Genomic DNA, 72,089 nt, shown 5'->3' with positions numbered 1-72,089 from the left:
CTCCTGGTCCAAGCTTTCACATTGGAGTTCACCGCTTGGTCCAACCTTTCATATTAGACTCATCCACTAATAAGTCATCACATCTTACGCAACAAAATGTATAAAATGCACTAAATAGCAAAGATCCTACGTTGCAAATGATGCAAACATTCATTTTTGATTCTCAATCAAACAAACAAACAAGTTTGTCATGACTAATAGTTGAAGAACCTACACATGCCACATGCATACATATAGCATACACAAACAAGGATATTTGGTCAACATTTTGCATTGAACATTTGATCATAATCTTGCCTCTTTAGAAGCAAGAGGTTCCATGAGAGAGTATCAGCTTCTAAGGATGGTGTCAGCCACATAGATGCAAAAACTTGCTTGAATTCACCGCATGTTTTGGTAACTTGGCCTTGCAATGGGAGTGTTGACTACCACGGTTGAGCATTCCCCTTGAAGAAAAAGGAAAACTTCCTAATCTTGGAGGCTTGTTTGAGATTTCCTCTGAGAAAAGCTTTTTGTTCATTCTTGGAACCATGCACAATGTCGAAGTTAACACTCTGTCCTTCCTCCTTGTAATCTTTGTGCGCATTCCATAATGTAAGATGTGCCAACAAGATATCTGCTTTTGCCTCTCTCTCATCTTTCTATCAAGAGACTTTTCATGTTCGTCTTTATCACTTTCTTGGACCTCGACCTCCACTTCCTCATACTTCTCCTCTTGCTCATTGACGTTAATCTCCCTTGAATATTCCATTACTCAAAATAAGTTGTCCAATGTAAGACTACCTATAGAAGAGCGATCAATTATGCTTTGATACCACTATAACCAACTGGACCATTGCCTAGGCGATGCGAGATGGTAAAACATTAATTTTTATTTTTCGAAACCATAATTTTAGCACATAGATAACTAAATACTGGACAAAGTAATTTAGAGATAGAGAGACAAAGAGGTAGAGATGGGATCAAAAGAGATGGAGAGGTGGAGTTCCTCCCCTACACACTGCTTTCCCCTGAATAGGCACCCCTTTTGGTTTTTCTTTCATTTATCTAAAGAGTTACAATACAATGCTCATGAGAGATGACACCTTGCTTCTGTGAGAGCAAGCAAATAGAGATAAAGTGTCCTCATTACATCTAAGAAGTAAAAATGGAATACCAGCAGTAGAAGTTCCTCTGCAAAATTTGGTCGAATGGCATTTGAATTCAAAGATAAAGAAGTCGGAATCCTTGCCTGCAGCCATCATGTAAACAAAAAAATTGTTAGCAATTTTGTTTAGACATGGAATGTAGATATAGAGTGGATCCGACAGTTGTCATCTATGTCCCTTTCTTAATGCATTCTGATGAGTGCACGTGTGGGAGGATGCGTGCATGCATGCGGGGAAGGGGGAAGAGCACAAGCAGGTGTGGGTGGAGCAGCCTCACAAGACTCGAGATGAGGAGCTCCTTATTCTCATATGTAATGAAGAATAAGGGTATGTACACACCTGGGTGGGCGGCCAAACACTCGACGTCCAGGCGGAGCACCTTTACCCCAACAATCTCCCACTTAAAGGCAATGCGCTGATAAGTGAAACCTACTAGCTAAACTACCAGTATGTACAAGAAACTAGGTAAGAGACTCTCTCAACCTACATCCACTGGCTCACTCTGTCCATCTACACGCAGTCGTATCGGCTCTGGTGATAGGCGAGTGTGCGTACCCACGCTAGAGCCTGCATGTAAATCCTGTAGACAACTCTGTATGGTCTGCAAATCTCCACAAAGTGTCATGCTAGTGTCATCCACCGTACGTCTGATAATCCCTGCTGCAAATGCTCCCACTGCACCTGCTAGGTCGGGCCTCGACATAGTAACAAGTCGAACATGAGATGCCCAAACGCTGACAAAATCTACACAAGACTAGTTGTACTTGCCTCCCTTGTGTTATCTGCAATCACTGTATCCTTGGGACTACCCATCATGTATAGATGTGTCAACTCCGACAATGGGGAAGCTATGTCCCTCTCACCCCCGCAGGCAAAATTGTGCATCCTGGCACCAACTTATCAGCCTCTAACATGAGCATGTCAAAAAACTCCATATCTATCAGCTTTTTCTGTGTCTCTAGGGAGCATGCCTGCTCTACCTCTGCCTGCATAAAATCTGACAACACCTGATGTGTCTCACTAGAGCACTGTCGCTCGATCTCTGTCTCTATAGAGTTTACTAGCACGTCCTGCACAGCTGAATGCTCTGTCTCCTGAGCATGATGGAGATCACTGGCAAAAAAGACTCGTCTCATCTCTCGCTCAAAGCATGCTAGCAACAAAATTGAGACTACGCCGTCTCGAACCTTAGACACATGCATAGGATGTACCATGCCGTTGGGGCTCCTCTGGCAATCACTAGTGAACCGCAATGCATCTGGAAAGACTGCTCTCTAAGCAATACCTAACAACCAAAAGCTACCAACTGTCTCACTGAGATCATGCTCTATCTCAGTTGAGGAACATAACGCACATGTCGTAGTGTGTATGGCGTACCACTGGGCAATGGCAAACAAACATCTTCTACACCCTCTATGTCAAACGCCGAACCATCGGCCAAGTGCACACAACCAAGTCTCGCACTAGAAAATGTGCTAAACCACTCACGACATGGTGTGATGTGGAAAACTGCATCCCTATCTAGTAGCCACTGTGGAGAAAGTGTACTAACCATAGACAAATCTGCAAGAGGTACACTGGAGACAAGCATGACATCACTGTCACTGGCATAGATTGCCACTGGAACTGCCTCTCTAACATCTGTCAAAGTTGTATCTGCATCTCTCATACATCTCTGATGTTGTCTCATATGTTTGAAACAACAGCTTCTAATGTGCCATATGTGACCACAATGCCAACAACGCATGTATTGGCAAGAATGAGACCGTCGTCTCTCAATGTCACACATGTCTGCTGCCATAAGTGAATGCCAAAATGGTAACAAAGTGGGGGATCACTCGACCACTATGCTAATCAATCATAAATAGCTTGAAACTACACCGAACTGTGCTAAAAATTTTGTCTAGTGCTCCACACAAGTTGCTCGCAACCTGTAAGCAAAAACCTCTGAAGAATTAGGAACTACTACCTCATCGATCGGTAAACAAGTCGATCAAAAAAACCTGTCAAGAGCTATGTGCGCTCAAGGGAAATCCTCTCTAGAATGGTCCGTGAGAACCGTATCTGTCGGTATGTGCTGTCGAAGCCGAAACTGGAGATGATCGTCGAAGTCGTAAAGCCGAGGATAGCCGTCGGAGCCGTCTTCCGTCACCGAGCGAAAGTGCCAATGATATGGCCGCCTGTGCTCAAAGTCGAGAAAACGCTCAATGTCGGCTTTCGCCGTCGATCGGCGGGTGAAAGCTCGCTAGACGAATAGCCGGAAATCGGTGTCAAAACCGATGCGCCAAGCCAAGCCGTCAATGCTCGAGCTCGTAGACGATGCTAGAAGACTGAACTAGGTCCGATGCTAGATAACGTCGGGCTTACTCGCCCGCACGTAGCCAGTGTGTTCTCAAACAGTTCGCTTTCTCTCAATCTCCTTTCACTCTCCTAGCAGTTGTACACCAAACTGTCTTGAAAAACATAGTCTATGTGTTTTGGATTTTTGACCCGCCTGCACTCCAAATCAGAAAACAATTTCTTCTACAAAGTTGTAGATCTTGAAGAGATTATGTTTTGGTAAAAAAAGGTTTTGAAATCGGAGCTTCCTAGCTCAATTTATGGCCAAAATATTGAACATCTGTCAAGCTGCCAAACCTGAACGACCTGCTTCTCACTATCCCTAGCTCACAAAAAAATTGATCTCTCTCTCTCCCCTTTTTCCTGGTGGAGTATAAGCTCCTATTACCTTGATATTTGAGATCTACTTTCCAAATCCGTGTTGAACCACCTCTGATCTGATGCTGCCAAGCATCAAACTCCGTCGCCACCAGCCGTAGCTCTGATACCAGTTGAAGGTCATGGGGGCAACAACTTCCCAAGAGGTCACCCATCCCATTACAATTCCTGCGCCTACGCGCTTAATTGTGACGTTCCACAAATTGGTCTAGCCATCTAGACCCCAAAATCTTAAGGTGTTAGGGACCTCCGGTCTAGCCAATTTATGTAAGCATCATTCTAGACACCACTTTGTCACCACAAGTTGGGCTTACCCCTACAATCGCCCTCTTAAGCCAAACTTGGGACTTTCCCATCCCCTTGAGTACCAACATGTTCCGCCTTTTCTAGGCTCAGAGGTTGAGAGCTTCAACGTGGCCGGGGGCTAGCTTAGAGGTTGAAGTCAACATCAAGATGTCCCGTTCCACGGACTCAGAGGTTGGACTTTGAACCATGGCTCTGATACGAGTTGTGAGTGCATGAATGCAGTGCACGTACAAAGAGTGCAAAGAGGAGAGAGGGGGGGGGGGAGAGAGAGAGAGAGAGAGAGAGAGAGAGAGAGAGAGAGAGAGAGAGAGAGAGAGAGAGAGATCACGACACGGATGTGGGGTGGAGCTCCCAAATCTCATTGTATGAGCATAATGTGAGAATGAGTGTGAGCTCCTTATTCTTTGTATGTATAAAGAATAAGGAGATAAATGTGGGCGATTGGACACTGGGTGGCAGACACGGGCAAAGCACGGTGAGGCACACCGCCTTTACCTAACACATTCAAAACTATTCAATGATAACCGTGTATCCAAAGTAATAACTCAAGATTAGTTCATAAGTGAAAGAGGGGAATTGTTTTTGTACAAATAAAGCTTGGTAAAGTGCACGGATAGGTTTTTAAAAACTCATGCTACTTAACTAGCTGAAGAGCAGGAATAGAATTAAGCTCTTATGAAAGACCCAAGCAAAGATTTTAGTTAAGTAGGAATTCAAATTTGATAAAACTTACTATCATTAAAAAAAAATTTAAAAATTAGTTGATATGCTCAAGGGAATAAGTACCCTTCTATGTACATCTGTATTTTTTTTTAAAACAAGATCCATTTGAACCACTATAAGTATAGTCTTATATGGTTAATGAGTTATTTTTAACAGTCTATGGCTATTCCCACGACAGAAAGTAGTAAAATTAATGTTTCTATTATCGAAGATGATACCGTATTGGTAAGAAAATGAAAAACTCTTTATTCTGCCAAGCTAGTTATGCCTATCTGTGGATGAAAAAAGAAGTAATGCCTACTTACTTTCCATGTCAAGATGTAGATATTTATATATTTAACAAGCTTAAATGTAAAATTCCAAGTAGAGATTAAAACTAAGATTATATGTGGTTCCCTAAGAAGGAAAAAAGCAAAAACAATGTGAGGAAAGAATCCACCTGAGAGGGGGAGGACGAGTCCACAACTTCATTATTCATCCATTTTTCCGCCATTAGAGCGGTAGTATTGCAAGTTTAGTTTATAGAAGGTGCAGAGAGAGAGAGAGAGAGAGAGAGAGAGTTGTCGTTGATTTGGCCTTCGTCTTGACCTTTTGAGATTTTGAACAACAACAAGGAGATGAAATTGACCACTGCCATATGGCCAAGTGCAAAAGTATGGCAAATTGAAGACAATTTGATTACATTGCTAGGTTTTTAAATTAGGAATAATACACAAGGTAATTAGTTTTTTTAAAAAAATTAATAAAAGAAACCAGTTGTAAAATTATACATGTGTGTGTGTGTGTGTGTGTGTGTGTGTGTGTGTGTGTGTGTGTGTGTGTGTGTGCGCGCGCGCGCGCGCTTAGAGAGAGAGAGAGAGAGAGAGAGAGAGAGAGAGAGAGAGAGAGAGAGAGAGAGAGAGAGAGAGAGAGAGAGAGAGAGAAAGATGATGAAGTCTGTTTTGCAAGGCTCCAAGCACTTTGCAGCTCCAGCTACCTCCCTTGCATGTGTGTGTAGCTGTTTAAATCTTAACTAATAAGACATAATTGAATTTTTACATTCAAAAGACAGCTGGCCAAGGAATGATGAACTGATATGTACAAAAATAACTCAGTATCAGAATTATTTAGGTACAATGATTGTAGGAAAGAGATCTTCTTTCAGTAAGATTGGTAGTAAAAGAACTTCCCCATTCCTCAGTGGGTATTTCATCACAGTAAGGTTGCTTGCCAAAGAAAAGAAAACCCTCCAAGATAAGATAGAGTTCTTACCTGCATCCATCCAAACAAGACAACAATTCAGTTAGCCTTGGATGTGTTTTACAGGTATCAATGGACCATATCACTTGTTATCCATGTCCATCGTATAGAATTTAATTACTTTAGACAAGCTAGGTTTTTTTATTAGAATTTGTATTTTTAGCAGTCTTTACATATTCCTTCCAAAATCAGTGGTACAATCTACCTTCTAATCTGAGTGATGAAGTCCACCAAGAATCAAGATTTTAAAGAATAGTGAGGTTTACTTGTTGAGCCATAGCTTGGTAGCTATGCTTGAGCCCATATTAGCAACCATATACTTACTAATCAATAGAGTATCGTAAAACTCCATCTTTACCAAGTGGGACCTCATTTCTCGAGCCATATCTCGGTATTTATGCCAAGTTTGAGAGTACCAGCCATATACTTACCTTCAACCTCCCAAGATCTCTTCATAGCTCGGTAGCTATGTTTAAACTAACAGTAGCAACCATATACTTACCAATCAAAATTTAAAAAAACCCCTTTTTTTCCTGGAACTTTATGTCATGAGCCAACGGCCAGTTTTTTACGCCAAAGCTAAGAGTAATCCCCATATACTTACCTTCAAAACTTCAAGTTTCTCATTAAGTCCTTAGTATTCCATACAGTTCAGCAGTGTTCAACCCTGTTTTAGCCACGATACTTTCAAGTTTCCATCGTCATGGTGCTAGATGGGTTAAGATAACCCCAACACCTTCTCCTCATATGAAATCATGAGGGAAGGTATTATGCCGAAGTCCAAGTGTTGCCATATTTCATAAAACAGAAAAGCCAGACGTATCTGTGCAGGTGTCGGATAGAAATTCATCACCAAAAAAACAAGTTTTCAAAAACCCAAGGTTCCATTCATATCCAGTATGGTTATAGATCACCAACCTTAGCTTCAGGCCAAAGCTAAAATGCATTAGCTATATACTTACCTTTTTTATCCCAAGTGATTAGTCATCATACACAAAAATTGTAATTTACTGTTAGGCCTGCAAAAAAGACCTGTGTCGGCTAAAATAGATCCCAAAGAAAGCCTGTATCAACTAAAACAGAGCCCTCTCTTTTTTGAAAAAGACCTTAGTTAGGTCGGCAAATGTCAAGACCTGCAGCGGTTTGAGCCAAGCCAAGAGAACCCATGATGCACAGTTTTTTTCAAAAAGACCAGTTGGCAGTAAATCCCCCCAATCTTCTAATAAGTCCAAAAAAATTGCCTTGCTACAATATCTAAAGGCTACAGCAGTTTTCTATCAAAAAACCAGTCTACGCAGAGTACTGCCGAAACAAACTAGTAAAGTAGAACCCCCTAAGAAAATGATTGTTATACAGTTTAGCGCTATGCTATGAGAGCTACTGCAAGCAGTACCAACCAATGTTTTACTACTAGAAGCAACAGATAACCAAAGTTCAAAGATTTTTTCTCAAGCACAGGCATGAGGTAAAAAGGCCTAGAAAAAAACCTGAGTAGTTTGAGCACTGAGCTCCATAGCTCGAACAGTGAAGCAAACGGTACACCGCCTTTAGTCAGAACAACAAAAAATACACACAGGCTAAGTGAGGGGCAAGGTGCGCCCTCACCTTATTTATAGAGGTTGGACTGCATGTTCCTGAGCGTGATCGATGAGAGAGGCAAGCCGCCCTGCTGTGTAGCGTCATCAAGCGATGCACGGAAAGCGCAGGCCGTCTACCACTTGTAATGAGAGCCCGACTTTTTCACTCATGCCCACTATTCAAGGAGAGAATTGTTATGCAAGGGCATAGTCCCATAGCCCATAAGTGGAATGTTATGAGACAGTATCACATGAGTGCTAAGAGAAAGGGGGGGGGGGGGGGGGGGGGGGGGGGGGGGATTTTATATAGAAGGAGGAAAAAAAGAACTAAAGTATTTATAGTACCACAGTGTGTGTGTGTGTGAGTGTGTGTGTGTGTGTGTGTGTGTGTGTGTGTGTGTGTGTGTGTGTGTGTGTGTGGGTGTGTGGCTTTTTGTGTTGGTTATAGACAAGCCAGAAACGGCATGGCAGTAGAAAATACATTATTACATAAGTGTTTTTCAACCCATGAATATCTAACTAGGGTTGTGTTCTAGCCGAAAAACATATCTTATATCGTACCTTGTAACCAATAAAATAATTCCCAAATACTAAGGTGTTTCCTCCTGTCTAGTGTAGGAGTGTTTACCCAATCCTACTTCTCGGCAAAACAAAGTTAGCATTGAGAGACAGAAGCAAAAAAAGCATTTTCGAGTAAACAATGACAAGAAAGTGAATATGTGTGTGTTCTCTGGCAAGGTGAATTTCTAAGTGGGCCAAAATATAATAACCTTATTCGGTGAAAGGGAGCAAAAGAACTCCTAATTTTCATATCAAAATTTTGAAATTTTTTCCAGTTGTACCCTAAGGTGTGTGTAAACTTCTCGGTTTTTTATACACAATTTCAAGAGTTAACCTGGATTTTGAAACTTTAGCAGGTTTAAGCACAACTTGTTCCTAGTTAAAGTAATAGTTCAAGGTAACTATGCATTTCCATTTTTTAAAGGTTTGAAATTGATAGACTAAGTAAGTTCGTATTTTTACCTCTTAATATGTGTGTGTGTGTGTGTGTGTGTGTGTGTGTGTGTGTGTGTGTGTGTGTGTGTGTGTGTGTGTGTGTGTGTTCGTTCCCGCCCAAACCCAGGCACTCTCACTCTATGAAGCAGTAGACCCATAGAGTGGGGCCTACTACCTCATCAGAGTGATGATAGTATTTGTGTTGGCCTTAGTTTCAGGCCATACATTTTTATTAAGAGATTGAACAATGGTATTAATTATATTAGGTTTTAGAAACCCATTGTGCATAAATTTGTTTACCATTTTAGATATTTTTTTTAATGCAATGAAGGAGTCACTGGGAGAGTACATAATAAGGTAGAGAATTCCTAAGGAAGTATAAATCACATTTTTATTCCGGCGATTAGTTTTTTCTTTGATAAATTCAATAGTAGTAAATTGAAATTTATCTCTTTTACAACTATATCTTGTTGTAAAGTCCCCTGTATATGGTTCGAGTAACGTGATTTTAATCATGAGATAAGTTGTACTAGTTGTCGTAACGGGTTCTCCCTTTAATGAAATGTTGGAGTCATAAGTATTTTCAGAGTTATGTAATTGTTTGATATACCATTTGTTTTCAAAGTACGCCAAGTAGAGATTAAAAAGTACTAGTGAACATGAGAATCCCATAGGAATCCCTTTTTGTTGTTTAAACCAGTTTGCTCCAAGTTGGATAAATCTATTGTTGAGTAGGCAATGGAGGTAAATTATTAATCCCATTTGGTTAAAGTGAAGAGGGGCAGTGTGCGCATAAGTTTTAACCCATGTTGGTTCTTTGATAAGGGAAATAGTAAAGCAATCTTTTTTTGCTCTATTTTTAAATGCAAGATCTATCAGTTCTTCTAAGACAGAGTTCAAACCATAAGGTCCAAAAATGGAAATGTTTTTGTTGCATTGTGTAATGTCTTCAGTATAGACATGTGTAATATGTTTTATGAGGTTTAAAAATAGTTCGATAATTTTCTTAATTATCCAAAATGGATTGTAATTGATCTCGAGAAACTCGCGAGTGGTTTTTTCTTTAGTTGCACAGTGGAGTTTTAGTTCAATTAGGATTAAATTAAGACATTTGGTCATATAGTCTGTAATTTTCATATAGATTCCATTGGAGGCATTTGAGATCCATCTAAATTTATCTTTATGTGCTTTGTAAGTGGAAAAAAGTACATGTAGTTTTTTGTTCGCAGGATTGTAACCTATTTCTTGAAGTTGACATGAAAGAAGATTCCCAGTATCAATTGAGTTAAGGTAAAAAATGGAGAATTCCTCTCTCCATTCAATCTTTCAAGTGCAGCTAAATGCACCAATTGTTTACAGATAATTGATGTTGTATTTCTAGCCTTGTCAAGTCTCACAATAAAGACTTTAGATGCTAGATCTCTGATTTTTATGAGAGTATCAAAAGAAACCAAGTAGTGTCCATACTAAGCCATTGCGGGTTTAGATTTACTAATTTGTTCAAATTATAGTGAAAAAGGATTTGAGAAAGGGTGTGGATCACCTCTAACTCCAGTTGGAGTTTATTAACTAGGTCGATTAAGCAGTTAAGAAGGGCAGCAAAAGCTAAGTGAGGATTAAGGGGTGGGAGGGGAATACAATTTAATCCTTTGTTCAGTAATGTGCGAATCTCATGATCCTCACAAATGTCTAAGTTTGAAGTACAAATGTGTGAGCCAAATTTATCAAATTGTGATGTAATCTCTGTAAAATTAGTGCAATTACAGGTAGTAGTGATGTGTAATCTTAAGAATTCAATATTGTAAAACCAATGTTCTAGTTGATATGTGTATTTCCAGCCAAATATAACAAAATTAAGTAGTGAAGTATTACCAAAATATTGATGAAAGATTTCCATAAAAATAGACTTAGCTGGGTACAATCCTAGATTTTTGTTAACAAAATGACAATGCACAAAAATCTTGTTCTGAGCCTCCTTCTTTTTATTCAAGAACTTCTTGCCCCCCAGATTGGTAGTCACCTAAAAATATTACAATCACATTACCTCTGCCAAAGTTAGAACCCAAAGTAATAGAGGTAGTCAAAAAAGAAGTGAGAGAATTAGGAGTGTTGGTTGAAGAAATAGGTCTTTTTAGGGATGGGGTAGATTCTTAGACTAAGAAGAGTGTTCACTCCTTTGTAATTTCCATAGGATGTCAGAAAAGTGACAGGCTCATCTTCTTTAAACACTTTGAGAACTTCAAGCATCATGTTGCGGAAGTGAATGAATGCAATTTGAGCTAAAACCAAGTTACAAGCTTTTCTATCCAATCACGAACCTATTAATGATAAATGAAACCTTGCAGCTTTGTCTGGGAATAATAATTCCAAGTGATTAAGAATGTACCAGACTGCATCATCAAACCAAATGATGCTAGACTCGCATGCCGCTTTGTTGTCAAGGAACTTGCAGGCACATTTGATATAAGGCCTGCAAATATTCTAGATAGAATCTGAATAGTAGTCTGCATTTAGCTTAGAGAAAGCCATAATACCCTTTCTGCATCCGTAAATCCTAGTATTAGTTGAGCATTTGGCAGGATTCAAAAAATTCATGGCAAAGGGATCATTGATTAGTTCTCCTTCATCCAAGAATTGAGTGCCTTCAAGAATATGAACCCTACATTCATCCATGCAGGTAGTAGGCAAGTTGGCTAAGAAAATCCAAGATTCAAGTGAGATAGGTGCCCAAAAACCTTTGTTGGGAAGGGTCCAAAGTTGATTGTCCACACTTGCCCCTTCTACCTCAACTTGTTTTGGAGGAAGAAATGGGAAACATTTTAACACTTTAGGGACCATTTCCAAAAGAGTGGACTCACTAAGCGAGCTAATTTTGGAATTAGGGTTGCAAGAAAACACACACAGCTTGGAGAAGACAAAGGAAGCTCAAGGCACACAACAAAGAGTGTATTATTTAGTGTGCAATGGAAAGATATAAGCCCTAGAATGATGGGTGTATGTACAATCCACGGGGGAAAAAACCTCCTAAAGAGGAAAAAAAAATACCATGGCAGTCCTAAGTGTGTTTACACACATCACTACCGCATGTATATGGGAACAAATCCCCCCTGGAGTGATGCGGTGAACGAGAGCTGGCACATAGAGTAAAGGGAAGTGCCATGCCCTAAGGACATGATCAGTCCACAAAGGGGAGTAAGCCCAAAGCTTTGCAAAAAGTTTCAAACTTCTCACGAGACAATGCCTTTTTGAAAAGATCTGCAAGGTAGTCATGTGTTGGCACATAAGCCAAGATGATCTCTCTTGCTAAGAGCCTCTCCTTGACATAGTGGTAATACACCTCAATGTGCTTTGTGCGAGCATGAAAAACTCGGTTCCTTGCAACTGCCAATGCACTTTGACTATCAGTGTAAATAGTGTTGGCAGTTTCCTATCCAACACCCAAATCAGCCATAAGGCGTCTGAGCCATATACACTCAATCGTAGCTGTGAAGACTGCCATGTACTCAGTCTCACAACTAGAAGTTGCCACATTAGGTTTCTTCTTGCTCAACCATGATATGCATGAGCTGCCAAGCATGAAACAAAAACCACTTGTGGACACTCATGTGTCAAAACAACCATCCCAATCTGAGTCCAAAAAAACATGTAAGTGTGGTGGCAATGATCCCCCTTGGGATAAAACAAGCCAAGATGTAAAGTGCCACTCAAGTAGCGAAATCCTCTTGACAGCTTGCTAATGCTTAAACTCTGAGCTATGCATAAATCTGCTGACTTGTGAGAGTGCAAACTGAATATCCGGCCTCATGTTGCATACATAAATGAGGCATGTAGTTTGGTAAAGAGTGACATTTGCAGGATCACCAACATCATGAAGACTCAATTTCAAACCTATTTCCATGGGAGTGGCAATAGGTTCGCAATCCTCAAGTCCAAACTTACATAGCAATGTCTTTATGTGACTTTTTTGGCACAAGGCAATATTACCATCACACTGCTTAAACTAAATACCCAAGTAATGATGCAACAGGCCCAAATCTTTCATCTTGAAAGTAGCAATCAAATCAGCCTTAAATTCAACAATATGTCTCTCATTTGGTCCAATGATCAGCAAATCATCCACATAAAGAACCACAATGAGAAGTACATCACCCTCACGCTTTACATACAATGTGCTTTTTGTTGGACCGTTATTACAAAAGCCTCATTCGACCAAGTGAGTGTCAACCTTCTCATACCAAGCACGAGGAGATTGCTTCAACCCATACAAAGCTTTGTTACATTTGCACACCTTATCCTCTTGTACTTTCTTGACAAAACCGCGAGGTTGCGTTACATAAACTTCCTCAAATATGTCACCATTCAAGAAAGCAGTAACAATGTCTGACTGATGTACATCCCAACCAAAATGAGTTGCCAATTCACATAGAAAACGCACAGTAGTCATACGACAAGTGGGAGCAAAAGTCTCTTCATAATTTATGCCTTTTTGCTCTGCATAACCCTTTGGAACAAGTCGAGCCTTATAGCGATCAATCTTACCATCCGGCTTGCGTTCCAACTTGTAAACCCACTTTGTATACCAATGGGCTTTTTGCCAAGAGGCAAATCACATAAAGTCTACGTGTCATTTTCTATAAATGCATCATATTCAGATTGCATGGCAGCCATCCAATTTTTTGAATTATATGCTTCATCCAAAGATAGAGGTCCTCAATATCATGTAAGCTAGACACAACCAAACCATAACAATCTGATGCATAAGATGCATGGCAAGAACGTGAACAAGTACGACTAGACAAAGGTGCATGGCAAGAACGTGAACGAGTACGACTAGACAAAGGTGCATGCAATTTATTGTCACGCAAAGTATGCACCAGTCTTTTAGGCATACCTCTAGCATGCTCATTCTCAACCCTTTCCTCATCAAGTACATCATGTACATCTGCATCAGTAAATAGGCTGATCTGTAACATTTTCAAGTACCCCCATAGGCTGTACATTTGCTTCATTGGAATTTACATTTGAACTTCCATCACTGAAAAGAGGCAACAAAGTGTCATAAATGTCCAGTGAGCTAACATTAGTGTCTCTAGTACATGACAGCAAAGGCTGAACAAAATCTTCCACAAACACAACATCCCGTGAAACCAGAATACGCTGTGTTTGTGGATGATACAACCTATATCCTTTGCTTTCAGCAATATAACCAACAAAAATATATTTGACAGCCTTATTATCCAATTTTTTGTGTTGTGTTTGTGGCACCAAAGCATATGTCAAACAGCCAAAAACAAGCAGGTGCTCAATAGAAGGCTTTCTATCATGCCATGCTTCATATGGTACTAGTAATAGACTGCAAAGCTTTTGTAGGACACATGTTAAGTACATAAGTGGCACACATGATTTCCTCAAGCCAGAAAGAATGCAGAAAAGCTTGAATTTTGACCATACATCATGCCATTTTTGGCAACAATGCACTTTTAGCCTCATTACGACTTGCATAAAGACCAGCCAGAATATCCCAAGCCTGTTTTGCAGATTTTGTTGAACGAATGTGAGGGGTAATAGTGCGCTTCACAGACAACACAATCAATGCATGAGCCTGCGCATCTTTTACATCCCAACGAGCTTGTTCTATCGTAGGCAAAACAACTCTAACAGCAGCAATCCTTGCAGCAAGACCTACAACATCCTCAATATTGCCTACATCCTCAGAACCACGACGTACATCAATGCCCTACACAATATTCCAGACGCCCTTCGATACAAGAACATGTTGCATCATATAAGCCCACATATGGTAATTGCCCCCATCCAATCTGTCCTCAGCAGCAAACATCTTGAACACGTCTGTGTTGTTGTTAGCCATGGTAAATGTTATACGTAATGTGATAACTGTCCAAAAAGAGGAGAAATGAAGCGGAAACAAAACGTGCTATATAGCACAAATTGTAGAAGATTGTAAGGACCTGTTATGCACAAAACGGCACTGACAAAAATTCTGCACAAAATGACAAAATAGCTTGCGCAGTACTGCCTGTAGTGGAAACGTTCACCAAAGCTCACAAAAATCGGAGAAAGTGAGCAGGCGTGTGTTGAAGATGCTGGCAACTAAGCCCGGGAGGACGCAATCTGATCTGGTACCAAATGTTGAGATTAGGGTTGTAGGAAAACACACACTGCTTGGAGAAGACGAAGGAATCTCAAGGCACACAACAGAAAGTGTATTACTTAAAGTGCAATGGAAAGATAGATAGCCCTAGAATGATGGACGTATGTACAATGCACAGGGGGCATAACCTCCTAAAGAGGGGAAAAATGCCCTGGCGGTCCTTAAGTGTGTTCACACACATCACTACCACATGTATATGGTAACACATAAGTCGTGTTGAAAATTCTTAACTGCTTCAAGCACTGTTGGAGTGCAACTAAAGATACTGCTTGTCATGTTGACTGAAGGAGTAGCTAGTGTAGTAATGAAAACCGGGTTAAGACCAGATAACTTTTTAAGAAAATTGGTTAGCTCTGCACCTGAGGAGGAAAAGGTAGCCAGTGACTGTGTGTGTTTTTTGAAGCAAAGAAATTTGTTTTAATTCCTCTTCTACGAATTTAAGTCCTTCTTTCTTGTTTTTTACCAGAGCAGCCAAGAGCTTGATCCAATCATTAAAAGAAAGAAGTTGCAGTAAAGAACCATGAGGATAATTCTCTAAATTTGTTGATCCAGTAATAAGTTTAGATGCAGTTGCATCCTCAATGCAATGTAAAACATAGACGCTAGCTTTAGACAAAGTAAGGTTGACAAGGAATTCCATCCTGAGGGCAAAGGAGTCAATCAGAAAATAAAGAGATTAACATACATTAGAAAAAGGGAACTACAACCAAAAAAAAAGTTTTTTGGTAGTTCTAGCAAGGAAAGGTCTGTATCTATTTGAGTACATCAAGGGACGTTTTAGGGTATGTTTGTATAATATGGCATGAGCCATTCTCAATTTTTTATTGATAGCTTCTATATTTTTGGGGGATTTAAGGATCCATATTTGAGTAGTGTACTTATAGTGTTGAGAATCCTGACAAAAAGTGAACAAAAAAAATTAAGATGGTAATACATACAACCTTGAAACCAGTCAATCCGAAGATATTATGATTGTGTGTATGTATTCCAATTAGACAACTAGGTCAAAACCTAATACTCTAATTTTTATATATCTTTGTCATTGTTCTAGTCATAAATTAACAAATCAATTTACGCCCTTGTGCCTATGTGTGTGTGTTGGAGCATTAAACAATATACCTTATTCACAATTTGAACATACATTCAAAAAGAGAAATGACAAAGATGAATAAAAGTGACTACATACAATTTTTTCTTTGAACATATGTACATTGAAATAAAATGTTGATGTTTTATTACATCTAAGAAGTAAAAATGGAATAGCATCAGTAGAAGTTTCTTTGCAAAATTTGGTTGAACAACATTTGAATTCAAAGATAAAAGAAGTCGGAATCCTTACATGCAACCACCATGTAAACAAAAAAATCGTTAGCAATTTTATTTAGACATGGAATGCAGGTATAGAGCTGATCCGACAATCGTCATCCATGTCCCTTTTTTCCATGCATTCAAAACTGCTCAATGATAGCCATGTATCCAAGAGAGTAATTACTGAAGATTAGTTTGTAAGTGAAAGAGGGGATGTATTTTAGTACAAATAAAGCTTGGTAAAGTGCAGGGATAGGTTTTTTTTCAAAACCATGCTACTTAACTAGCTTAAGAGCAGGAATAGACTTAAGCTCTTATGAAAGACCCAAGCAAAGATTTTAGTTAAGTAGGCATTCAGAATTGAAAAAACTTACTAGCGTTAAAAAAGTGTTTTTTTTTAACTTTAGTTGATATGTTCAACGGAATAAGTACCCTTCTATATACATCTGTGTTTTCCTTGAAAACAAGATCCATTTGAACCACTATAAGTATAGTCTTATATGGTTAATGAGTTATTTTTAACAATCTATGGCTCTTCCCACGACAGAAAGCAGTAAAATTATTGTTTCTATTATCAAAGATGTACCATGCCAGTAAGAAAATGAAAAACTCTTTAGTCTGCCAAGCTGGTTATGCCTATCTGTGGATGAAAAAAGAAGTAATGCCTACTTACTTTCCATGTCAAGATGTAAATATTTATGAATTTAACAAGCTTAAATGTAAAAATCCAAGTAGAGATTAAAACAAGATTATATGTGGTTCCCTAAGAAGGAAAAAAACAAAAATGTGAGGAAATAATCCACCTGAGAGGGGGAGGACGAGTCCACAACTTCATTATTCATCCGTTTTTCCGCCATTAGAGCAGTAGTATTGCAAGTTTAGTTTATAGAAGGCACCGAGAGCGTGTGTTGTAGCTGATTTACCCTTTGTCTTGACCTTTTGAGATTTCGAACAACAACAGGGAGATGAACTCGACCACTGCCTTATGGCCAAGTGCAAAAGTATTGCAAATTGAAGACAATCTAATTACACTGCCTATGCAATCAACTTAAGCGATATATATTTTTGTTGCATTCTATTGTCGTAGGGAGAGAGTAAGCAAAGGGTTGTGTATGAGAGCAACCACTTCGGATTTTTGTTATGAGTGTGCTCTTTAAGTACTATGTAGCGAGTGTGTGTGTGTGTGTGTGTGTGTGTGTGTGTGTGTGCGTGCACGCACGCGCGCACGCACGCGCACATGCGTGCACATGCACGCGCGTGCTTAGAGAGAGAGAGAGAGAGAGAGACGACGAAGTCCATTTTGTAAGGCTCCAAGCACTATGCAACTCCAGCTACCTCCCTCGCGTATATGTGTGTGTGTGGCGTCATGGCTTTTTGCATTGGTTACAGACAAGCCAGAAACGGCATGGCAATAAAAAATACATTATAAAATAAGTGTTTTTCAACCCATGAATATCTAACTAGGGTTGTGTTCTTGCCGAAAAACATATCTTCCGTATATTGTACCTTGTAACCAATAAAATTATTCCCAAACACTAAGGTGTTTCCTTCTGTCTAGTATAGGAGTGTTTACCCTATCCTACTTCTCGGAAAAACAAAGTTAACATTGAGAGACAGAAGCGAAAAAAGTATTTTCGAGTAAAAAATGACGAGAAAGTGTATATGAGTGTGTTCTCTGGCAAGGTGAATCTCTAAGTGGGCCATAATATAATAACCTTATTCGTGAAAGGGAGCAAAAAACTCCTAATTTTTAAAAATTTTAAAGTTTTTTCCGGTAGAACTTTGAGGTGTGTGTAAACTTCCCGGTTTTTTATACACAAGTTCAAAAGTTAACCTGGATTTTGAAACTTTAGCAAGTTTAAACACAACTTGTTCCTGATTAAAGTAATAGTTCAAGGTAACTACGCATTTCCAGTTTTTAAAGGTTTGAAAGTGACCAACTAGGTAAGTTCGCATTTTTAGCGCTTAGGCTCAAAGTTCAAAGCCATGTGTGGCAGTAGGAACTACTACAATATTTAATCAAAGACTAATATGTGTGTGTGTGTGTGTGTGTGTGTGTGTGTGTGTGTGTGTGTGTGTGTGTGTATACATAGTCCAAGTGCCAAATGTATGCACTTTCTTCTTCTATCTAGACCTCTGACGGGCTCTTTTGGACGAGTGGTTGGTTCCTCATTGTGTGGGTGCTTGACTGAAAATGGCAACTTTTGGGACCACCATGCTACCCTTCACTAGGTTCGTTTAGTTCTTGCAATGCTTGAACTAGCCATCACTAGGGTCATCTATTTCCTAATATGCTCAAATTGCAACCTCATGCATGCACTCCATATGCTTTGCATAAACTACCACTTGGACTCCAGTTAACGTGTGTGGATTGCTACCTGCCATGCATGGACTCTAGTTGCATGGACTCCTACCTACCACACATGGACTCCAATTAACTTGCATGAGCCATCCGAGTGTCCACCTGTCCTACATGCTTTGCCAAAAATTAGGCATCAATAGCCTTCCTTTCTATGTATCCTTTGCTAGGCGACCAGCAATGCTTTGCCAAGTTCCTTTGTCCAAGGCACCCTGCACAAGTCAAGCTCATGTAGCTTCAAAGGCAATAGAATCTCTTGGAGCTCTCCTACATTTTCTCAAGTTGCAAAATCAACAAGCATATCATCGCATTCAACACTTGCAAATATTCAACCCTATCAATGGCTATGGGCCAAATCAGTGACAATTGCAAATCAACACAGTAATGCCCAAAATCAATGACATTGCAATAGCTAATTCTGGCTATAAAGCAAAAGTTTTACTTGCAGTCGACAGCAAAAAACTTGAAAAATCGTGCTGCTACTGTTGTGTTCACCTCACAATGGATAATAGCAATGAAGGATGCTACAATTGAGCACACTGCTATTTTTTACCATCCATTTATATCTCTCAGCTTTTGATCATAGAATTGAGTGTGACAAACTAACTTCAAATAGATGTTAAGGTTTAGTGCAAGTTTGCATAGTTTCTCTATATCAATTATGTGGAAAGGATTTTTTGTGTGCCATACAGAGTGGGTTGCATTGTAGAAAATATGCTGATTTTTTTTAGTTTGAGCATGATGTACAGATCCGCACGACTTTGTATGGCTCCTTACGGTAGCACAAGGCAACCCTTCTCTACCATAAAAGTGAAACCTTTGAATCTCTCTTCCCGTCTCTTTTCTTTGGTTTGTCACTCCCTCTCTTAAAAAGTATTGATCAAGTATATACATTAGCCAAAAAAAACTATGGCAGAAAAACTCGCACACCTCGTAAAGAAAGAAAGAAATTTTCACACAACTAACATAACCAAGAGAAACTTTTAAGGAAAAATTTGGACAAAACAAATAGCCAATGATCAGAATTAGGTAAGAAAGCAGCAAAACGGATAACTTGACCTTCTATTGTTCCACCCATTTTACTCTTAACTTGAAACCACATATCAAAAACAGAACAAAACAAAACATATTCTTTTGAAAGACACTGCTGTCACAGGCATATAAACATTGAAGCAAAGGAAAGAAAAAGAAAAAACACCTGCTTATACCAGCCAAGTATAAGAGGGTGCATTAGATACAAGGTGTTTAGGGTAAAAGAGCTAAGCTAAGGATGCTCCTAACATAGGGGCTATGGGGCTAATAGAGGGAAATTCAAACTCGGGTAATTCAATCTTCTACCCTAGTGCTGATTTTGAGTGAAATTGAAGAAAGCCCTTGTCAAAATCTCCAAATATCCCATGCTAACCCCATCATGACGCTCGCTTATTACTTTAAAAATAGAGTAGAGTCAAACCAAAGGTGTCCTTTTTTTGGGACCTTTACCCTAATACCAATTATAACAGCGGCCGATATTAAGTACATCAATGGAACGGGGTAGATGTGAAAACTCTGTTGAAAATTTTCATGGAAGAGGCTTAAGCATCATACTCCTCGAGCCTCAAAGGCAAAGGCAAAACTTGAAATGCTTCGTGTTTTTCTCCAGTGCTCTAGTGCTGCATACACTTTGTTACGAGACATCACATGCTGTAAGTTATAAAAGTATGCGTATTTTGGCTGCTTGGACTTCCATCCTTTACATGCAGCATCAACCATATGGAGGAAAAGGTTTTTCTTATGAAGACCTTTTGCCTCAAGTATATTTTTCAGCCCACTTTCTCCAAGTCCAAAAAACTGCTGCCTTTCACAAAATTGGTTTGGTTCTAATGTGATGGGCATTGTCTGTTGGTGAAAACAAGAGGAGTGTTACTGATAGATCAACTTAAAATTGCCGGAAGGTAAGGTTCAATCGCCCAGGCCGCAAATTGGTCCTTTCGATGAGCCACGATGGAGCAGTTTGGGGTAGGATAGACAGAATCCCATGGTAAATCATACGAGAAGGACCGCCAAATATAAGAACATCACCTGACTCCAAAATTACAGTGTCAGCTAAGTCTACATCTCTCTCAATTCCATAAATGAACTCAGCTGAGTCCCCAATAGAGAAGGAAACCACAGGTATTCCTTGTTGACGGCTTTCTAAACTTTCATCTCTATCCTGTAAAGACAAAGTTAAAATTGGTACAAAATTGGTACACTCAAATCATTTTCCTACAACTTGCCCTAGAACAACAGCTTGTATTTATTTATCAAAACAAGCAATCAAGATTTGGTTTACCTGATGTAGTCCCAGCTTGCCGCTCCTTTCATAAAAGTTCACTAGGCAAATATTTGGATGCATTTCAGGAATTGTTTCCAAGATATTGCTGCAAGAATCTTCAACTGCATATGCATGTCGTACATCACGTAGACATTGAGCTACTAGGCTTTCAAACAGTGGAGGAATGCCTGGCGGTGAGGCATCATCCACTGAGCGTTTCTTTTCATATGATTTTGTCGTTGGCTCCCATTGCATTCCTAGACACATCATGTACAAATGCATTTTGCTCTCAGCTCCATAGCTTGGTTGATAAAATCCACCAGGTCCAATGCCCAGATATCTACACCTTTCAACGATTTCTACCTGTTCGCCAAGCTAGCTCCTCTCTCTCTCTCTCTCTCTCTCTCTCTCTCTCTCTCTCTCTCTCTCTCTCTCTCTCTCTCTCTCTCTCTCTCTCTCTATCCAATAAAAGTGGGGCTTTGACCTTTTGCATTACATAAGAATCGACCATCGGTCCAAATACAAGAAATATGGGAATAAACAGGACGGATGTACAATGAAATCGTGGGCACATGAAACATCTGGGGATAAAGATACTTTAATTAGGTCATGAAGTGTAGCAATCTGGAAAGTGATCAAGTCTACACAAATCTGCCCAAAGCTCTCCACCTCTTGCACTTTAGCGAAAATCACAAAGTCCATTGCATGTTACATGACTAATATAAAGCATCCGCTATAAAAACCTCCTGTAGCAGCTCACAAAAGCCAAGGGACTGTGAAACTCCTAGGCTGTGCCTCCAAAATCATCCGCATCCATTCTAACATTTCCTGATGATGTACCCAAAAAAGGATGCGGATCTACAACCCAACCAAACTGTAAGAGAGGCAAGCGGGACCCACTCACTATCCACCTCAAAAGCCAAGGGAAGGTACCAAGATGCACATCTATCTGACCAAACAAACTTCCCTAAGGCCTCTCTAAACTGGCTCTCAAACAAATCTGCATACTATTTGATATCCATAAAGTAGTTGGCCTCAACCATTGTCTACTCATGTATGGTATCATAGACAGCCCCCCTTGTCCAAAAGGAGTCATCATGTAAACCTGCACTCTAAATCTGATCACAGGAGCTCTCTCGGACCAAATGAAAATGTGGTGTGTTCTTAACAACTACAAAAGCATGTGGAGACATAGTGGCCCACTCCTCAGAGAAACATCTAGAGATCTCCATGGAACAATCGCGAAGAAGTGAGCTGGCCAGATCTCAGAAAGTAGGACATCTACTGAGATGCGAAGCCTGCTGAATGGTCAAAATCCTCTGCAAACTATGAAGACTCACTCTCCTCCTCCCCCCTCAACAGTGCCTACTATGAGAGGCACCTACGACTAAATCTCCAAGAGATCCAAAGTCTGCTAGACTTGCCTATCCTGGGTCAACTTAGACTGCTTTTGAATTGCCATCAATTGTTGATCGTCCTCTATCTCTCTATCCAACTCCCCTGGTACCTCCTCTCGATCTTGGTCTAGTAATCTCTCCTCTAGAGGTCTTTTTGGGGACTGCTCTGCCTCTACCAACCTCTATCTCACTACCCTTCTGTAAACAAGGATAGGCTATCAAGTGCAATGGAAGGGTTTAAGGATTTTAACTCGGATCTAGTACTTCCCGCAAACACAAGGTCACTTTACTTTAATGGAGAGGACTGAACTGAATAAAATGAGCGGAAGAGAAGCATCGAGAGAGAGAGAGAGAGAGAGAGAGAACGCCGCATGTCAAGTCCCAACCACCCTCAAGGGCCCCCTTGCTGTCTTGCCAGAGCAAGTACTTGCTTTAATTACTTGCACAAATGCTAATACAGTGGCTCTAGATGGTGAGATGTTGATGGGATCTTGCTGTAGATGCTTGGGTCTGCAACGCTTAGGGCTGAAAATGCAAAACGCTACAGATGTTGAATGGGATTCGCAATTGCGACGAGGCTATGGGCTGATCTGTTGTCGCCGATGTCGGCAATGGGCTTAAAACTGAACAACGTTGGCTCATCTGAGGGCTGAATCTGGAAACGCTGGCTGATCTGCTGTTAGGGCTAAAAACTGAAAACGCTAGCACTGATGGCTGGATTTGCAATAGTGCGGAGAGGTTATGGCTGAAAACTGAAAACATTGATGCTGATGGGCTGATCTGGTGCAGGTACTTGGTGTTGGTACTGAGGGTATTGACTTATGCTGAGGGCTGATCTGAGGGCTGAATCTGGAAATGCTGGCTGATCTGCTGTCTAGGGCTGAAAACTGAAAACGCTAGTATTAATGGCTAGATTGGCAATGGTGCGGAGAGGTTATGGCTGAAAACTGAAAACATTGATGCTGATGGGCTGATCTGGTGCAGGTACTTTGTGTTGTTATTGAGCAGGTGCTTGGTGTTGGTATTGAGCGTAATGACTTATGCTTGAAAAGTGGGGATTAAAGCTGGGTCGGGCAATGCCAATCAAAATCCCACGATTTCTAAAAATGTTACTTATTAAATGAGTTAATAAACTCACTCATAAGAGGTGCTTCACATGCAGATAAATATCTAGGCTGGGTACTCAAGATTCCTTTACTCAATGAGAGAGTTCCTTTTACTTCATGAAGATGTTCTTTGGGTTCTTTTCTTGAGTGGTGATACCGAACACTGCCAAGGAGCTCTGATACCAATGTCACATGCTTTTAAGGATTTTAACTCGGATCTAGTACTTCTCACAAACGCATGGTTGCTTTACTTCAATGGAGAGAGCTGAACTGAACAAAATAAAAGAGAGAGGTATAGCGAGAGAGAGAGAGAGAGAGAGAGAGAGAGAGAGAGAGAGACGACGCCGCATGTCGGGTCCCAACCACCCTCAAGCGTCCCCTTTCTCTGTTACTAGAGCAAGTACTTGCTTCAATTACTTGCACAAATGCTGATACAATGGCTCTAGATCGTGAGTGTTGATGGGATCTTGCTGTAGATACTTGGGTCTGCAAGGCTAAGGGCTGAAAATGCAAAATGCTAGGGATGTTGAATGGGATCTGCAACTGCAACAAGGTTATGGGCTGATCTGTTGTCACCGATGTCGGCAGTGGGCTGAAAATTGAAAAACGCTGGCTGATCTAAGGGCTGAATCTTACAACGCTGGCTGATCCACTGTCCTAGATGAAAATTGAAAATGCTAGTATTGATGGCTTAGATCTGCAACGGTGCGGCGAGGTTATGGCTGAAAACTGAAAACGCTGATGTTGATGGACTGGTCTGGTGCAAAGAAGCCAAAGATGTTGAGGTACTACAGGTACTTGGTGCTGATACTGAGGGTACTTACTTATGCTTGAAAAGTGACCCCTAGTATCACTTATATTTGGGATTAAAGTTGGGTCGGGCAATGCCAATAAAAATCCCATTATTTCTACAAATGTCGCTTATTAACGAGTTAATAAACTCACTTATAAGAGGTGATTCACATGCAGATAAATGTTAGATTTACACCACTCTGCTGCTTCACAGGTCTAGGGCATACATGTACGGCTAGTGTGCCTCCGGGCTGGCCACCCTTTGCATATGCATATAGGCTACATTATCCGGCCGCCCATCTTGTCCGAGCGCCCTCACATTTCATTTATTTCTCGTTGGGTCGCGGGGGAATTTCCCAAGCATTGCCCTACCTCCCCTTGGGCACCTATTTATGGGGCCAGGGTTATTGTGTATTGAGTCTTCTGCTCATGGTAGTCATGAGGGGTTGATCGCTCCCTCTTCACCATATCTTGCGTTTGTGGTCTACTCTCTCTCTCTCTCTCTCTCTCTCTCTCTCTCTCTCTCTCTCTCTCTCTCTCTCTCTCTCTCTCTCTCTCTCTCTCTCTCTCTCTCTCTCTCTCCCGCACACGGGCACTCTCACACGGTATCAGTCGCCAGCAAGTGAAGACCATTGCGATCCAGCAAACCAAGGCTAGCGCTAGCATTTCTACACACTTTCGTCGCGGGAAAACTGCAAGTTGCCTAGCGTTTTCAAAAACCATCAGTGTTTTTACACCTCAGCCTTGCGTTTTTGCATCTACAGGCATCGATCACATCCTCTCTCTCTTGGCGCCCCCTCCCTGTAGCAAAACGCAGCATATCGGCAACAAATCAGCCCTGCGTTTTTGGACCAGATCTGCCTTTTTCAGCCCTTGCTGCGTTTTTTTGCAAAACGCTGAGCCCTTGCACACACGGGAGCGGCCAAGACCTCCACAGGAGATTCTTCTACCGCCTGGCACCAACAAATACACTCTTTCATTAGGTATCTTCGACATCGCTTGATCATCTACAGGCGTACGATCCTTGGGATATCCATTCATTCCAGCCATCATTCGGCGGTTGCGCACTCCAGAGGGGGTGGTGACTTGTGGTTTGCTATGGACACACCTATGCACTCATCAAAGGAGTTCACACGAGATATGGCCATGCTCATGGCATATGGGATTTCGACATTCTCAGAGAGGACACCACCATCTTGGGTGGACAAACACTTACCACTTGACCTCGACACATCAGATCACTTGCTTACACAGGAGCATCTACATGGACTTAGGGAGAGGATCTTGGATCTTCTCAGACAGGTTCATTGCTTGGATCTACAAACTAGTGGGACTTCTGTGCTTTGGACTCTCTTGGAGAGTTTACCCGCCCGATGCGGGAGATCAGGCATCATTACACAACTACATTCGGAGTCACCCGGAGCTTGGCTTGGATGGTAGTGCAGTTGTTCTTCTACACTCCTGATCATTTGGATTGCTACCTTTAGACCCTCGGTAACTTTACAATTGACTTATCCCACGACCTGGGCAGTAGGCCACTCCCAGCTCATTCACATTGAGAGCCACACCGAGATGCGGTTTGGTTGCATTGTTGGCGCGGATTTTGTTTTGGTTGACACCGAAGGATTGGAGACAAGAGATACAAGCAAGACGGCGCAGACAAATTAGTCTGGCCTTTCCTCTTCTCAGAGATTATTCACAGCGCAGACTGCTCTGGCTTCTCTTCTTCATACAGGATGATCACGGTGCAGATAGCTTGGTCTGACCACACCTCTTCTCAGAGGCCATTGACAGCATAGATTGTTGAGTCTGGCTTTCCCCTCATCTTGGATTACCCTACCTTCTGACAGGATACCATCCGGTGGTGGTCTATAACCAACCAATACCCAATAAAGGGCGGTATCAAATCTACAACCTGTTAATTACACACAGACTATTGATGGAAAAGAGAGAGACTCGACACTTACGTCCACCGGCTAGAATGCCATGTGCAATGATGACCAACACCCTGTTGGCCCCAAAAATTGGCGCCCCTTGCGGTATTTCTTTATTTGATTGAGATGGGAAATCCCCAAGCAACTTTACAAGCTGTCCAAACCTGTCTAGGGCTGTAATTTCAGAATTTGACCCAATTTTGACAACATAACAGCTGTATAACCTATATAGACCGAAAGTACAAGTCAAGGGTGACTTCCCATGCAATTCTGGAGCTTTTTGTGGGCTGGCGAGAAAACACAGAGCGCTGTTTTCCACTGTTACAGCCCCTAAAAAGTTCCCGAACTCCTATACAACCACACTCTAGCTTCTCCGAACCTCCTGTGAAGTTCTAGTGCTAGGAGGAAAACCCTAAACCTGCAATTTTACACAACAGGCTGTATTTCTCTGTTTTGGGTCATTTCGGACGGAGCTGACACATCAACACGCTCCTCAAGACCTCCCGCACGCAATGGGATAGTTGCCCTGTGATTTGGAGGAGTTTTCACGCGAGAAAACTCTCCAAATTCGCGTTCCTTCGCGATGGGGCTGTGCGTACCTGTGGGGATTAGTAATTAGCTAATCCGGTTCTTGTTCAGAAGGCTCTTGCCTTAGCAAACGCGCATAAAACCCAAAGAACTGTACATGATCATTTGAATAGCCCAACTAGTGGGGCATTACAATATGTGCAAAGGGGAGAGAGAGTCGCACGAGAGAAAATCGTGGTGCTACATAGAGCAAAGGAGAAGGCAAGCTTTCCATTAAAGTTGTAAACCTGCACCCACTACTCACACACACACTATAAGTTCACTTCCAACAAAAATCAGCCTCCTCTCTCAAATTGGGCGTCCCCTCTTCATACTAGAAGTGGCAAATCTACCTGGAGCCGGCATGTGTCCAGTTTGCCCCTTTTGAGTTAATTCTCTAGTTCCCACTACGTAGGCTTTATGCACATCAGAGCCAGTATACACAGTGGAGGAGATCACATCTATGCTAACAGTGACATTACATGGGGCAGCGACAAAGGCATACCCACACACTCAGCCTGGTCAGAGACGTCGTTCTGGGCACATGCCTCAGAACAGCTGGTATGATGAGGAGTGTCGACAGAGGAGAGCTCACATATAGCGGGAGCTTGCATTGGGAGTGATCACCTATAGACAAGTTGGGCAAAGATTATGGGCATACGGGCACCTGAGCAGGCTGGTTTCAGGAGGGGTTCTCCACACTGGATCATGTCTTTACACTCAGAGCTATCATTGAGGAGGGTCGAGCACATGGTAGACGAATATATTGCAGCTTTGTGGACTTCCGCAAAGCTTTTGACACAGTACCGAGGGCCAGAATTGATGCGCCAACTTATGGAATTGGGGGTACCTACAGAGCTGATATGGGGGATTATGGCATTGTACAGTTCAGTGATGGGTCATGTACGCACATCAGAGGGGATATCTGACATAGTTCACTCCACTATCAAAGTGAAACAGGGATGCCCATTGTCCTCTACTTTATTTGGTATGTATATTGATGAGGTCTCTCATTATATTGACAGAGGAGGAGATAGAGGTGCTCAGCTTGCAGGGACATGGATCCCTCTTTTATTGTATGCTGACGATATCGTGTTGATATCAGACTCACCAAAGGGTATGCAGAGACATTTGGACGTATTGCATAATTTTGCAGGGGATAGTGGATTGTCTGTCAACCTTGGTAAAACCAAGGTCATGGTATTTAATACCACGCCACAGTGGGTTAGGAGATCAGCACCTACATTCACATATGGTCAGGACAGTATGGAGTACATTGATGCATACACATATATTGGGGTGGTCTTTAGTGGACCGAGGGTTCACACTGAAAGTGGTAGCAGACACTAGATTGACTCGTGCCTATGCAGCCCTAGGCGGTTTAGAGAGGAGTTGTTCGCAGGTTCAGTTCCAGGAACCTCGAACAAAGCTCTGGCTCTTCGACACTTTGGTCGCTTCAGTTATGCACTACGGGGTTCAGGTTTGGGGACCGTCTGTTGACAATGCTGGATAGAGTAATATGGAGAGGCCCTTGGTATCTATGATTTCTAGGCTGATTAGAGCCAAGGCCTCAGTTCCACATGACATCGTACAAGGAGCTGGCTGCCCCACCTATGGAGGTTGAGGCACTTACCAGATCAATATCATTTGTACACAGCTTATGGGACACCACCAGGGACAGATATGCTAGGCTTGCTCTTGAGTCATCCAGACAACTGGCATTACAGGGAGATACATCATGTTGGTATGCACAGATGAGCTCATGGTTTCAGAGGCATGGTTTCAGCATGGACAGGCTGCCCCCTTTCCAGTATTCTCTTGATGCACCATCTTTGGCTCTTACACGGATGGAGATTACTAGACTCATCCGGCAGGATCTTATCCAGCTTGATAGTAGGAGGACATGGATAGAGCCATCACGGGAGTTGGGTACGAAGAGTGCTTTCTATAGAGAGCATCTTCTCCAACTCACGACAGACGGATTTGTCACACGGCCCAGCTACATGGACACACATCTATCTCATGGGTTACGATGTGCCATAGGCCAGATTCGCACATCTTCACACCAGCTTGGGATTGAGACAGGTAGATTCAAAGGCATACGAGCAGACAGTAGGATATGTCAGTTATGCCATGCAGAGCCAGAGACAGAGTTTCACTACATATGTCACTGCACAGTCTACTATGAGATACGGGGACGCTTTCATTGTTTATTCAGAGACTCGTTAGATAGAGTCATGAGATATCAGGATCAAAGATGTCTCGGATTATTTCTACTTGAGATACAGAGACATAGAGACTCTCTATTAAGAGGGCATAGACAGAGGCAGCCCCAGAGACACATCTCAGATTTCTTCAGTCCGAGTACCACAGAGGCAGAGGGAACACCACCATCACAGAGCTCGGTTCCCACCCATACACACACCAGCGGTACTCTCATTGACCGAGCTATAGAGTTGGGGAGATCGAGACGACCGCGACTAAGGAGGGGAGCCACGCAGCACCGGCGGAGATTACGGCAGAGGATCCACAGGATTCTGCACGACACTCAAAGTGTCGATCAGGATAGGCTTCATGCTACTGCTATATTGTATCATGGTGACACTTATCCCCACTTAGTACCTTTGTGGCATGATACCATTGCTCAGCCTACCAGCCACCCATAGAAGTCGGTAGCACTCCTATCTCAGTTTTTAGTTTGTAGTTTTCTTTGTTTGGACCCAGACTTGGTACTAGACTCATCATTGTAATCAGTTGGTCTCATAGGTCATTTTGGCCTTTTGTAGACGTTAATATATCATTTCATCTCTCTCTCTCTCTCTCTCTCTCTCTCTCTCTCTCTCTCTCTCTCTCTCTCTCTCTCTCTCTCTCTCTCTCTCTCTCGCACACGTGCACTCTCACAATAAATACCTAGACTGGGTACTAATGCAACTATATGGGAACACTCCCCAGTGCCTACACAATGCACATAGGAGACACTAGCTATGCTCATATGCAATCAGAGGGTATGCAACTAATCTAAAGTGCCTAGACATGCAGGTCCTGCGAACAGGCTCACAAGGATGCCAGAACACTTTGTAGGCTGTCTTAAACCCTAGAAATAGGAGCTACAGCTTATCCACATGCACATAGGGTTAGATGTGCACGCGACATAGGCTGTGCTTGTACATGTCTACCTGACTATCTGTGTCTCTGTTGGCGCTTCATCTTACTACATATTGATAGGGCTCCATATTGTCCTCAGTGTATGCAGGATTGGCTTGATCGGAGTATTTCACATGCTTTCCTTTCACAGTCGGAGTATTTCACATGCATTTGGGAATTGTGCATCAACAGGCGCATTTCTTGCTTCATGTGGATGTTCGTTCATAAGGGACTCCCTATTGATACTTGGGCCTATACGACTAAAAAATATACCTAGATGAATCCAGGATAAGCCCAAATTCACCAAAAATAAGAACCTTCCCTAAATTTTAGGAGTTGAATCTTTTGTGTTTCAATGCTTGAAAAATACATGTAAGCTCCAATAAAGTCTTCGATTGTCGTACATGGATATGGATACTCCCCCCATTCTCAAAGCTTGGACCTTCTTTCCAAGTGGACATCCAAAGCTTGTATTCTTGCTCGTGACATTCTCCCCGTCTTCTTAAAAATTGACTCAACTTTTGAGAAAATAAAAAGTTGACATTAAGATACTATTATAAAGCTACAAAATCTAACTATATCCCAATCATACAAAGTCATGAAACCACATATCCAAAAAATGAAAAAAAATGTCTCAAATAAAGAGAGAACAAGATCAAGACGTCTTAAAGAAGTCAAAACCATGCATCCATGATACATTCGTAGAAAGAAAATACTCTAAAGGCTTCTATTGTATGCTACACTTTCACAAAGTGATGACATGGCATGACCTAAAGGACGGACTCTGGACAAAGAGGGGTCAGAACACTACTGGAAGATGCAGAAGAAGTTGTACCAACTTGCAAGACCTATGCGAGAGGCCTAAAACTTAAAGGTCGTCAATTTTATTAGGGGCCCTGTCCGATGGGGCCTAAGGGACACAAGGCTAAAAAGTAGTGTGGATGGCTGGTGATGTGGCGGCTGTACGCACGTCCGCGAATCCCACTGATGATGTGGCAAGCCATACGGGCCTCCGCGATTTATGTTGCTGACGTGGCACCTGTACGGATTTCCGCAATTTACGTTGGTTGCCCCTAGCACTAGCTTTTGGGCCAAGATGCTTTTGAACTTGAAGTTTTTCATGTGTACTACTTTTGGAAGGCCTAGCTAGGGCCTATAAATTGAGTGTCAAGGCATCAGTCTCATGCAGATGAGCTTGAGGGCATTGCTAAGAAGAGGACCCACAGACATTGTACTCTATGAAGCATTAATAATAAAGAAGTACCGAAAGGGGCTAATCTTTGGGGCCAATCTACGGAACTATGCCGTGTTGTGTCGTCTTTCTCAGTTTTGTTCAGTTTTTTCAGTTTTCTCACAAGTTGTGGTAGATTCTCGACTTGGAGTGTCCAAGTCTGTTACAGTGGTATCAGAGCTCAGTCGATTCTTCTCCTACAAAGGATCCGATCCCTTTACTCACACCACTATGGTACCTGACCACTCTGGTTCGGGAGATAATAATGAAGATTCCAACGGACATCGTCCATCTTCGAAAGATTGGGAAGAGTACAGGCCGTCTCCACCTACTCGTACGGAAGGATGGAAATGCAATGACAATAGCAAGTTGACGCTTGTGCCCAGCAGGTGCTTCAGTACTCCAAGGATCTTCAGTCTGCAAAATTTTGGTCAAGCACCCGCTTGACGAGATGCATTCCATAAGGCGCACTGCCATCCGATCACCTCTGAAATCAGCCTTGAAGAAGACGACTACACCAAGGACTCCCGCTCAGAAGGTGTACTCAAAGGATGAATTAGAGAAAGCAATAGAACGGCGGTCAACAGGCTCATGAAGACCAAGAAGTGGCAAGGGAGTAGCAGACTATCCATGCTACTTGGGTCAAAGACCTACTTTTGAGAATGCCAAGAAGGCAAAGAAATGTGTGAGGTTCAAGGATGTTTCCAGTTCATCCTCATCCTCTTCTGACAGCTCGGACAGTTTGTCTACCTCTGAGTCCAATGACGAGGGAAGAAAGAGCAAGAAGAGAAGAAAGATCCAAAGACATAGCAAAGGCAAGAAGAAGGCGAAGAAGAGCCGATTCCATGGAAGATCTCAGAAGTATTTTGACGGTTTAGACAAGGAATTCTTCTTCCTCGGACAGTTCGGATTTTGATGAGCCGATGTTTTCAAAAAAGAAGCACTTTTACAAGTCCAACAAGTATGATTTTCTAGAGGACAAGGGCAAGACGCCCAAGGATTTCAAAAAGGGTGGGCAAGCCATAAAGTTCGATACTTTTTATGGTTTTAAGGATACCCACAAGGCCCACTTTTATCCAATAGTTTGACATCGCATACTCCGGAGGACGCTATTCAGAGCATTCCAAGGTCCGGAGGGCGGCATCTTATCTCAAGGGGGACGTACAAACCTGGTGGTTTACCCTCCTCCTACCGAGGGAGACACCAACAAAGTGACTTCAGTTCAAGCGAGTTTTTACTTCCTCATGGCTCACTCAAGAATATGAACGCGATGTGATTACAGCTTGGAATCATCTCAGGATGACCAAGGAAGAGATTTTGGGACACTTTCTTACCGGCCTCTTCCTTTTAAGAAAATCACGTTCAAGTAGCACATAGAGCGATTGTGTTGTGGTCTACCTACAGAGATACGGGATTATTGTCTGTTGCAGAAGTCCGAGTCCTTGCACAAAAGCAAGGGTTTGCAATGCATGGGGGCACTCTTAAGTACCCTACAGATAGATTGGTCATTGTTCACACCGGACAAGATACAAACAACAATAACAAAAGGAAGAGAAAGCAACAGGACAAGAAACCTTCAGGCCCTCGATTATCAACAAAGCAACGCGCCAAATACTTCAAAGAGGTAAAATGTTGTGGGTTTTCCTCATCTTGAGGTTGCCCATTTGTAAATCAATCCCAAACATTTACAAAAAGTGTATGCGCACGCACGCGCACATAGGGAAACAAAAGGGGATGAAGGCAGGCTGCTACTAAAGAGCAGTCTCAATGTACCAATGGCCTGACAATAACATCAACAGCAGGTGTGTATTCAACAAATTAATGGGCCACCAAACTACGTTTCAGGCCTGAAAAGCAGCAGCCATTGTGAAATGCTGAACTTCTATCCTAGGCTTGATCCTCACTACAACAGCCTTTACATGTGCCTACAGGATGTTCACCTGTTTTTAAGACAAGAATATACACAGATTTTGAAAAAATCTAGGAGGATTTATGAGTGTGTGTGAATGTGCAATACCTGAATGTCTTTGCTTAACCAACGCTTTAATAACACTACTCCTGGCATAAGTATGGATGTCGCTGAGCTGGTTTCAATTCTCTGGCTCCTCTGTGCTTGTTTTTCAGCTAAAAGGGAAGGAGAGAGGGAAAACTTTTTCCCTTGCTGTGGAGCACAGATATCAAATGCAGAAGCTTCACTTTCCTTGACTTCAAAATCCAGCATGCACTCTGTGTCTTCGTTTGAGAATAGATTTAATCTCTCCTTGGTCTTTGGTGTTTTCCATGCGGTGTTGATCATACCTTCATTGTCTCTCTCAGCCATATTTGTATTGAGAACATATACAAAAGGATCATCATGTTGCACTCTCCCTGTCTTAATGAATGCCTCATTACGATGTAAGTTACTGGGTCCTCTAGCTGAGCGGCGGCTCTTACTTGCAGGGCCAAACTCATTATGTTGTTGAGGAATCACAAAGACTGGATTCTCCAAAATGTAAGGATTAGGTTTGATCCGTGCAGCAGCAGTAGATCTCTCAGCTACAGTTCCGCCATCCAAAATGCTGGTGTTGATGCAAACGTCATTTTCTGTGTCATTAGCCATCACAACCTGCAAATTATTGTTGAGTTTAGCAGCTCATCAAAACCACAAACTGCAAAGTTTAGGCCTCTCCTTTCTTATGTTGTAATTAACAAGACAAATGCTTGATGTCAAAACACTTACCAGAAACAGCACATTATACTTACGTCATGAGTACCTCCAAGTCCTCCCAAACAGAACAGAAGGAAACAACAGGACTGGAACTTCTTGTGGATCAACACAAGAAACAAAAACGGAAAAACCGAGTTTCAAAGTTTTGGCCAAGGCTAAACTGGTTAAGAAACGGAGTTTCTTTTGATTATAAATTCGCCTAAATGTACAAACTATTATAGGACTTAAACATAATCAATATAACAAAGAGCCTAGGTAGTACTAAAAGCATAGATCAATACTGATGACATTAAATTGAAAGACAATGATCAGAAAGCTACAAGTAAAAAGTTACGATGCCAAAGGTTGACTCCAAAGTTCAAGCCAACTACCACGATACATCATTCATACTGTAAAAAAACATGAGTCATGACTGTGCATAAGCTTCAAGGAGTCATACCATCCATAATCCAATGTCATGAACCAACTACCAAGCAAAAAGTTACCGAGTCATAACTCGCAACCCGTAGTGATGATATATCATGTCCCAAATACATAAGTCACCCAAATACAAAAAACGTGGTCCATAATCATAATCTACTAGCAACAACACCAACATGCTCAAGACTCGAGCATAAGAGTCCTGAAAATCATCCCCTTCCCCATCCGCCACCTCCTCCCGGCTGTCCTCACTAGATCCAGAGGAAGAGCCAGCCACATAGGAAATGCCTAATGACTTGGTCCACTTTAAATACCACAGAGTCCGAAGAGCGTGCTGCAAATGTGACTTGGCGGGTCTTTGCATGAAAGAGCTGACAAGTTCCAACGGGAAACTTACATCAAGCCGAGTGTTGAATACCCGAATAAGAGAACCGACCAGCTTCCGATACTTTGTAGCATCTGCTACATCTAAGAGGTCATACTGTGACAACTTACTGGGATCCATAGGAGATGAGATAGGTTTACGCTCAGTCATACCAAATGCTTCCAACAACTCTTGGACATAGCGCTGCTTAGAGAGAAAGATGTCCCCCTCTGTCTTCCGTATCTCCAATCCAAAAAAGTAGTGAAGCAAGCCAAGATCTGTCATTTCAAAATTCAAACTCCTTAGCCAAGGTCTCCATAGTACTACGGATGTGCTTAACATGGCTACCTGATCACAAGATCGTCCACATAGAGGATAATAAGAGTCACCAATACTACCTCAATGTAAATATATAAATTTGGGTCTGCAGAACAATGACAAAAGGAGTGTCGTAGGAAGAAAGAGTCTATCTTTTGGTACCAGGCTCGAGAGGCTTGCGTCAGGCCATAGAGAGCCTTCCACAACCTACAAACCATGTCACTGAGATCACGATCCAAGGACCCTGGAGGTTGCTCCACATACACCTCCTCTAAGTTGCCGTTGAGAAAAGCTGAGACGACGTACATCTGAAAAATGGGCCACCCGAAGAGGGCAAAAACTGTCTGAATGGTCGCCATCTTCACAGTAGGTGCAAAGGTCTCGTCGTAGTCAACACCATGTCTCTAAGAGAAGCCCTGGCAACAAGTCGTGCCTTGTGCGTATCCAAAGAACCATCAGATTTGTACTTGGTCTTGTAAACCCCTTTTCTCTCAGCTTCTTGCTCTTGAACCCACTTAAGAACCATACTCGGGGGTACATGCAACTGCTTAGTCAGAGGGATGTTCATACGGTAGTGCCACGTTAGCAGCTCTACGCAAATTTGGGTCTTTGCTTTATTTTGTACATTGTGTAGGGTTAGGTTTTTATCATAGAACAAGCTAGCTAAGTCACAACCACCAAACGAAAGAACCTACTAAATTAATTACCTCTCAACCGGGTTCTGTACTTTGTGTAGGGTTAGGTTTTCAACCCTAACCCCCAAGTGTCCTCTTAGCCAACATCTTCCATTCGGGCATGCCACGTCATCAGTTTGTGACAGCAACCTCCAGGATTCCTAAATCTAGAATTCAATGACATGGTTTACATGTTGTAGAAGGCACTGTATGTAAATCTAGCCTCTCAAGCATGGTACCACAAGATAGACTCTTTCTTCCTACGTCATTTCCTTTTGTCGTTCTTCTGCAGACCCAAATTTGTATATTTTCAATGAGGGAGGATTCTTGAATCTTGTTATTTTCTATGTGGACGATCTTGTGATTACAATTAGCCATGAGTAGCACATATGCAATACTATGGAGACCTTGGCAAAGGAATTTGAGACGACAGATCCGGGCTTGCTTCACTACTTTCTTGGATTGGAAATATGGCAGACGAAGGGGGGCATCTCTCTCTCTCAGAAGCACTATGTCCAGAGCGTTGTTGGAAGCATTTGGTATGACCAAGTGCAAACATATCTCTTCTCCTTTGGATCCCAACTAGAAGTTGTCACAATATGACCTCTCACATGTAGCCGATGCTACAAAGTACCATAAGCTAGTTTAACATCAGTTTCTCGGTGGGACTTCTAAGTTCGTTTATGCACAGACTCACCAAGTCATATATGGAGCAGGCTCTTCAGACCTTGAGGTATTTGAAGCATTTGGTATGCAGTTGGAGGTACAGACTCCAAGATCATTCTCTGTAAGTTCAAATTGAGACGGTGATTCAAATGGATGACGGTCGACTACAACTTACACCTTTTCATTTGGCTCGAGTGACTTCATGGAGTAGCAAGAAGCAGCCTATGGTTGCATTATCATCCACAGAAGCCGAGCATCAGACTCTTTGCAGTGCTACATGCGAGTCAATGTGGTTACAAAGGCTACTATTGGAGATTGCCTTGCCATAGCATACGACCACAATCTACTCCGACAATCAAAGTTGTATAGCCATTGCGAGGAACCCACTTTTTCATGCCTAAACCAAGCATATAGAGATACCATACCATTTTGTTCATGAGAAGACAATGAATTGCTCTATTGGACTCGGCGACATTATCCCTTCATGCCAGCTCCCTTCGATTGGAGGCCTAACTTTGAAAAGCAAAAACTATGAGCCCAAGACCACCCTACCCATCGAAAAATCAGCACTGGAAACTCCCACAATCACCCATCCGACTCAAGAGCATGCCGTGGCTCTGATACCATGTCAAAGATGCAATAGAAAAGGTGAATTGAATCATGATCAAGTATGCAACTGCGAGCATAACTCCTCTCAATCACAGGCAAACACCGGATCTCTGATCTACCGCGATGAAACGCCCCCAAATCAGCCTCCATCTGTGGACAACCCTCCGTACACAGCCTAGGGAAGCCAAGGGAACCACCACCTGCAAGGAAATACTGCAGAGGACAAGAGAAGAGTGAGATTGCAGATGGAGAGAGAAAACGCTGCAAGAAGAAAACACCAGAGAGAGGTGCGATCTCAAAACACTAGAGGGAGGCAAGAGAAAACCTTGAAGTAGAGAGACAATAGTGATCCCAAAAACATTGGCACTGTCTGCTGAATGAACTCTATATAAAGCGCGCGGGGGGTAGGGACTCACCTTCAATGCCCGACTCACAGCAAAAATACCCATTACCCAACAATATGGGGGCACCCTCTCAAATAAAGTGACACAGCCTAAAAACACAGACATGGCATAAATGCATCAAGGTGGCACAATAATGTCCGTCGTCATGATATGACACAAGGCTCACACTGCAAAAATACCCAATACCCAACAATATGGGGGCACCCTCTCAAATGAAGTGACAGCCTAAAAACATAGACATGGCATAAATGCATCAAGGTGGCACGATAATGTCCGTCGTCATGATATGACACAAGGCTCACCCTTGACCCCCCAAGATCAAGGGTCCCACCTCATGCCAACCTACCGGGTGGGCATGCATGGCTTGTCCCATCGGAAAAGGTACGGCTACCTCAAATACAGCTGGGCACAGCCACAAAACAGCCTCACTCCCTAATTTCTCCTGGGAGATACCAAAACCACCAATCGATAGAAGATAAAACTCAATAAGACCTTAATCTTGTTGAAACTTGGCTTGCAGTCCACGATTGTGTGTCAATTGATTGAATGAATTTGAAAACTTTAATGGTGTGCCCAATGAAAATAATAATTATAAAGGGACGTGAATTAAGCTATCTCATTCCCATATCACAACAAAAACAACCTTTCAGATTTCTATATTTTTGTTGATTGTTTCTACCCTTGTCCACACCAAGCTTGCTCAAAGACTGCAAAGCAACAAGAGAAGGACCAGGAGTAGACAATGACACTTTGCCTGAAACCTGCTTTGAATCTCAATGTTCTGGCCATTAAGGCCATTAAGGCCAAGATTGCATGATGTGACAAGTGTGCAGTTCTTGAGAAACTAAAACAAAGGATAAGTTGCTACCCACTCTGATACCATACATATACTGTTTTTATACAAAATGACTACTGTTTTGATAAAATTACTGGCTTTGTCCAGTTGACAACACTGTTGTCGATGAGTGTGTTATGTTGTAGTTGTTTGAGAAGACTCTCAGCATAATATAACTCAGAGCTGAAAAGCTTTTTGGCATTATCAAATCAAAATCTTCTTTCAGTAATACTGAGACTCAATTCACTCGTATTGCACACCGGTGAAATTCATCAGAGCTTGTAGGTGTGAAAGACTCTTTAGACTACTACCATGATGTGCAGAGAAAAATAAAAGAATGGGCTCTGGGTGGTGAGAGGCTCAACATTCATTCAGAAACCCAATTTGATACCTTGCGGCCGAGTAAATCAATGGATACAACCACTTTCTTCTTGCGAGCTTCTTCTGCTAATTGAGCCTCCTCTTGGCGTTTTAGAATGGCACGCTTCTCCTGTCAAAGAGATGCTTTTCATTCTAAAAGTAAAGACATGACTTGAGCTGTGGAGGAGAAATAGAGTTAAAAGGAAGATTTACCTCCTCAGATAGCCAGGCATTTTCATCAACCTGAAAGTAATCGCTTTGATCATCAATGACAGTTGTGCGCTGAGAAGATGTGCGCCCATATTCAACAAGTCTGTCCTTGAAGGCTTGCGCTGCAGCCTCAGAATCAGACCTTGGAACAATTGAACCTTCAAGCCCAGCATAAGTACTTCCTTCCTTGAGGACAAGAGCTCCACAAAAGTTGCAGGGTCCCTCGCCTTCCTGTGCACACACAATCCTGCCGCACGAAAGGCAGTTGGTCACCAATTTGTGCCTGGTAGCTTGGCATTGGCATGGAGCCCCCCTAGCCATAATTATCTTGCCCTCTGTGGCCTCTGCAAGAGAAATTCCTTTCCCTGTTTTCTTGCCTTTGCCAGGTCCACTCTTACTTTTGGGAGGTATTTCAGTTGTTTCACCTCCAATAGAGGCATCAATGACAGAGGAGTCAGAAGAACTATCCAAGACTCGTGTTTGGGAGTTTCTCATATTTCTCTTGCTTCCGGCAGACCAAACTTCATTCGTTTGAGGTTTAACATAAATTTGCATGCCATTGTGAGGACCATCTTCCACACCTCTATCTCCCTGAGCTTCACGCCTTTGAAGGTAGCCTGCAATGATGTCTTCACAGTTTCTCTCCCCTATCATATTCTGCATCAAGCAAAACCTAGATATGAATGCAAAAGTACTAGAGACACTGCACTACTAGAGGTGCCCAAGCAATTTTCACAGAAAACTATCGCGTATCATAGAACTTAAAGTGAGTCAAGAAATTCACACATTTGCAAAATCCTGCTTACATGAAATCTGCTGTTACTATTGTGAGAATCATGGCACAATATTAGTAGAAAACAGTATCGTTACAAAAGTAAAAAGACATCATGAACTGTTTAGCAAAAGATGGCTGAGGTAAGTGAGTCACTTCAGTAGAAATCTCCTATACACAAAAACCAAATATGTAAGAAGGTTTACAAGACAATTTTCTTCTGTGGAAACCACATCCCTGATACAGAGGTCTTCAAGTTCGAAAAGTGACGGCTTTTGAAAACATGAAACATTTAAGAGGAGCTCAGGACTTGCGATAAGAGTCATGATTTCATCATGCTGAAAAATCTAACAAAGTGGGAGAGCAATTTAAAGCAGAGAAGGAGATATTAACAACAGTACCCAAGTGCTTTAAAAACTCTTGCCAAACTCGCTTGACTGATGCTTAATACAGATCTCACTCTACAGCAGCATTGTAAGGCACTACAAGGCACCATACATTTAGACACACACAGCATGAGCAAGCTGGTCAAGTAATATCTTGTTGCATGTAAACTGTAACTTAGTTAACAGCAGCAACAGCTAGAATAACTTCAACAGATTCCAGAAAGAGGGAGTGATAGGGAAGGATATTTGCCACAGGCCCACAAAGAATCTACAACGGTCCTGCATGTAAAAGGCCAGTAGCACCACCACAATCAACACCCACATAAGTATAGCACCATACTACAGGTGTTAAGGATTTCATCCCCCACTCCTCCATCGCTTTTGGCATTCTTGCATGGCTAGTGATTGTTCCGGGCTGGCCACCCACTGAATTGCATGTAGATTGCATGGTCGGAGCCTTCTAGGGAGCTCCGTCCGGTTATTTCGGGCCAAATGGTGGGGTTTTCTATTTTGACCCATATTTATTTGGTTTATAAGTTTTTCCTCCATTTGTATTTTTGTTGGATGATTCCCCTACTGCACTTGATATGTGACTTGGGGACTAGCATTCACTCGTGGTTTTGTAGTAGTGCAGAGTTTGCTCACACTCTCTCTAGCATTTTGTTTCTATCGCACTCTCGCACACCTCCACACTCTCACTCTCACAGGGTATCAGACTTCAAGTTTCAAGGCTAATCTATTAGCCTTTTCTCTTTCAGAGGGGGGAGCGTTGATGTTTGGACAATTTTGTTGTGGACACCTGCTCCTAGACCACCCCATCTGCAACATATTTCTTGTCACCGCTAAGGGCTGTCCTCTGCTAGCAATCTCAAACACCCCCCCATTCCCGCCCCCCCCCCCCCCCCCCCCCCCCCCTCCCCCCAAGGCCAAATTCACCCTTTTCTCCCTAGCGTTTTTTCTACTCCAGCATTTGGTTATATATAAATACCTTCATGGTTCAGAATATTTGGTTCTCTGGAGGCCTTGCGTTTTTTGTGGAGACCTTGGTTGCTTGCAGAATGAGGGCAGCGCACGGTGCATCGTCCCGGATCTTGCCGCTATCCTCTTCTCCGGTCCAGTTAGGCATCTAATGCCTTGACCAGACGAGGTATTTGGCACGTTGTTAGAGGTACTAACCTGCTATTTTTTGTCTAATTTCAGCCTCACAGAGGTTGAGAACCGTGGGATCTACCCCCTACATACCTCTTGCAGCATATCAGCACCTTGCCTCGATGCAGGAGCACACTGAAATTCATTAGCAGCAACGTTCTGAGCCCCTCTTAGGAGGTTTTCTTAGTGGACAGAGGACTGAAAGTTCCCTTTAGTAAAAATTTTCGTCTACCTATTGACAAGATACCATCCAGTGGTAGTCCGTGCCGTCTATCGATGAATGTTGCAACATATGGTAGCCTTCACTTCCCTTAGTACATATTTAAAGGCCCTTGGCCAACCCAAAAGCAATTACATGAGAAGAAATAGATTCTACAAGCATCCGGTTCAAGAGCGAAGCGCCCATTGGTTGTCCGCAATTCACGCTGCCACGTCATTAGCTTCCCGTGATTTCCGCATGTTGTGCCACGTCATCATCTTTACGCAAGTGCTTGTGTGTGGGTGTCCTACTTTATTTTAAGGTTTTAGACCCCTCGGCCGGTTCGTGTAAGTTGTTGGGGGTTCAAATTTTTAATCCTAACCCATCTTTAAATTTGGGCCACTCTACCAAACTCATAAGTTGGAAATCTTTTGTCTTCTTCTTTTTCTTTTGCTAGAGTTTAGGCCCCTCAGCCGAGATCTACAGGTTGGCTAGGGTTAGGCTCAGGGAGTCCTAACCCCCTTGGTCTTCAGTGGTTGACACATCAACAGTTCGTGACATCCCCCCTTCTTGAAAGAAGAGTAATTGTTTATGATTATATCTGCAAAACAACCAACATATCTTGGAATCGAACGTGCAGCCTGCAGCGGGAAAAAAAAAAGGCCTCTCTCTCTGGAATTGAACGCACGTCGTTTCATGGTGTTGCAACGTTTCAATTTGGCCCCCGTGCCCATTTCAACATTTCAGCACTTTGGAACCGTAGTTCCCTATTTCTATGCTTTGAATGCTTATATGTTTTCACAAGCATCTTGGATTTATGTTTTGAAGCTAGAATCGTGATCTACACGAAAACAGATTTCATTTGATACCCATATTGATGTTTGTTTTATCAACAATTGTCCGCCAAAGAAGAAAGCTTCCAGAAGATTCTAGAAGGAACATTCTAGAAGGTCCTAGAAGGAAGGTTCTAAGACAAGGACAAATGGCAAAGACACTTGTCAACACACTTTTCGCCTAGTGCTTCAACAAGAGGGACACGTGTAAAGGACACTTGACACACATGCATCAACCTCTTGACATGTGGCTGGACACTTATCTCCATGCTATCTAGCTTAAACCCTTTTTGTTCATAAAACAATCCCACCTGTAAATTTAGCCCTTTCATCTTCATTTTAACATCATCTAATTTTCATTCTCCGTTAGCCCAAAAAGAGTCTACACTACCGCCATCATCTCCCTCTACATCTACCCTCAAATCCTCTTCAAGTAGACATCTCTCTCTCTCTCTCTCTCTCTCTCTCTCTCTCTCTCTCTCTCTCTCTCTCTCTCTCTAGCTTGTTGATTTCAGGGCAGCAGACCTGCAAAATAGAGAATGCAACCCTACTCTTGGAACCTTGAGCTTTTTCTCTTGCCATGTATATAGCCAAGAAGATGGACTATTGAATTTCCTCTTGTACATATGTTGGAAACGTATATTATGTTGTTTGTTTTCATGCATGTACACATATGCATCTAGCATGATCTACGATCATGAGTCCTCTTTGACTTGCGTTCGCGTTGATTTAACTGAGCCCAAATCCTAAGGGACTCAATTGGACAGAAATACATTTCCTTCGAGGAGCATTGCCCATCTTCAACCCTCAATCTGTCTCTTGCCTCTTTCTTGTGTTGTGCGCATTTGTCCCTCTTGTTTATTCGTGCAATTTGTCACAAGTGTCAAGTCGTGAAATAAGCACTCCTAAGTTGCACGAGGCTCTTACAATGGTATTAGAGCTTTGGCTTGATCAGCATCCCTACACTAGTAGTGCTTATAGACATTTGCTTGTGTGCACATTTGCTTGAGCATATTTACAAATGGAAGAAACAAATACTGCAATCTTGGAAGCTCTTCATAGTCTTCAAGAGGAAAACCGCTCCATTCTCAAACCGCTCAATTCAAGAATAGCTTCTCAAACTTGAGAAGGGTGAGAAGTCGAATGAAGCTAAGGAGAAGAGCTCTTCAAAACCCAATGAAGCAAAGGAGAAGAGTCCGGCAAAGCAAAGTGGATCAAGCAAAAGAGAATGCTCAATTTCGAAGTCGAGAAAGAGAGCTAAGCATCGAAGTCCAAAGTTCTTCTTTTTCAAAATCGTTTGCTGCATACTCTGATGGATCGTCAAGTGGTAAGTGGTCACCTCAAGCTCGTGGACGACGTCATCGAAGGCAAAGATGTCGTTATTTCTCACCGTCCTTATCATTCTCAGCGACTAGTTCGTCATCAACCTTTCCAAGATCTTCGAGGGGACGACAGCACCACGAGAAAGAAAAACTCTCTTTTACAACTCGAGAAGAAGATAGTTCACTACGTATGATGGTTCTCGAAACCTTAATCTTCTTTTAAAATTTGTTCGTCAATTTCAAATAATGTATAGTCATGAAAAGTATAAAGAAAAGGAAAAGATCAAGGTCGTAGCTTTATATTAAACTAACTTAGCTCACATTAGTGAACCAGATTGGCGTATGATCATGTTGCTCCAAGATCACAGAGATCTTTTGTTCACATGTTACAGGCCCAATTTTTGCCTATTCAATTTAAGAGAGATGAGAAAATGGAATGGGATCGACTATGGCAAAGGGAGAACAAGATACTCAAAGATAACACAAAGAGATTTTGAGAGTTGTTGAAGTTTCGACACTTCAAGAAGATCGGACACTCAGAAAAACTTAGGAAGTATCAAGGAGGTTTGCACTTTAAGATTGTTCTTGCTCTACTTTTAGGGAACTTATAGACTATGCAGAAACATGGGAGATAGAGTATAACCAAGGAGAATCTTTTCCAAAAAAGGATAAGAAGAGACCATTCAACTCAACAAAGTTCTTCGAAAGGAGAAAATTAGCATCAAAGGCAACCTCCAAATCAAAAGAAGATGAAGCCCTATTCCTCCTCTAATGCACCTCAGTTTCGCTCCACCTGAAGCATTTCTCCGAAGAAGAAAAGCAACAATACACGAAAGAAGATAAGTGCTTCAAAGCAGTCAAACAGAACATACAACAAAACAATGTCCTAGGACCCAACAAAGGCTCTCCTAACGAAAAAACCAAGTAGCCAATCCCAATGAATGCTATATGCGATGTGGTGGACAACACAGAACACACTACGGAGATGCACTGATTATTGAAGGCCTGGGGACAATTTCAAAACAAGCCTTGTTCTTGATAGATCCTACAGCTAGCAAAAATCTGAATTCTTGCAATTTGGCAAGGGACCTTTCTACGTGGGAAAGTCTCAAGTAGAAGCCTCTATCTGATTGTCTGTGAAGGTCTTTGCATAAATCTGCTCTCTGTAATCGTAACAGGTCCCGCGTGCGTCCCAAAGTTTTAAGCCTTGGCACACACTTCAATAGAGCCCAAACTACACAAAAGGATCACCAAAACTGTCCACCAAAATCCATACGCTCAGCGCTGATTTCCCCCAAAAAAAAAATTAAGCTGGCCATACAGTACTGTATTGTACGTACAGTACCGTACTATACTGTATTGAATGGTTCCGTACATATGTACGGATGCAACCTTAGGGTCGACTCAACCATCTATTCTCAAAAGAAGAAAGTGGAGTTTACCCACAAAGACAAAGAAGTTCGAGATTCAAGCAGGAGTGAACAGAGACGTCATACCAAATTCTCTAGAGCAATTAACGATAGTCTCCAACATTGTTTGCTTATGTCTATGATGTTAAGGTCCAAGGATAAGATAAATGATCTTTAACAAAGTGCAACTTAAAACTCTTGGAAAGTATAAGAATTGTTTTTCAAAAGATCTTCCTTATCAACTTCCTTCTGAAAGACCTCCTAGCAATGCACCTTATCAAGTAAGCCGCCCTAAGCAAGAAGAAATAAGGAAGCAAGTGGAGAATCTACTTAGCCGTGGATTTATTAAACCAAGTAGCTCACCTTTTTGCTCTCCAGTCCTCCTTGTTCAAAAGAAGAATGGCACTTTTAGAATGTGCATCGACTATTGAGCACTCAACAAGATCACAATGAAGAACAGATTTCCAATTTCCAAAATTGATGACATTTTGGATAGACTCGAAGTGCCAAGATTTTCAAATGTAGTGATTTAAGGAGCGAGTATTAGCAAATTAGGGTAATTCCACAAGATAAAAGACTACATTTCGTACTTCTTTTGGTTTATACGAATTCTTGGTAGTTCCTTTTGGATTCACCAATGCATCAACCACCTTCAACTACACGATAGAGCGCATTTTTAGAGAACATCATCAGTATGTAGGTACTTGCTTTGATGATATTCTTGTATTTAGCAAGAATGAAAAGGAGCATCATCAACACCGTGGGGCAATTTTGCAACTTCTTTAGCAAAACCAACTTCTTATAAATGGTAAGAAAAGTAAGTTCTTCATGCATAAAATAAATTACCTTGCACGTGTGATCTCTTCAAAAGGCATTCAAATGAATCATTCAAAGCATTTAGCCCACGAATGCACAACAAGAAATTTTTCATGATCATGGCATCTTATTGATTGTAACTGTCGTTTTTGGCAAATCTAGCCCACATTCCAAGGCATCACTCCTTTCTATGTGCAAGTATGACCCCTATATGCATGAGCTACATGTCACATGCGTCCTTTCAAGTTATCTTGGTGGGAGTGTGCATTATCAATGTTTAAACGCACTGCATGGATCTACCTTAATCTGTGACTACTCGTCGGTGGCCATCCTAAATACACTATTCTACATATCTTGAATTCTTTGAGACTAAAAATTATGAATAACACTTAGAAAAGGATACAAGGTTTGTTTCAATTGAGTTATGATAGCCCATTGGCTCTTATTCGATTGTCCTGAGTTGAAAGGCTTCTTCATACTACCAGAAGATGTTGGGATATTCCTTCATGAACTCTTTATCCACCCACTTTGCATTTGTTGTGGATAGGTCTTTGATCTGAGCAAAAACTTACGCTCTACAAGACCACATCTTGTAGTTCGAAAATTCGACACTTATGAAATAGAATCTGTTGCAGTTCAATAATTTGCTTTGTTTCTTCAACGTCTAGAGAATCTTCGATAATGGATTCTTCTGGTATTGGTCCCACATAAGGCTTTAACAAGCTTACATGAAATGTATTATGTATCTTCCAATGAGTAGGAAGCTTAAGCTTGTAGCACACTCCATTGATTTTCTCGATCACTTTGAAGGGCTCGTCATTTTGTCTTGTGGGTCTATACCTTGCACTTTCCTATGAGGGTGAATCTAGGCTTATCCTGGATTCATCTTAGTGTGTGTGTGCGTGTGTGTGTGTGTGTGTGTATATTGTAAGGTGCAGCGGAAGTGAATGTTGAACTTTGCTCAAGATGAGTGCTCCGAACTGTGCTCAAGGGTTCCTTTTACTTACGGAAGGGAGAGCCTTCGGTTCCTTTAGTGAGACAGTGCAAATGATCACAAACAAAGTGAATGACACTGTGAATGAAGGTGTTGAGAGAGAGAGAGAGAGAGAGAGAGAGAGAGAGAGAGAGAAGAGGATACGAATTGCACAAATCTGGTACAATGTTCTAGATGCAATGGACTTGCCGACGATGTCGACGACAATGATGACGACGACGGGCTGAAATCTGAAAACGCTAGGGGCTGAAATCTGCTATCTGCTAAATTCTGACTCTATGTCGGCGATGACGACGACGCGACGACAATGCGTTAAAAAAACGCAAATGCTGAAAGCTGCAAATAGCGGGTTGAATCTAGAAACGCTGGCTGATCTGACCGTGCGGCGAGGATTTGTTGCGGGAAGGTGAGATCTGCGAGGTTTGGGGACTGTTGTGCGGAGTCTAACTGCTGAAAACTGAAAACATTGATGCTAGGGACGGTTCTCTCACCGGGAATCTGCAAAACGCTGATGTAAATCTGCAATTGCAAAAACGCTAGGCTGATCTGTGGTCTGCAAAAACGCCAAGGCTGATCTGCTGTCTGCAAAACCCCAGGGCTGATCTGCTGAAAAACGCTAGGCTGGTCCTGAGCCAAACGTTGGTCTTGCTGAGAAGGTGCACTGTGAGTTGGTGGACTCCTGCTGCCTCTTCTGCCAGATAATGCTAGCGCTAGCTTTCTTATATAGTCACTTATCAAAAAAGCCCTACCCAGTTTCCCAACAAAGTCACTTATTAATAATAAGTGAAAAATGGCTAAAATAGGGAAAATGGGTTCTGTGCACTGTAAAATGCTCATGATGGCTATTGATTGTAATTTTGATGATCATGTTGTGTGCAACCAGAGGATATGCAACTACTCTAAGTGCCTGGACATGCACGGCCTGCGCACAGGCTCACAAAGGTGCCAGAACACTTCCTAAGCTAACCTGAACCCTAGACCCGAAGTAGCTTGTCCACATGCACATGGGTTAGATGTGCACGTGACATCCCCTCCTTTTTAAAATGAGGTACTTGTACCAAACTGTATGGCGTCGAGGGAGATTGCCAACAACGTCTGGAATCATGGGAAGGACTCTTCGCCGGCCTACTATGATGCGTGGGTCGTGCGATACTTGAACTTCATAAAGGTCTGCAACGCTTGCTTCTGTGAGCCGCGCTGTCACAAACCTGTGACAAGGCATAGCCATTTGGGCAGGAGAAACACACACACACCCCGGCTGGCTGTGGCTGCAGAATTCTGAGAATCCCGCAAGCTGCTAACGTGGCATTTCTGAAAATCGCGGCGCGTTTTGCAGCAGCTGTACGAATGCTTTTTCTCTACGCAAGGTTGTAAGGTACGTAGTATTCGGTACGTGTTCGGTACGTACTGTACGTTGTACCGTATGGATTGGGCCATAAGGTACGTAAAATTCGTAGTATATTTTTTAAAAGCTAAAAATACAAAGAATTTCAAATTTATATACAACCTATCTAGTTTAAAAACACTGCACAATACTTAAACATAGCCACAACTTTCAAAAAACACTTAAAATCACCCCACAAGTTAAGTAACCGCTAGATAACTCTGCAACACAATTAACGCACACTTCCAAGTTGAATACAAAACTTACAATCTTTCGCGAGGTCAGGACTCTAGAGTGCCTCCTTGCAGACTCCAAACACAAAGAGAGGGAGGGAGGGCGGGAGAAAGAACCTTATCGGTGGCGGCAAATCCTTCCTTGGTCTCTGTGCAGAGACTCTGTTCTACTCTCTGATTCTCTGTTGTGATAATAACCAGTATAGGATAGGTGGACTTATTAAAGGCCTCGCCCACCTAATCCGACCACGGGGAACAGGCACTGTTGGCGATTTTTTTTTTTCCAGAGGTTTATTTTTTCTTTTTTTTTTTGGGGTACGTACGGTGCGTACGGATACCGTATGGACGTACCGTACGGTACGGAACCATACCGTACGTACGTACGAAAACAACCTTGTCTCTACGCAAAAGCTGGGCAGCTCCTACGCAATGCTGATTTTTGGCAGTTTTGAAGCTTTTGGGGCTATTTGCTTTAAGCCCCAACCAAGGCTTGTGAGATAACTTGCTTTATTTTTAATGCTTTTAAAAATATGGCAGCTTTTGGGGCTCTTCTTTTAACATCCCTTATAAACCTTTATATACGTGGGCAGGGCTCCCACTCTTTAGAGCATCTAGACGCAAAGTCTGAGAGTGAGACCCTCTCACTCCCTTGTACTTTGAGCAACAGATTTAATACAAAAAGAAATACCAAAAGGGGCGCCAGTCTTTAGGGCCAATATCTCTAGGCACGGAACTCCGCCGGGCCGTGTCGAATCAGTTGTGAACTATGAACTGTTTTGAAGTGAATCTCTGCTGTGTTGTGGTAATATCTTGACTTGGAGTGTCCAAGTTTGTTACAGTGGTATCAGAGCGCAGCTGATTTCTTTTCTACCGGGAAATCCGATCCTTTTCTCGCAACACTTATGGATTCAAATAGAGATCAGTTGACTTCCTCTGCATCTGGGGATGCGGGAAGAGATCACGAAGAAGATTCTCACGAGGAGTACGGCCCGCCTCGGCCTACTCAGGCGGAGATTGAAGAGATGAAACGTCGACAGTTGGTTGACGATGCGACAAAGATGATGATCAACATTGCGAAGGATCCCGAATTTGCAAAAATTTTGACGCAGACATCCTCGACGAAGTGCACTCTCAGTGGCGGAAAGCCACAGAACCACCCCTCAAACCGGCACTCAAGAAACCTCCTACTCCGAGGATGTTTACAGAGCAAGAATTAAAAGACGTGGTGATACACAGATTACCCAGCTTTTTGACGCAATCAACAAAGCCAAAAGGCACGGCAAAAAGTAGAAGAAAGGAACTGACTTCCCGGGTTATTTGGGTCGTCAATCTGCTTTTGCCTCGGCAAGAAAGCTAAAAAAGCATGTCAGATTTGAAGGAGTATCTAGTCCTTCTTCTTCTTCTTCTTCTTCTTCTTCTTCTTCTTTTGACAGTCCTTCTAGCTTTTCTGACTCGAGCGAAGAAGACATGAAAGAAAAAAAGCGAAGCAAAAAGCAAAGCTTCGGAAAGGGCAAGAAAAAGGCAAAGAAGCCTAAGTTTCGCCAAGTTTCTCACAGTTCTACAGAGGACTCCTCTTCGGATAGTTCTGACTCCGATGATCACAGATTTTATGCAAAGAAGAAGAATTTCTATTAAGCCAGCCAGTATGACTTTCTGGAGGATAAAAACAAGAAAATTCGAGAATTTAAAGAAGGTGGACAGTCAATTAAATTTGACACTTTTTCTGGATGCAGAGATGCTTCGAGGGCTTTGGCCTTCATACAGCAATTTGATATAGCTTTCTCTAGAGGACATTACTTAGAGCACTCCAAGATTCGGAGGGCTACCTCTTACGTCAAGGGAAATGCTCGAACATGGTGGTCCACTCTTCTATTAAATAAGAAAGTGCAAGTTAAATGGCTGAAATTTAAAAGGCTTTTTATTTCTTCTTGGTTGACTCGGGAGTACGAACGCCACATACAAGCTGCTTGGAACCATCTTCGGATGACCAAGAAAGATACCTTGGACGCATATAGCGAGAGATTTTGGAGCTCTTTTCTACCCGCTTCTTCGTTTAAGAAGATCTCGCTTAAAGAACAGATTGAGCGGTTTACCTTGGGACTTCCTACGGAGATCCGAGATCACTGCTTGGAGCAATAGTCAGATTCTATCCAAGAACTGATGAGTCATGCGAAACGGGGCTTTGCTATTCACTCAGGCAGTTTGACTTACCCTACACATGAGATCATGACACAAAAAATAGAACAGACTTCTAAAAATGAAAGTAGAAAGAAGAAGAGCCCTCGAGATCAGAAAGATAAGGATGCACGACCCCGGTTCACTCCGCGGGAGAGAGCCAACTACATCAAAGAGGGGAAGTGTTTTGGATGCGGGGAACAAGGACACATCTCCGCGAAGTGCCCTCAGAAAGATCAAGATGAAGAAAGGCCAGAGAGTTCAAAAGCAAATGAGGAACTTGGACGGAAAGGCAAGATGAAAGCAGGACTGGTTCTAGATTACATGGGTACTGACCCTAGCACGATTGATGAGAGTACAGAACTTTGTCGAGCTTGGGGCAAAGTGAAAGATCAAGAAGCCCTGATTTTCTTTAATGGAGGAGCCAAGGCCAACTTCATTCCACCTGAATTGGCGGTGCGGCTCGAGATTACACCCGATCGGATGGGACCACTAGCAAAGGCAGTTCTAGCGGCACCCGGTAGGGACGTAGCCATAACACCTGTCATTGGCAAACTTCGCTTGCATTGTCAGGGGTATTTGGGGCACGAGGACTTCTACATAATGCCCTTGGAAGGTTGTGATGTCCTCCTGGGAATTCCCTGGTACCATAAGAACAACGCCGTGGTCGACTATCGGGCGAGAAAAGCGACTTTGACTACAGAAAAGGGCCGAACCATTGTACTTGATGTAAAACATAAGGGCGAGTCTATCCCTATTGTATCGGCTTCGGCCGTTTCAAAATAAATGAAATCCCGTCTATTTGTGTACTCGATCTTTTTGAAAGAGTTGAATGATGATCATAGGATAAATATGTCTGATCTAGAAAAAGAACGCCAAGATTTTCTCCACACTCATGCCGATTGCTTTTCAGAGGGCCTGCCAGGCGAGTTACCACTAGCTCATTTTGAGGATCACACCAATGATTTGACACTTGCAAGCACACCACCGAATCGGCCACCTTACCGAGCGAGCCGAGCTCAGAATAAAGAAATTATGAACCAAGTGAAAGACCTCTTGGAAAAGGGTCTTATCCAGCCGAGTACTTCACCTTACTGCTCTCCGGTGTTGTTGGTTTTGAAGAAAGACGGATCTTGGGGAATGTGCATCGACTATAGAGCTCTCAACAAAATCACCATCAAGAATAGATTTCCGATTCCCAGGATCGATGATACTCTAGACCGACTACAGGGATCCTCTTGTTTCAGCCGGATCGATTTGAAGAGCGGATATCATCAGATCCGAATCGCGCCGGGAGATGTCTACAAGACAGCTTTTCGGACGACTTTTGGTTTATTTGAGTTTTTGGTGATGCCTTTTGGCCTAACCAATGCTCCAGCGACATTTAACCAAATGATGGACAGGATTTTTCGAGAGTACAGACTATTTGTTGGCACTTTCTTTGACGACATCATTGTTTTCTCCAAGGATGAGGCAGAACATAGAGAACATCTGCTACAAGTCTTTCAGGTATTACGAGATCACAAGTTGGTGAATAATGCAAAGGAAAGTGAATTTTCCTACCCGAGATACACTTTTTGAGACACGTCGTCTCAGGAGCAGCAAGAGTGCAGATGGACCCGGCCAAGATAGAAACTATCCGTGATTGGCCCGATCTGAAGAATGTCCATGCAGTTAGAAGCTTCTTGGGCTTATGTTCTTACTACCGGCAGTTCATTAGAAAATTTACATATCTTGACTCAGAAAGGAGTCCCTTTCTCGCGGGGACCCACAGAGGTGACTACCTTTCAGACATTGAAAGAGAAATTGACTACAGGACCAGTTTTGACTTTGCCGGATTTGCAGAAGTCATTTGAAGTGTATTGTGATGCTTGCGGTCGTAGTCTGGGTGCGGTCTTAATGCAAGAAGGCCATGTCATTGCCTACGAGAGCCAATTGTTCTCAAGGCCGGAATTGACAGCACAGATATATGAGAAAGAGCTTTTGGCGGTTATCCATGCTCTTACTCAGTGGCGATATTACCTACTCGGAGCCGATTTTACGGTCTTCATAGATCATCAGAGTTTACGCTACTTCTTGTCACAGAAGCAGCTATCGTAAAAGCAGATGCGGTGGGCAAACATCTTGTCACAGTTTCACTTCCAAATTGTCCATGTGCAAGGACAAAAGAACTTAATCGCAAATGCTTTGTCTCAGAAGCCGTTGATTCTGGTTATTTCCACGATACATCATAGGAGCTTCGAGGATATGGTCGATCAATATGCCACAGATACGATTTTGCAGATATTTTCACTTGGATACGGAATGGGGAGGTAGTAGCGGGATATTCCATTGGGGATGGCTACTTGATAAAGAAAACCATGTTGTGCGTTACGCAGCTGTTCAGGGAAAAGGGTCTAACCGAATGCCATTGTCCACCTTTTACGGGTCACCGCGGCATTGCTACAACCTTGAAAGATGTGGAGAGATACTTCTTTTGGTCGGGACTCAAGAAGGACGTGGACGATTTTGTACGCAGTTGCTTGGTATGCCACAAGGTCAAGTTTGACAAGCATAAAGCACAAGGATTGTTACAACCTTTACCCACCCGACCCTGGGAAAGTATTGCAATGGATTTCATTTTTGATCCCTCGAGAACACAGAGTGGGCATGATGGTATCTGGACTGTTATTGACAGATTTAGCAAGCAAGCTCATTTCATTCCAGTGAAGAAAATAGTTAAGCCGGATCACTTAGCGAGACTGTTTGTGGCCCAGATCTTCAGATTACATGGCATGCCTGAGACAATTGTCTCCGACAGAGGACCCAGATTCACGAGTTTGTTTTGGAAGGCTATTTGGGACATGCGGTTGAAGTTCTCATCATTGTTCCACCCGTAGACTGACGGACAATCAAAGATTGCTAATTCAGTGGGTACTAGATTTATTGAAGTCTTACATCTCTAATCAGAAGACTCGATGGGAAAAGTATTTACCTTTGGTGGATTGCCTACAATAACACGATTCACTGTTCGACGGGAAAGGCGCCATTTGAGATTATTGAAGGTGCTACGAAGGTTCCACCCTTCCTAAGCACGAAAGATAAGATTTTTGAAGCCGACGAGTATACACGGGACTTGGACACGGCTTTTGCCAAGGTCCGGGAGGCTTTGCAGAAATCTCAAGAAAGACACAAAAAGGCAGCAGATTGACATCGTCGCGATTTGAAATTAAAGGAGAACGATTGGGTGCTCTTACGTTTTAAGAAGGCAATTGTGACTGAGCCTCCGCTCAACTCAGTAGCCCACCTAGTAGCCCACCTTGAATCTGATTCCAAACAAATATCTGGCTCAGCTATAAAAGGAACACCTGAAAATGGCCCAGTTGCATGAAGAACTAGCTGACAAGTGGCACACCAACTTTAGCAACTCAAATAAACTTATGTAAAGGATTACAATCAGTTGTACAGGGAGTAGACATCATGGTGCCAGCTCTCTGTTTGAGCACGCATTATATCTGCTGATTATTAACTAAGAAAATAAATGGCACCTACTTAGGAGCCATCTCTCTTCTTCTCTCATCCTCCACCTCTATTGAACTATGATATTTGCTGAATTCCATCTTTTTTGTGCTAAAGATGGAAGTTTGTTGTCTTTCATCCTGTGGTCAATAGATCTAACCGGTTACATCAGCTGTGAAACGCTAAGACACTCGGCTCAATACTATTCTCTCTGGATACGTCTCTGACTGCCAATCCTGCATGCTCACATTCCAGTTAAAAAGGTGGACCCCTGAGTCGCATGCCAATAGGAAAGTCTTAAGAATGGTACACATTCTTTGGATGGCTGGCCAAGTCTAGTAAGATTGCCCAGAAGTATAAGCCTGTTTCTCTAAGTGCAATGTGTGCCCAGCATATCTTTCAGAATGCCCACAGAAGAGCAAGGTGCATATATGTAAATCAGAAGCAGTACTATCAAGACTGCCAGGAAATGTGTGAGGCTCCCAATGCACAGTACTATCAAAACCAGATAAAAGAGATACTGTCAAAACAAGATTATCTTTAACAAGAAATTGCTTGCTTCTTGACGCTTGTCTCAGAAAACAATCCGACAATTGTGAAAGGGGAGGCCATTTTTTACACGTGATGTAAAAAGGACCATGTCTGTGCCCCTCTCCTAACATGAGGAAGCAAGTTTGCGGAGATGAAAAAGGACTTACACTTAGATACTCTTTGGCATCTGAGGGAGGTGCACGTTCGCAGTAGGAGACAAGACTATTAACGACATCCGCATCGAACTGGATAGTGCCATTGCGACACTCGTCAAGCAATGATTTCTGCAGCCATGTTCCTGCTCCTGATAATATGATCATCTCGCTGTGTGTGTGTGTGTGTGTGTGTGTGTGTGTGTGTGTGTGTGAGAGAGAGAGAGAGGGAGAGAGAGAGAGAGGAGCAAGCAATTCTTTTGTTCGTTTGTCCAAAGGAATGGCTGTCGGGGAGAAGTTTGTGTGATCTCTCAGCTCTGGATTCACATTGAGGAAACGGAAGAACCGCTCCAAAAAGTGCTTTTTCAGGTGGAAGAGTTACACAATGCACACTTCCGCCACCCATTTGTTCACCTATTTTCTTCCGACGGGTCTCGCTCGCTTTTACCAAAGGTTTAAAATGGATAGAGAGAGAGAGAGAGAGAGAGAGAGAGAGAGAGAGAAAGGGTGAGTAAAATGGCATACCATGAGGAGAGAGAGAGAGAGAGAGAGGACCTTATGCCATTTTACTCACCCTTTCTCTCTCTCTCTCTCTCTTTCCATCCATTTTAAACCTTTGGTAAAATGGTGTGCCATTTTACTCTCTCTCTCTCTCTCTCTCTCTCTCTCTCTCTCTCTCTATATATATATATATATATATATATATATATATATATATATATATATATATATATATATATATATATATATATATATATATATCTTTTGTCCTCTCCTTTTAAATTTACAAAGACCATGATCAATTTCCTAGGTCAAGCATGATGCCCTAGAATAAACATCTGCAATGGATTGTGACACAGAAGTACTTGTTGCCACCGCGGGCATGCATTCCTAATTTGCAAAGAAGGTGAACTAGTGCCTCCATGACTCCACTTGATTGGATGTTGGCTCATGCTCCTCTGTAGTTGTGTAAGAGCACTCATTTTGAGGCAAGGCAAGCACCTATATTTTCTCTTGAGCATGCAATGGTCTCAAGAATATTGATTTCATACTACGTTAGCTCCTTAATGATTCGACAATATAGACTAGTAAAACTTATATGATGATGAAGCATGTTATTTGGCAGCAGTGGCAAATGAACAAATTAGCCACAGGCAAGGGCTAAGAAGGCAATAGAGATGAAGGGAGACAAAAGAGAAGCTAAGTGTATGATTGCCATTGTCCATGCTTGCGATGTGTATAACAAAGAGAATCTAGCATGTAATTAAGTACTGTGTTGCTTGACATTCATAAAAATAGTGACAATATCCATAATTGCAAGGATAGGCATTGAAGGTGCTCTTGCCGTCCAAATCAGCTACAATCCTCTTTGATTTGCACAATCCTGAATGCCCAACATTGTTCGCTAGTGCAAGAAGCACTCAAGCTATAGCTTCAATCTGCTAAATGATCATGCGGGGATGTAGACAAAAGGATGGTTTGGCATGAGACGACTTTTGGGCTGCCATTGTAGATTGCCTCAGGTGAAAGAGTGCTTGGAAGCTGGAACTTCGGAGGCTTAAGGTACATTGTTCATGTCTCTTTGGCTTCCCAAATGCAAAGAAACAAGGTCAATTTTTTTTGTGCCTTCAAATTAGTCATTCTTCTAAAGAATGTGCATGCCAACGCTCGCTATGTTGATGTTTACAACATATTGAAAAGCCTTTATAGATCTTGTGACTTGTAAGTGAAGCCTTTCATAATATACTCCATGTATCGTGCTCATTGTATCTATTGGTCCTCATGTCATACCTAGATAGACCATCTCATGTAGCTAAGACCAGCATGGTAGTTGCCTTTGTTGTTGCACTCGTGGACACTCAAAGTGTAGAGGTACCAAATAACATGGGGGATAATGTCGTACCTACTGTAAGAGCATGTTGTACGATGCCATACCCCTTGCTAGTGGCACATCTCCTGCAGCTTCAATAGAGCCACCTTATGTCAGGGAATCTCTCTCTCTCTCTCTCTCTCTCTCTCTCTCTCTCTCTCTCTCTCTCTCTCTCTCTCTCTCTCTCTCTCTCTCTCTCTCTCTCTCTCTCTCCACCAAGCTGAGAGTCTCATCATCAATCACTAGTTCTGACTCGTTGCTTGTGTCTCTTCTTGATTCTCCTAGCACAAAAAATGGTACGTACTCACAACATTACCATCCTTGTGCCGTGCAATTTCTTCTCAGACTGCAACATTGATCTTGATTTTTGTCGCTTCTTACTTGAGCCTAGAAACATTGATTCTCTACGGAAGCTTCTATGCTTTCATGTCATCCCTCATAGGAACTGTGCTTCATAGTGGACTAATGGTTCCGTTGTTATGCTTGCAACAAATAGACTTGAGCAATGTGGTCGCTCTCCATGCAATACTATGCAAGAATGGATTAGTTGTGCATTGGATTGATTGCTTGCTCATATGAAGGTTTGTGAAGAATGCTTATAAGTTATAACCGTTGGGAAGGAGGGAAAATTTGCGGCTACAATGCTAGCAATATTACCTAAGGAGTCTGTCATGGCAGAAACCTATTGTGAAATGAAAGCAAAAGCTATTGTTGCCTCTTTGCCTCCCATCCTCACCAGTCCAAGTGGCTATTCACCTCTAGTTGTGCACAACATCCCTCCGCTTGCTCTCGACAACAACCCCGTCTCGGCCTCTAGAGCGATGGCCAATAGCTATGTCTTTGCCTCAATTACACCACAGTCAGTATGCAAAATTGAATGCGATTGGTGTCCTTTCACCCTTTGACCTATGGGGATGTCCCCAATTATGTTTTGCTCACTGCAATGTTGAGCATAGAGCTGATGTGGTTATAAAGCATGGCTTTCATACTATCCTAATATAAGTGTATAGGGTCATCATGAGAAGTGAAGGGAGCGGGCGAGAGAGAGAGAGAGAGAGAGAGAGAGAGAGAGAGAGAGAGAGAGAGAGAGAGAGAGAGAGAGAGAGAGAGAGAGAGAGAGAGAGAGAGAGAGAGAGAGAGGCTACTCTGAGCGCATCCTCACGATCACTTGTGGATAGTATATCCGTTGTAGGCCTACACCACCCCTTCTCTAGTCCCTGCATATGGTCATGCTAAGCCTTTTCCTGAGCTATCAACTACTAGGCTACCTTTGATGCTTGGTGAGAATGAAGCATGCTTGCTTCCTCAACATGCAACAATCCTAGCTATAGCTCCTGTGACAAAACACTGAAGTGAAAACCATAGTTTTCTTTGAGGAGGTAATTGAAAGATGCAATGAGAGCAGCACCTTGAATTGCTTCAGTTACCTATGGGCAGTCATGCGCCAGACTTACAAAAGGTCATGCGTGTGTGTGTATGTGTGTGTGTGTGTGTGTGTGTGTGTGTGTGTGTGTGTGTGTGTGTGTGTGTGTGTGTGTGTGTGTGTGTGTGTGTGTGTGTGTGTGTGTGTGTGAGAGAGAGAGAGAGAGAGAGAGAGAGAGAGAGAGAGAGAGAGAGAGAGAGAGATGGTTGGGGGAGAGCAAGGGGGGGGGGGGGGGGGGGGGGGGAGCCTGATGCGGCTGCTTTGCAGTCTTCCAGAGAGAGTGGTAATATGGCAGCTGAGAAGCTTTGGTCCCGATTCCCAATGGGCCTTTTGGGCGTTGGCAGCAATTAGGGGCCTCTTGGACTTTCGGGATAGGTGGCTGGCATCATTTCTCTTCGTGCTACATGAAGCATCCAATCGAACGGGCATCATTGCTTTGCGTGCTATAGGAAGCATCTGTTATTCCGATTGGATCTGGCTAGAGTGAGCATTAAGTCCATCCTAGCAGCCCTCATTGTGCCACATGGCAAGCCGAAATCCTTGGCTGCTTAATAGAGTAGTATAGATTAGGTTGGGTTCACATTGAGGAAGCGGAAGAAACGCTCCAAAAAGTGATTTTTCGGGTGGAAGAGTTACAGAATGCACACTTCCGCCACCCATTTGTTCACATAGAGGGTGGAAGAAAAAGTGACTCTATTTTCTTCCGCCGTCTAGTATGAACATTGGGCGGCAGAACAAAGAGTAAAAGGAAGAAGCATTTACCAATGCATCAATAAACCATAGCATAAAATTTTTTTAAATTGAGGCAAGTATATCTAAAAATTATGAAGTAATTTATCTTTAATTTTTTAATTTTTGAAAATATTTAATCTCACAATTAGAGGTGCTTTGAGAATTTTGAAAAATTTGAAGGGCATTTTGGGAATTTCTGAGAAAATATTGAGGGTATTTTTTAAAAAAATTAAAATATTTAATCTCACAACTAGAGGTGTTTGGGAATTTTGAAAAATTTTAAGGCATTTTGGGAATTTATGAGAAAATATTGAGGGTATTTTGGGAGGGGTTATATGCTTTTTTTTTCCAACGTTAAGGATTAAGGCTGGGTGGTGAAAATGGAAGGGTGGGTTGCCAACGTGGAGGGCGGAAGTGGTATTGCGGGGGGGGCGGGAGGGGGGTCAGAAGCAAAGCATGGTTTTTCTTCCATGCACTGGCAGCTTGCAAGAAACTTTTCCGCCGTGCACTATGAACGGGTCATCTGACGTGCGCTTCTGCGATTGGTTGCCGGCAACGTCCCGTTTGCTACCGCCGCCCACTGTGAACCCAGCCTTAGTAGGTGTTACACATTTTGAAAAGCCACGGAAGGTAGGGAAAGCAAGCGAGAGGGATCTACTTTGGCTGCGTGAAGGGTGAGAGAGAGAGAGAGAGAGAGAGAGAGAGAGAGAGAGAGAGAGAGAGAGAGAGAGAGAGAGAGAGAGAGAGAGAGAGAGAGAGAGAGAGAGAGAGAGAGAGAGAGAGAGAGAGAGACAGAGAGAGATCTCGTTTTTCTGTGTCAGGACTCAGGGGTGAGAGAGGGAGGAGGAAGGCAAAGCAGAGGGAGGGGAAGCAAGAGGTAAAGGCACAAGAGAAGTAGAAGGGCGAAGGCATGTGGCAGCATAAGGCAAGGTGCATAAGACAATGGTCATCGAGACGGGGTGAGAGAATATTCGCTTGTAATTGATTTTCTTTTAGATAGAGCAAGTAGAGCGAGTAGAGTGAGAATATGTCCTACACATTTTAGAAAATAGTGAATAGCAAGAATCTTTTGAAGATGCTATGTTTGATCAACTAGCAAAGGCAATGGCGATGAGGTGACAAGCAAAAAGGAGTGGGCGTGTAGCAATAAAGGTGGGAGCAAGGGGCGATTCCCAGCTCTTGTGCGATGCAGGTCGGGGAGGGACGCAAGCCAGGTGGCAGAGGAGGGGTTCATGATGCGTGAGCAAGATGAAAAGCCTTTTTTTATAATGTAGATCGCTCGAACAAATTGCACGTGAGCCTTCACGATGGGTCGGTTTAGCTCAGAGAGCTCTATTCCATGCTAGAGGTGATGAGCTTGATCTTGCTATGCATGAGAATTTTGGAGACATGCTGGCCCTACATTGTTCAGAACATATCAAGGGAAATCGTGGAAGATTCCAACTAATAAAATTAGAAACAACAAGTACGTGGTACCCAATATGTGATCTTAGTTAATTTACCTCTAAGTTTCAAAATACTCTTGTTTCAAACTAGTCTTGCTCTGGTTACCTCAATTGTGTAAAAGATATTTTCCAAACGGTGCAAAAGAGTTAACGCCACTTGGTAGCAACCGATTCGCTTGAGCATCACCACTTCATGTGGCAACTGATTAGCTCCATCTATTCAAGGGTAAAAAAAAGCATCTCAAAGTGAGGACAAAGCGGCAGCATAGGGGGGGGAGAGCACGTTTATTGCACGTCTATTGGAATAGATGTTTGTAGTATTAAATGGGGATGATCGAACTCTCGGTTTGCAGTAAGACGAGGAAGATGAAGAAGACAGGAGAGGGTTTGGTGCCATGACTGGCAAACTTCACGAGCGTGAAAAACAACTCGAAGGGGGAGGTGAGGCAACGAGGCGGAGGTCATGGGGAAGAGCAGCATCGTCCTCAACCACAAGAGGGCATCCATAATACTGATGTTTGCATCCATATTCATCAAAACAAGCCCTTTATCACGGATGCGAGCTCTTCTAAGAATTCTAGAAGAATCTAAAAGGTTCTTAAAAGTTCTAGGAAGTCTAAGAAGATTCTAGAGGGTTTTGGAAACATTTAGAATCTAAAAGGTTATAGAAACATCTAAAAGAATTTAGAAGGATCTAGTACATTCTAGAAGGTTCTAGAAGTATCAAGAAGATTCTAGAGGAATCCCAAAAGTTCTAGAATCTTGAGGATGAACCTAGAAGGTACTAGAAGAGCTAGAATATTCTAAAAGGAAGAACCTATAAGTTTCTTAACCTCCTTAGATTCTAAAAGGAAGAACTGATAAGTTTCTTAACCTCCTTAGTCTTTAGTATAAATAGAGGTCTTGGGGCTACAAGCACCTCAGTCTTGCCAACACCAGTTGTGTGGCTCTTGCAAGGTAATCCCTCTTCTAGTTCTTGTCTTGTGTTTGAGTTTTGTTCTTGTAATCAAGTCTTGTCTTGTACTCTGGCATTGTAATGCAAGTATTGTAATCGAGTTCTCTTCATCAAGTATCAAGTCTTGTAATCAAGATTAAAGTCGTGATCAAGTTTCAAACTCTTGTATATTGTGAGTGCCTCCTCTCGTCGTCTTCTAGCTTCAGAAGCGCTCATAACAGCTTGAGTCCACTTCTTAATCTTGTCGAGACATTGAATTTGTATTGAAAGGTGTAGTGTCTGCCTTACAAAACTTACAACAAATTGAAGAGAGGTACATGAGAGTAATGCATGACTACAAGTGGAGCAGCCACACTCCTTAAGTCCAGTGGTGCAAGAGATTCAACATCAAGTCCCAAGAGCTACACGAAGCTAACCATGGCCATCATAAAACCATGCCTTCAATAAAACTACTATGAAATAGAAAGGAGCCCAAGGTCATCCTACCTAAAAAGTTTGACACGGCGAGATCAAGGTGTAGAGGCTTCCTCCAACAAGTAAAGATGCTCATACACACGCAGCCTGAGCGCTACCCTCATGGTGTTGCTCAAGTTGGTCTCATCGGCACACTCCTCTCAGGTACGGCCTTCTCTTGGTTTGCACCCCCACTTGAAAGGGACTCTCCTCTACTCTATGTCTTCAAGGCCTTTGTAAGAGAGTTTTCAACAACCTTTTGGGAAAGTAGCTAGGCCAAGAGTTGCCAAAACCAAGCTTCACAAGTTACAAGAGGGTCCTCACCCTACATAGGTCTATGCATCTAAATTTAGGTAGCTCACATGTAATTTAACCTGGGTTGAGGATTATTTTATCAGTCAATTTCAGTGGGGTCTAGGAGATGATGTAAAAGATCTCTTGCTTACTATGACAAAGGTTCAAACCCTAAATAAATTCATGTCTCAAGCCATAGAGTGTGATAATAGGCTTTGAAAGATGGCAATGGAAGAGACACAACAAAGAAGAATATATAGGCTATTCATGTATTGAGGGGCAGTTGGGCATATTGATCAAATCTGTCCAAAAAAAAAACCTAAGATATAGAACATTACAACTCCATCAAGTTCGAGAAACATGGACGTCCAACCTTAATAGAGACCGTGCGGTTGGACCATGTGCAAGCTAAGACTCCACAAGGTCTCTTCCTACTTGTTGATGCAGCATCCAATTTCACCATACTAATAAGGATTCGTGTAATAGAAGATCAAGTGGAGGTGAATTCTCTATTGGATGGCGACACCACGGCTTGTTTCATCAATGAAGAATTTGCTAAGTAGCAAGGATTAATGCTTGTGGAAAAATCGACTCCAACATCTACAGAGGTGATTGATGACTGGCCACTTGCTTCAAGAAACATTAGGTATGAAACCCAACTTTTGGAGGTGGCAATAAATGAGCAGGTCTCTAAGAAAACGTTCAATGTCATACGTTGCCCATCAAATCCAGGCATTATTGGCTTGTCTTGGCTAGAGTTACACAATCCAAATGTTGATTGGAGGTCTCAAAGGGTTGAGAAAAGATGGCCACAACATGACAAAACCGAGCATGTCAAACCACTCTATGTTGGAGCCGGGGTCTTCATGTGTGTAGCCAAGAGAAACCCGTCCTTCTTGATTTATGCAATACCAATTGACTCTTTCATAGACCGTAGTCACATGTACTTTTCAAACCTGAAAAAACAAGCAGTAGAAACTGGTACTCTGGGTGTTGCCTTTGCAAATCAAACCCCTTGGTTAGCTTTGGCAATGTCAAACCGCTTGGTTAGACTTTGCACGAAATTTGCTCATTTTAGTAGCCAAGAATGAGAACATAGTCTACTGTGGTCAAAAGTGTGGAATCAACTGAAAAAGTTGAATTTTTCCACTACCCCTTGGTAGATTGCGGACTTCTTTTCTTGAAAGTACAATTGTGATGAGCTCAAATCATGACTCTAAACACATATGTAGTGATTGTGTATTAGCTGGGTCATAACCCTGAAAAAACCACCCTGAGAAACATAATCAATGTTGCAACTAAGCAACAGATCTTTGCAATTGGAATCTTATTGGAAACTCAGTCATGAGAGCATCTTCTTCCCCCTGCGTGGAGGCTCTCGTAATGTATTCATGTCGTGTCATGAATCAGTTGCTTGATAGCTAAGACATGCCCCAGGGAGTTCACTATGTAAAAATTGCATATAGCATGTGCGAACAAGAGGTATTTAAATAATCTTTTACTCGTATATTTTCAAGTTTTATATGGACCCCTTATGTATGCGTTTTTGTAATGAAAAGTAGCCCTTATGTATGAAACTTTTCACTTTCTCAATTAAAAACACCATTTATGTAAGTACATTTTTTTGTAAATGTACCTAATTATAAATCCCTTATTTTGTTCGCACATGCTATCTTACATATTTCCTAGTGGATGCCCCGGGGGACATGCCTACTTGCTACCCATATATGAATCAGTTGCTTGATAGTTAGGCCATGCATACTTGTTACCCATAATAATCGTCATTTAGATTGGTTGCACCTTGTGCATAGAGCCAATAATGTGAAGTGCTCATCGTTGTATACATATACATTGATTGGAAGCCCATCTGCCAGCCTCAATTCTTCTTGGAAGAGTAGTTGATGTTATTGCAGAAGCGTATACAATGATGGGGTGTCTTACGTCCATCTTATTCGCACGCCATGCATGCATCTTAGAAAAATAGATTGATAAGCCCTTGGCTTCAATGACAGCCTCAACCTTGTGAGCTACGGCTATGTGTGCCTTTCAGGATTACACGGGCATGGATACATCACAGTGTGTCGTTGCCAAATGCAAACTATGAGCTTATATCCACTCAGTACAAAATATGCGTACCATTATCCTTGATCTGAAGTCAATGGATAGTATTGTGGTACAGGATAGAAGCCTTGCTTTCCATGAAGGTTGGCAAAGCACTTTGCTTTGCTCATCAATAGATAAATCTTTTGCAAAGAAAAGATTAAATTACAAAAAAAAAACAAGTATAACGTGAAATGTACTAACCTTGTTGTCTCTCTAAGAGCGGTTGTCTTCGCTTAAAGCTGGCTCATAGCTTTGTATGCTGAGAAATTTAGAGCTACCAAATGTACCCTATATGCCATCGTGACTTGGGTCATACCGACCTCCAAGAGAAAATCAGAGACATTGTGCCAAGTTTCTCAAATTATGTATGCTAAAAGCATATTCCAAACTTTGGAAACTTCAATGCAAGATGCCTTGAAGTGAAGCTTTGCTTCACATAAGTTCATCAAAAAGATGAGATAGAATTGACCTTGTCAAAAGTTCATAGAGAATCGGCCTTGACGAATGGTGCAGCTTATTGGGAATCATGAGATTTCCCAATATTGATAAGACAGCATTTACAACTTAGCTATCCAACGTCATCTATTGCCAAACAATGCTTGATCAAAGCAACATTTGCTTGACAAGTTGGCATCATGAAAATTCCTGAAAAAGTGAATAAGTTCCAAAGTGAAACTTAAAGTTAACATACTTACCAACTACCCTTGGCATTCAAAGTCATAGCATCTCGTACATGTGGTGGGTGGTTGACATTGGATTCAACTCATAGATGTGGATGTCAATGTGATTTCCAATGTGCTTCGTGTACTTATGTTGCCTGCTCTCTAGCAAGCTACAATGGCTTTGAAGTGATTATGCATCCAATGCATGGAGCCATGATCCTGAAAGCCTTGCTTTCCCCCTTCTCTAGGTAGCACAAGGAGGAGATATCAAAGATATAATAGCCAACATAATACACAAGTCAGTTTCTTGAGTGTCGATAGATGGATCCTTGCTCCCGTAATGTATCTTATGGAAATGGCAGATTAAACAAAGCTAAAAGAAAATTAACCTCATCAATTATCGACCTTGTTGAATAGTATACCGAACAGTAAGTGCATAAACAAAGTATATGTGCCCAATATCGTACCGTATGTACCCATGAAACTTGTCGAATCATGCTTGCCAAAAATGGGTGGACCATATCCTTGTCTGAGTGCATCACATGCAAAAAAACCTAGGAGTCAGGCCCTAGCAACTTGCTTGAGAGCTTTGTGGAATTGTAGTGAATGGTCGGCCTTGCCGAGTACCTTGACCATACTAGTCACACAGGTTTACCGTTCAAGCCACATGCCTTGCATGTACTTTCATTTACTACTAAGCAACCTTGTTTAAATTTGAGGAGCGTCATAGAACCACGTGTCGGTCTTAGCCTTGCTATAATTCAAACCTAGTGACGCATTTAGGGACACTGTGTGCTCCCTTTGCTTGAGAGGAGCTCTGAAAGTGGTTGAATTTCCTTGAAATCCACAATTGCTTAATACATATTCCATGCAGAGAAATGAAATTGGCTAGGACAATCAAGCCATGCGTGATGAAGGCCGACATACCCCTTGGGTGGCAATCATTGCACAAGTCAAAATTCACAACCCTAAAAAACATGCAGATGATTGCACAATCAATGTGAAATTGAAGCAAAAACATGAGTACATAGACGCTTGTTGGATGTACCAATATGCCTTCTTGCAACATGTCGAAGGTTCTTCGATTGATACAAAATTCCATCAGGAATCTTTGAGTACTATATCCCTTGGATAGTCGTGCATGCATGTGGAAAGAATTCCACACGATTGTATCCTACACATTCTTCAATCCTTCCCCAAAGCTTGATGTGTATCTTGGTTGGATAACATGTTCCTTGGCGCAGTCGTATGACCATTCCTTGGTCAACTGGCCTTGTCTGCCAACGAGAAGATGCATATAATTTTTGTGTATTTGAAAATTTTGAAATTTCTATGTTGTGTCATTGTTTGCTTCCTCCAACACGACGGCTTTCCGAGCTCTGAGGCGGACTCAAGGACCGCCGACCAAATGAGGGGGGGGGGGGGGGGGGGGAACCTTGTCCGTGGATACCCTCTCTTATGCAACTTAATTGTCCTAAGGCCTTATGGCCTTGGGTGTTTTAGTATAAAACCTGAGCTTCAAAGCCATGGTGACAGGGACACACACACACACACACACACACACACACAGAAGACATTAGCGTCCTCTGCGGAGCTCTCCGGGCTTCTCTAATGAAACGTGAATGCTTAGTATGCCAGGCGACCCCGCGAAGACTGAGAGTGCCCGATTTGATGGAGGTGGAGCTTGTCTCCCTCCTCGCCTCTAGGGCTGTTGCACACGGTGCTTCTTGGCTACGACTTTCCCGCCTCTCAACAGTGCTTCTCCATGGACCTCTCCTTTTGCATGAACATGCAAGAAAATCTTCATGCACCACGACTTGCTGCCCTCCTCCCCTAAGCTATGATACCACTGTGAGACTGAGGGAACTGCAATGAGGTTTCATCGACCCTACGACCCTTTATATAGGCCCTTGGCCATCCGTATTTAGAAGCCCCTATCCACATCTAGCAGTAGGCCCTTGTCCTAGGTCTATGACCCCCCTGGGTTTTCCCTTGTCCTTACAGTCTATATGCTGAGGTGGAAAATCTTGAGTGCAGTGGCCTCTATCACCACCCTCAAGCTCCTCTCACTAGGCAACAAAGACCAATACAAAGGAGCACCACCTAGTCAATATGGCAGAGTAGGACGCATTACACGAGTAAGCATTAACAAACCAGGCCCTCACAAACACACACATCAACGCATAGATAGCATACATGTTTCCCCAAAAGCACTCTTTTCCAATGTCTCTCTCTTGCCACACACACACAATCTCTAATCTTAGGAGCGTTCTTCTCCACTAAGATTGAGAACAATAACCACAAAAAAAATCACAAGAAATCAATGAGACAAGAGACAACACAATAGAAAATAAACGCTTCAATTGAGAGGAGAAGATGCACACAAAGTAGTGTAATGGGGTCGTTTAGGTTAGGCAAGTTATGGCAGCCTTGTGAAGTGCTCTATCCATCTTCCCCGATAGGTGGAAAGGAGGGGTATATATGAAAATTTGGCGAGGGTTGGGGCTTCTCTTAACCATGGTCGGGTTAGCATTTTCCATTATTTAAAATATGTACAATTTCAGCTTCTACACTCTTCCTCTTGACCAAAATGACTAAGAGAGAAGGTGAGAACGGGGAGAAGGTGAGGTAAACATTGGAGGTGATCAAAAGCTGAAATTATCCACTTCTATATTGCACATATTGAAGGGGATAGGGTGCAGTGATTTTAGTTCTTGGAGGTAACTCGTAGAGTAGAGTTTGCATCTCCTCTTACCATGCCGTCGGTGTAGGTGAGAGTAGCATGTTGTTGTATATTTGTGATGGAGGGGGTGAACACTTTGAACCATGATTTGTTGAGTTGAATATCCACCATTTTGCTATAATCTCCTCCAAATCTCCACTTGAGCTCATTATTATTTGTGAATATGAGAATAGATGATGGTAAATGGTAGGTAGTGTAGGAGGAGTAGCTAGTAAGATACAGAAGAGGGAGAGAGAGAGAGATGGAGAGAGCCATGAGAAGGGGATGATGCAAGTGCGTGGAGAGTAGAGAGAGTTACTATTGAAGTGAAGAGTGACTAAGAATGGAGAATTTTCAATATATGGTGACAAAGAGGGTCAAAAGTGGGTGGCTCCACAGAAAAAACAGCTTTATCTGAAATCACTATTTTGGTCATAACTTTCAATCCGTAACTCCATTTGGTGCATTCTTTATATGTACAAAGATGGCCAAGCATTCCCCACATTACTTGAGGGAGTCCTTGAACTGAAAATGTGGTGGAAAGGCTCCAAAAGAGGCATCGAGAAAGTGGGTGTCTTCATACATAGGTGGAGAGTGTGGGTGAGTAAGAGCCAGACGAAAAAATCTTTCCTTTGGGTCCCAATGATTTCAGCCCCATCACCAACTTTTTAGTAGGGGGAATTAAGTGCCAAGGAGGTGATGCAAGAGAATCAAATCTCCTATGGTGTGCATGCATCCTCTCTCCAATCCTCCTTAGAGTGTAGTGTGAAAACAGGGAGTCTGCGAGGTCCAGGTCACATGGCATTGTCTAAAGATTTTTCATGTGTAACTAAAAAGGTGTAAAAAGGATAAAACCATGGATAAAGATGAGTGATTGACTTGGTGAATTATTACAAAGTATTATTTAGGCAAATATTTATGTAAATAGAGTATAAAAGTGAATGATATGTGAGGCATACTAGGTTTTCACATGCATAAGAGTGTTTTTCCTTTTCTACAAGAGTGTGAGAATGAAAGGATGAAGATAAAGAGGTAGGTTAAGATAAAGATAAAGTAAAAGTTGAAAGTAAAAAGTAAAATTAAAATATGAGCGGTAAAAGTGAAACGTGAAAATGACAAGAGTAATTATTCTATATACAAGTTGGGGTAGAATATGCAATTGTGGACTATGTAAAGTGTGTATATATATACAAATGGTATTATGGTTTTCAAAGGAGGTTTCAAAAATTCTGCACTCAATGCATGTGTGTGGATTATAGAGGCTTGAACAAGATGACAATCAAGAATCCCTACCCTCCGCCATTAATTCATGAACTCCTCCATGAAGCCACTGTTGTCTCTAGCTTCAGTTGTGAAGCAACATAGACATGTTGCACCTTCGCAAGCTGCTTTCCGTCTTGTATTTGCTTGAACTCCATGATTCTTCCATTCCAATGGTATGCTTGAGAAGTCATGTGTCTCCCAAAAATATAAGGTATTCGTCACGATTGACCTTCGTGGTGCTTATAACCTTGTACAAATAAAGAAAGGAGATGAATGGAAGACATCCTTCCGAACCAAGTGTGGTCACTTTGATATGTTGTCATGCCATTTGGACTTACAAATGCTCCATCAACACTTGATGAATGATATTTTTCATGAGTATTCGGATGATTTTGTGGTAATATGCTTAGATAATATTATGATATTTTCAAGAAATCAAGAAGAACACAAGCATCATGTTCATATTGTGTTACCATATACATGTGGTAGTGATGTGTGTGAACACATTTAGGGCATTTTTTCCCTCACTAGGAGGTTCCCCCCCCGTGCATTGTATATACGTCCATCACTCTGAGCTATCTTATCTTTCCATTGCACACTAGGTAATACTACTCTCTATTGTGTGCCTTGAGCTTCCTTCATCTTCTTCAAGCTGTGAGTGTTTCCCTACAATCCTATTTCCAACAATTGGTATCAGAGCAGATTGCATCCTCTCGAGCTTAGTCACCATCATCACCAACACATGCCTTCTCACTTTCTCTGATTTTAATAAGTTTTGGTGAGTGTCAGCAGGTCAACAAATACTTCGGGTCCACTCATAGTGCTAAGTCCTCTCAGATTTTTCATTTGGGCTCATTTTGGCCTTTGTTTCCACTACATGCAGTATTGTGCATGCAATTTCGTCATTTTGTGCAAAATTTTTGTCAGTGTTGTTTTTTGCATAACAGGTCCTTACAGTCTTCTTCAAGTTGGGTCTATATAGCACGTGTTAGTCTCACTTTGTTTCTCCTCTTTTTGGGCAATTTTCACATCAGGTGCATGCATTCACAGGTCCTTACAGTCTTCTTCAAGTTGGGTCTATATAGCACGTGTTAGTCCTGCTTTGTTTCTCCTCTTTTTGGGCAATTTTCACATCAGGTGCATGCATTCACCATGGCTGATGACAACATAGATATGTTCAAGAATGCTAAGGATAGATTGGATGAGGACAATTACCCAATGTGGGCTTACATGATGCAACATGTTCTTGTATCAAAGGGTGTTTGGAATCTTGTGCAGGGCATTGATGTACGTCCTGGTTCTATGGATACATGCGATAATGAGGATGTTGCAGGTTTTGGTGGCAGAATTGCTGCTACTAGAGTTGTTTTGCCTATGGTTGAGCAGGCTGGTTCGGATGTAAGAGATGCACAAGTTCATGCAATGATTTCATTATCTGTGATGCGCACTATTAGTTCTCACATTTGTTCAGCTAAATTTGCAAAACAGGCTTGGGATATTGTGGTTGGTCTTTATGCAAGTCGCAATGAGCCTAAAATTGCATTATTGTGTAAAGAGCTGGAATCGAAGATTCTGCATGAGGAAGATGAAATGGACACTTTCCTTGCCAGTATCAAGGATATTAATGAGCAACTTATTTATGCAGGCAAACTCATTTTTGGCAGTTTTCTTGTGCAGACTATTCTTGATGCTTTTCCAGGTTCTTACTAGACTTTTGTTAGTACTTGGAGTCTTATGACCCAAGGAAATCCTAAAGTTGTCAAGTTTGATGCATTATGCATATTGCTATTGCAAGAGTCACTTTCCATAAAAAAATAGGGCTAAATAGTGTGCAGTTGAACAAGCCTTTATTGCTGCTCAACGATAAAGTGGTAACAGCAATGTAGCCACTCTCATTTTCCTTTTGCGAGTGGAAAGGCACCTATTCCTAATGCTTCTTCTACGAGCACCTTGTCTAGAAATTCTACAAGTGCAGCTATTGTAGAGTCTTCTGTGAAAGGAGATTGTGACAACCTCGTAGATCTTTTCACAAAGGCATTGTGTTGTGGGAAGTTTGAAGCTCTTCTCAAAGCTTTGGGCTTATTCCCCTTTGTGGACTGATCATTTTCTCAAGGCATGGAACTTCCCTATACTCTATGTGCCAGCTCTCGTTCACCGCATCTCTCCCAAGGAGGATTTGTTACCATATACATGTGGTAGTGATGTGAGTGAACACACTTAGGATCGTCGGGGCATTTTCTCCTCACTAGGAGGTTTTCTCCCCCGTGCATTGCATATACACCCATCACTCTAGGGCTATCTTATCTTTCCATTGCACACTTAGTAATACCGCTCTCTGTTGTGTGACATGAGATTCCTTTAACTTCTCCAAGCTATGTGTGTTTCCTTGCAACCCTATTTTCAACATATTGTTCTTCAAAAATTACGAGAGGTAGGCTTGTATGTAAGATTAGAGAAATGTTTTTTCCACCAAACAGAGGAGTTTTTGGGTTATCTCATCTTGTAGAATGGAATTCCAATGGATCCAAAGACGGTTAAGACCATTCTCTAGTGGGAAACTCCCACCTCTATACAAGATGTTTAGTACTTCTTGGGGTTTGCCAATTTTAAACAGATCTTTATCAAAGACTACTCCAAGATTGATGCTCCTCTAACAAGCTTGAATGGGAAAAATAACTTTGTGTTAATTTTAGAAGCGGAACAAATATTTCAAGCACTTAAGAAGGCCTTTTCACAATGGCACCAATTTTGATACATGTAGATCCAACAAAACCATTCTTCTTGGAGATAGATGCCTCAGATTTTGCACTTGGAGTTGTATTATCCCAGAATGGCAATGATGCTTGAGAGCATCCTGTTGCTTTTCACTCAAAAATTCTCAACAGCTGAAATTAATTATGAAATTCATGACAAGGATTTTTTGGCTATTGTTAACTCTTTTGAGATGTGGAAGCATCTTCTTTTGAAGGAGATCCCCACAAAGTCACGATATACATAGATCACAAGAACTTGGAATACTTCACGACCTCTGGAGTCCTTAATTGTTGTTAAGCTAGATGGAGTAACTTCTTATGCACATTTGGCTTTGTCATTTGCTATTGGCCTCATAATAAACAGGAAAAACCATATGATTTATCACAAAGATATTATCTTGCACCTAAGAAGGGAGAACATGTGTATGTGTTAACATGAAGTGTTATTGGGAGTTTTACTAAGGTTATACCTTACACGTTTTCAGGTGATATGCAGTTTTTCAGGCACTTGAATGGGAAAACCGATCACATCTTCATAGGAAGAGACTCGACCTTTGGGAATCTCGTGTTGAAAATGGTCAAGGGAAGGTGAAGGAATGGATTTCTAGGGCGTTCTTCATGCATTCTTGCGATTCAGTCAAGTAGGTTTCTGAGTCATACCTGAACTTTTTCTCGATGCTTGTAACTCAATATTGGAACGAGCAATGGAATCATTACGTGTATTTCTCTTTGTGTTTCTTTCTCGCAACCTTATTTCTCCTTATCTTTGTCTGAACATGTAGAGGGTGAGCCTCTACACTTGGCGATCCTATGTTGTGGTCTCATGTCCATGAGCATGATCAAGAGCAAGCCTAGAAGAGGCACAAGTAAGTTATGATGGTAGGGCCATGTTGATAAAGTAGAAGGAGCACAAAGAATGGTTGAAACAAGAGTTTCAAGGTTTTGAAAAAAATTTCATGCAGATTCAAGTATTTGCAAGTT

General features: G+C 42.1%; 1 protein-coding gene across 1 annotated transcript; it reads right to left on the bottom strand.

Annotated features, from left to right (window-relative positions):
* Window positions 1-19,993: 19,993 nt before the first annotated feature.
* On the bottom strand, window positions 19,994-54,764 carry LOC147451480 (transcription regulator/ zinc ion binding protein). Its single transcript, XM_086520371.1, has 6 exons — window positions 54,449-54,764; window positions 38,584-39,237; window positions 38,402-38,500; window positions 33,031-33,618; window positions 20,861-21,205; window positions 19,994-20,740 (listed from the first exon to the last, which is right to left on the bottom strand). The coding sequence occupies exons 1-6, from the start codon at window positions 54,599-54,601 to the stop codon at window positions 20,465-20,467; spliced, it is 2,115 nt and encodes a 704-aa protein (XP_086376497.1). The 5' UTR covers window positions 54,602-54,764; the 3' UTR covers window positions 19,994-20,464.
* Between the last annotated feature and the right edge of the window lie 17,325 nt (window positions 54,765-72,089).

The sequence above is a fragment of the Adiantum capillus-veneris genome, chromosome 9 (genome assembly GCF_014529385.1).
Source record: "Adiantum capillus-veneris isolate H3 chromosome 9, ASM1452938v2, whole genome shotgun sequence".
NCBI lineage: Eukaryota > Viridiplantae > Streptophyta > Polypodiopsida > Polypodiales > Pteridaceae > Adiantum > Adiantum capillus-veneris.
The sequence above is the reverse complement of the archived record's forward strand: the minus strand, read 5'-3'. Positions and strand labels throughout refer to the sequence as shown.

What these genes read in the sequence shown, in the direction of transcription:
- LOC147451480 (XM_086520371.1), bottom strand. Translation starts at nt 54,601, where the DNA reads ATGATCATATTATCAGGAGCAGGAACATGGCTGCAGAAATCATTGCTT. An exon ending in TTGATTTACTCGGCCGCAAG is followed by an intron (nt 33,619 to 38,401) that starts GTATCAAATTGG and finishes AATAATTTGCAG; the next exon opens with GTTGTGATGGCTAATGACAC. An exon ending in GCAAGCTGGGACTACATCAG is followed by an intron (nt 20,741 to 20,860) that starts GTAAACCAAATC and finishes TTGTCTTTACAG; the next exon opens with GATAGAGATGAAAGTTTAGA.